General features: G+C 40.3%; 2 protein-coding genes across 3 annotated transcripts; one reads left to right on the top strand and one right to left on the bottom strand.

The window, feature by feature from the left end:
• Positions 1-7,400: 7,400 nt before the first annotated feature.
• On the top strand, positions 7,401-32,109 carry hdac9b (histone deacetylase 9b). The gene is made up of 11 exons (XM_034102077.1): positions 7,401-7,883; positions 14,379-14,620; positions 14,934-15,099; positions 16,323-16,446; positions 16,548-16,669; positions 25,181-25,312; positions 25,637-25,752; positions 27,189-27,311; positions 27,905-28,079; positions 28,219-28,433; positions 30,136-32,109. Exons 1-11 carry the CDS (start codon positions 7,775-7,777, stop codon positions 30,466-30,468), a joined length of 1,857 nt encoding a protein of 618 aa, XP_033957968.1. The 5' UTR covers positions 7,401-7,774; the 3' UTR covers positions 30,469-32,109.
• Positions 32,110-58,663: 26,554 nt separating this feature from the next.
• On the bottom strand, positions 58,664-60,009 carry twist1b (twist family bHLH transcription factor 1b). Of its 2 annotated transcripts, none has more exons than XM_034102973.1 (2): positions 59,352-60,009; positions 58,664-59,176 (listed from the first exon to the last, which is right to left on the bottom strand). In XM_034102973.1, the coding sequence occupies exon 1, from the start codon at positions 59,882-59,884 to the stop codon at positions 59,378-59,380; it is 507 nt and encodes a 168-aa protein (XP_033958864.1). In that variant the 5' UTR covers positions 59,885-60,009; the 3' UTR covers positions 58,664-59,176; positions 59,352-59,377. The 2 variants fall into 2 exon arrangements, with proteins under 2 accessions (XP_033958864.1, XP_071062249.1); XM_071206148.1 differs by having other exon boundaries at positions 59,471-60,009.
• Positions 60,010-60,948: the final 939 nt, after the last annotated feature.

Here is a 60,948-nt window from a genome sequence, read left to right as displayed (position 1 = left end):
CTCTCTCAGCCCATCCTGTGAGTTATTGGATGGCAGGAGGTCATGGCTGCAACCCCTCCCCACTTTGCGTGAAATGTGCAGAACAAACGGATCTAGGAATTACACAGAGATTGGACACGCTGTCGGGATATCTAAGAGCAGAGCCCTCATAAAGGTCTCCGTGGCCAAATAGGTGTGAAAGGGTTGCCAGTCCAGCTGTTACCGAAAGAAAAATAAATGTACCCCCTTTTGAGGTGACAACCTTAGAGCATTCTTTACATTCTCCCTATTAGCTTGAGTGGCATTAGCTTAGCACTGTCCTGACAAAATGTAATGTTTCCAAAAAGCAGAACAAAAGATAATCATCAGGAAAAGGAAGTTTCAATATTGCCCTTTAGATTTATTTAAAAGCTCAGAATAACATCCATTAATAATTGTTTTATCAGTGTTCAGAACAAATAATTAACATGCTAGGATACCTGGAGTTTTTATTCTCATTTATCCGCTCTGATTTGCTCTTTTGATAGTAGGAGCTTTATGGTCCATCCATGTTTTTAACTTTTATTTTGACTGTTTTTCACACACATCTTTGAGGAGATCTCACAGCTGGAACAGTCTTTCTTTTTTTCCTGGTCCTATGCCAAAGCTTGTTAGGCCCTGTGTTATTGAACGGGTTGGGTTGAAAAGTCAGTTTGGTTACTGGATCCGAGATGAAAGGCAGAGGTCAGGAACGCCACTCCCAAGCACAGCATGGTGACATTGCTATGTGGAATTGTGTGCATGTGTTTTATAGCTTGTCTGTGCGTGTGTTGTTATTTGCAGAGTGAATGTCTTGATTTGTATTTAATAGTATCTGTGCTTCTTGGAGCTTTCCCCGGAGTTTGCTGTGTAAAGTTCAAGTAATATCTCTAGCATTTCTAGCCTTTCCCGGTTTTTCCTTTTATGTCCCTGTTCTTATCCACCTCCAGGGTGCACTGTTGCTGAAGGATCCGCCAGGGGTTTTACCCCAGCTGCACAGTGTCCCACAATTAAAAGTCTGGATTCCTTTCTGATTGATTGTGAAAACAAAAAGATAGATAAGGAATTTGTAACATCTTTATTTCAACAGCCAATGCAATGACCTAAACCACATACAACATCATTGTGTCAGTGGTATAAAAAGTAGTTCAACAAATCCAAAATGTGGAGAGACATGGACATTCCCATTGAGTCGAAAAACAGCAATACCAGAGACCAAATACCACAAAAGAAATGTAATAATTGATAATTGAAGCGACTGTCGCACTTCTTTTGTTTCCCCACCAAACAGAGAGAAGACCCCTGAACCATGCTTTCAGGGAGAAAGGAAATCGGAAGCTGTTTGACTTGTTTAGGCACTCTCATAGGACCTACTAAAGTGGAACATTGTCATTACAACATACTTTGGAAAAATAAACCAGTAACTTCCACTGCATGACATTATGATAGCAAGCTGATTATGGTGTATTTGTAACCATGGTGGGAAATGTATATGAATGTGAAACTCAAGGTCACCCTAGCGTAGTGTTTAAAAATATGCATGCATGCATATGGAGCAGGCTAGACATTAAGGTTGCACCAGAGGTGGCCGGTGCACTGTGGGACATTTCCCGGTTCGCATAGCACTACCTTAATAATCAGAGGAAGAGCTATTTTTCAGAGGCATTGTTGCGACTAAGACCTTTGAGACACCACAGGAGGTGGGTACAGTGACTGTGCTGTGGCCAAGTAAAGAAGTGGTGGCGTAGGTGGAAGCGGCTCGGACAATAAGCGACAGCCCACCCTTCCCATAGTAAACTGGGTTTCCTTTTGACCTTTTTTAGATGGACCATTAAAACCTATGAATGAAGTTTAGCTGTAGTCTTTAGAAGTCATTGACAAATTCAGAACAACATTCAAACAGTAAGAATAACCTATTCAACAACTACAGATTTTTGTTATTTTGTTGGGTTATTGCCTTTGCCTAACATATTTAGGTCACCGAAGTGAGATTTGTCCCTTTTAAAGGGAAATCTGGAACTTGGGTGAAAACAGCTTGTACTTTTTTGTGACGGAAATAACAATGGTGGTACTTTGCCAAAGGACAAACAAGCCACTTAGAATCTGTTTTTCTTGTAATAACATATTAGTAATACCAAGAATATATATTTTGATATCTTATTAAGATAATAGCTCCAAGGCACTTGGGAGTGATGATGCTATGATTATCCACTCATAAATGAGACTTGCGGGATGTGTACTGGAAGGATGCCTCTGAACAGAGAACCTTTGTTTTTATGAATCCCTCAGGGATTGTCTAAAGTCAGTTAAGCTTGACTGGATTGCCTCAACGTCACATGTGTCTGTTTGGGCCTCTGTGTTTGTACGATACAGATGAGGCATATGACTCCTGCAGGCATTTCAATGATGGAGGTCTAGGAGACACTGATACAATGATTCTGCACACTGGTTTCAGGCGGAAAAGTTTCCCCTGAATCATGTTCATTGGTAAATTCACTCAAATTAAATTCACTAAAATGCCAGATGACATAAAGAATGATCTTTCAAAGGCAGTAATCAATGCTAAGCCCTTTGGTGTTATAATATCATTAGAGGATCAATAGTTGTGTGTTGCTTTGAGAGAAGGTACTGGGCAAGGGGGACAAAGGGGAACATGACGTGGGTTTGACATCATTGAATGTAGGGTGGAAGTTGTACAACAACAACATGGTCAATTTGACACAAGCAGTGGATCAATGGTTTCCAACAGAGATGAGCACATTGATCAGTAAAAATACTGAGAGCTGCCCTCTGTTTCCAGTGTTCCTTTGTGCTCCATATCTATATTTAGAACACGTATAGCAGCAGATGAAGGCATGCCATCAGGGATCTATTCAAAGTTAGAAAGTAAACTGACTCAAGGTCAGTGCACAATAAATAGCTTTGAAATTCTTTTGAAACTCCATTATGGCTCAGTCTAAACCTAACCCTCTCTCACACTGCAGAAGGTTCACAGCAGATAAATGAACACATTTTATGAAAGAGTTTTTTTACTTTTTAAGGGTATACAGTACGTTGATTCATCTCTCTCTTTCAATAGCACCATCTCTATCTTTTTTTTATGCTGGGTATTTCTTACAAGAGAAACACATAAAGCTGCATGTCAACGAGTTCCATCTAAATGTGGTAGAAGCTGAATTGCAAAACTTTTGGGCAATGTTTCAAGAGTAAGTACCAAACCCGACTGCCTTTAAATGCTTTTTCGTGTTATTTGATCCAACCTGTTAAGTGCATTCTATATCACCCTGAAAGTCTGACAGGAAATACCACAGGACGCCAGACAGAGTAACCCAATAAAAGCAAGAGCGCCCAAATCATTAGTGGGGAAACACGCTCACATAACACATCCAGATGTACAGGCTAATTAGATTTGACCATCAAATCAACAGTTGTAGAGCCTTTGTGCTTTTATGAGACTGACCGCAAGGTAAAGGGAAAATGGACCGTTTGAAGTGACAAAACCTTACCCATGGCTTTTAGCAGGTAGAATGACTGGGCTGGGATGTGAATAGAGCATGTTGTACTCTGCATGCAGAGACTGGGAGCCGTGGCCTCACTCCCTGAAGTGATGTAGGAGCTTCTCCACAGTTGGCAATGGTGACTCATCAGGGGATGATGTAAATAAGATGGCTTGCATGGAGGTAATTGGTGTGGAGAGGTAATTTCCCTCGCGTACCAGGGCTGCCCCTAGAGTTTCAGGGGTGGCCACAAGAGAAAAAGTAACTAAAGGGGCGGCACGGTTACGTCAGAAGCTGCTGTTAGTCTGCGGCCCCTCTCTTTGGAACAACATCCCCTCTGACTGGAGAACTCAGCACCTGACAAGGATAACTTCCGCCAAAGTCCTCCCAGGGCGCGTGATGAAACTCCACATATATATGCAGGAAGAAAAGCAACAGGCCGGAAGCCAGAGAGGTGGATAAAACTAACAAGATTGAAACTGATTGAAGAAGTAGAGGACACGGAGAGCACATGAAATCAGGACAGCAGAAAGCCTGCACATCTTCCGGCGCAGACTGAAAACTCATCTCTTTCGACTCCACTTCGAGCGATAGAATTACTAACACTTATACTAGCACTTATATACTAACAAAGGACTGGCTTATCTATAGCCAGTTGAGTAGCACTTGAAATGTTTGGCTCTCTGAAACCTGATGTACTTATATGATTCTGTTTTCTTCAAGTTTGTATCTTGTTGGTCGAACGCACTTATTGTAAGTCGCTTTGGATAAAAGCGTCAGCTAAATGCAATGTAATGTAATATCTACACTTCCAAGCCGGATCATATCAGTTATAAGGAGCACTGTTTGTCCTCCCCTCATATCGGTTGCAACACTTAAGTTCAGCTCCCTTCCTACTCCAGTCTGCCTCCCTGCTGGGTTTCATCATGCACTGCGTGTCACAAGGCAGCAGTGCTATGGTGATTACGCCAAAGAACTTGGGAGTTGATTTGGAACTGGCACAGTAATTGTGGTATTGTGAGTAGGCTTCTTTGGTTGGAAAAAAAAAACAAGACTGCAAGGTATGACCAGAGTTTCTTGAAATAGAGCGGAAATAGTCTTAAAACCATGGCAGGAATTATCTTTTTGTTTCCTTTCTAGTCCTAGTAGATCATTTTAATTGGCTAAATTAAAATAAATAACATGTGTGTGATGTGTGTGTGTGCATTCATGCGTATGTGTGTGTTAACTGACATCTATAATGGGCTTTTATTTAAATTTGGAAAGTGCTAGGGGCGCTTAACTGGTCCGGCCCACTTGTTCCCTCATCTCTAATATCCCCCCACTCTATGTCAATGTTCTGATGTCAAAACATACGGACGGACACACACACACACACACACACACACACACACACACACACACACACGCACACACACACACACACACACACACACACACACACACACACACACACACACACACACACACACACAGAGACACACACACACACACACAGACACACACACACACACACACACACACACACACACACACACACACACACACACACACACATACACACACACATTTTGTGTTTGATAGGAGGGAGGTGACAGACAGTGGAGCCCATGCCCTGGAGAGCAGAGCGGAGTGGCTCTCCAGCAGGGACTCTGACGTTCACACTTAAATGCTTTAATAGGACTTAAGTAGACAAAGGCCGCTAGTGACGCAGTAGGAGCTATAATGGGCTTGCCACATTGCAGGTTTACTGGACCCTGCCTATTGGACAAAGCTATTTCAATCCCACAAATCCTCATCAGCCTCAGGAAGCAGTTTTAAATAAAAAGTGTAGGTTAATCGCTGCTAACATGTCCCAGTGAAATATCTTTTTTTGTTTAAGGAGCAGTAGGCCAGGTTGACCAAGGCTACTTTCTGGGAACTAATTATTCAATTACAAGTGCAGAGAAATTCATTTGATTTCCTTCACGTCTGACTTGACTAAAGAGTATTGTGGAGAACATGATATCAATAGATGAATATATCATCATCAGTCATAATACAAAAATTGACTGCAGCATAATAGTATTTATATTGTGTAATAGCGGAAATTCCCAGTAACAGGAACATTGAAAACATATTTTTAACTTTTCATTTTGGGAAAAAAACACATTAACGTGTAAATGTTTTTGTGTGACGGAGATACTTCCTCATTTGATCAATACTGCCTTAACCTATGTTCAGGTCAGCCAACAGGATACTGTGACAGATGGAGCTCTCGGTCTTTAGCCGTCATCACTTGAAAGCTTATTATCTCTCACACCATCTTATCCAAATTGAATGCTAGAACTAATTCACGAAGATCCACAGTTTGCTAAATCTGTTCTACAAAAATGTGTCACTAAGGGGAAGTTGAAGTTATTATTTATTGATACATTTGCCACAATGTTTTATGTCTTTGAGAAATTAGCTCTTAGCTTGTAGAGTAGGCAACGATTCAATAATTATCTAAAGTTTTGATATAAAAGGGAAGTAGTAATGAAACAAAACGAAGCTCCTTGTTTTTCTGTTTATGAATAATCAAGTAGTACAACATCATACACTATCTTCAGTTGTTTTATGTCTGGGGCGAGCCTGCAAGCTCTGCATTTCCTTCTTGGCTTCTTGGTTGTGTTGTGATAAAAGGATCGAGGGGTTAAATGTTTGTCCAGCTGAAACAACACAGTAAAACTCCTTCTCTGTGTCTCTGTAGCCTAGTCGTCAGAGCTCAGGAACTAAAAATAGCCGTGCTGGCTCCACGCCCCTGGCTGGGGGACAGGTCAAATTATGAAGGAAGATGAAAAATTTAAAGGCACAGGCTACTTGGCCACAAACCCAGCCCTGCATCAGTGGTCAGATAGAACATTTGACTTGACTTTTATGGGTGAGTCAGATTATATGAACTACAGAGCTTGGCCAGTTTGGGATGTAATATTAATTGAAAAAGTCCTACTTCATTGCTACATGGTGCCCAGAATTCAGTATGCATGGTCTTTAAAATGTATATTTGTACTAGCGTTTTATTTGTCATTTTGGAAATCCCTGCTTTACACAGTTTTTTCATTGGAAATGAGATGTGTTATCCTGGAGAGGTGGTCTTGACACAGTTTGAGGTTACGTAATTGCTATCAAGCTGTTATGGCATCTTAGTTGGCTTCCTTGGCTATCTGAAAGCATGCTTCCTGAGCAGCAATACTGCCCTGGATACACACTGATCCAGGGTGTGTCCTACACATACACCGAGCTATGGCAATGAGGTTATACCAAGAGTTAAATGAACACCGTGTTTATTTGGTGTCTTACTTGATTTAACACATCTTGTTAGCTTAATTCTAATGCATGTGTGTTTGTTTATAGCATCATCCTTTTGTTGAACTGTTAGCATTCGCCAAAACAATTTCAATCCACTATATATTATATGTAGTGTACCATATTAGAGACAAACCTTGCAAAACCCTTGACATAACATACTGCACAGATGTGAACTTCATGTGTCTCTTTTAGCACAAGGTAGAAATGGATCATTCCACCCTTGTACCTGAGAGAACAAAAATGAAGACATAAATAGAGTGAGTGAGAGAGACTGGTTCGACAATTCAAAAAAAAGAGGAATAGGAGAGAGTGGAATCAAGCCTCCATCTGCAAAGAGGGAGTCAGGAGACATGCCTTCTGGCAGAAGCAGAAGAAGACAGCTGTGTTTGGTGTGGTATTTTTAAACGCATCAATGCTGCTCCAATCCCCGCGCCTCTCCTGACCTATTTTTAGCCAGGGCTGGCCATTGTTCTATTTCTGTCACCTGTGGGCCACGCAGTTGTTGATTCACATGCAAATGAAGCTGGCTCCCTCCCTTGCTTGCATTACTGCCTCAGTGAGGTGCTCACTGCACACTACACAGCTTTCCTAGCAACCCAGCAACCCAGCTTTACATTTTTCTCTGCTCAGACACTTCACTGAGGAGAGAAAAAAGAGAGAAATAGACAGAGATTCAGATAAGAAAAAAGAAAAGCTGGACTGGGCATCTTCTCCTATTACTGTGTTAGTGTTTGGACCAGATTGAAGCAGGCACCAGGAGAGTGGCAGCCCTGCAGAGATAGTGTGCCGTGTGTGTTGTTGCGCCACAGTGAGAGTGTTTTATCAGAGGAGGAGGCAGAGGAAGGGAGAGAGTTGCCTGTTGTCGTGGTCTCTCCCCTGAGTGGCTAAGGGGTGGCTCTTGGTGACAGGAAACGCAAGGCTTGCAATGAGACCTGAGCGCTGAGTGGAGTATGCTGCAGACGATTTATGAGGGCGAGTCAAGTTTCTCCACAACAGAAAGCCGCGTTGGAAACCAGCAGTTCTCCAACCAGAGCAAGATGCACAACGTGAACAACTCAGGTGATCACACAGCCCGGCGTTTCATCTCCTTTTGAGGAATCTCAGTTTTTGTCCTTTATCCTATCCTATTTATCCCCCTCTTTTCATTCCACTCTGCCTTTCCTCTACCTCTTCCTACTCTCCGCTATTTTACATCGTGCCTCTCTTGCACAGAATTACTCTCTCTCCCTCTCTCGCGTACTCTCAACTCTTTGCGCTCAGCCAGTCTCTCATTCTGTGTGAAAAGCGAGCTCACAGCTTCTCAGCACAGCAACGTGGTAGGATCAGGCACTTCCTTCTGAATCAAGGTATTTGCTCTTGTTTGTGATTGTAAATGCAGCTTTATGAGTTTTCATTCTCATTTGGATTTAAAGATGTGTTTAAAGATGTATTGAAGAAGACTTTAAAAGTTCTGTATATCTTGATATGTTTAAGATCAATGGAGTGTTGTTTTTATCCTCAAATAAGTAACTGTGTTAACATTATTCCCATGGTCTAGTTGCCTGAAATGAGTCACTCTCAACATGAAAGGGATGTTGTGTTTTTGCGAGCTTCCGTGTCAGTGTGCACTTTTCAGGGAACAGGAAAAACTGTGACAGAAATACTAAAGGGACAACTGAAAGGTTTCTCTCAGGATATTTACCACAGCATTTATGGTTCTATTTTTGACTTGGGAATTGAATTGAAGAGGACATGGCTGACATCGGTATGAGTAACATCTATTCACTGAATTGAGTCAAGATGAGTCACACCTTTTCAGCACGTAGCTATTGATAAAATGTGAAAATTGTCTCTGGAAATACTTCAGGGTGAAAACATTGTTCTCTGTAAAGACATTGTCTTGTGGGTGACTGAGAAGGGTGTTTATTGAGAAATTACAGATGGAGTCATGTGATTGCTTGACTTACTGAAAGAAAGCCAACAGCAGAGGGTGTCATGATGTCGAGTAATTCAAACTAATTGTGCATTTAGAAGCTTCACATTGACTGTTGCCTGAGCATTTTTGGTGTAAAGCTAAATAAAAAAGAACTTATTTTAAAGAAACACACCCCTAAGTCTGACTCGAGGCATGCAAAAACATCCAGAGGCAGTGAACTGAACGTGATGAGGTTTTAAAATAAGATGGGAGAGATGACAGGGAGATGGCACATTCCATGTCTGTCAATAGAGCAGGTTATTTGACTATCAGGCTCCAGGAGCAGGGCTTTCTTCTTCTTCTTCTTCTTCTTCTTCTTCTTCTTCTTCTTCTTCTTCTTCTTCTTCTTCTTCTTCTTCTTCTTCTTCTTCTTCTTCTTCTTCTTCTTCTTCTTCTTCTTCTTCTTCTTCTTCTTCTTCTTCTTCTTCTTCTTCTTCTTCTTCTTCTTCTTCTTCTTCTTTTTCTTCTTCTTCTTCTTCTTCTTCTTCTTGGTTCATTATGTGCAGTGTGTACATTTTTGGATAGGAATCTATTATCATGATTATTGTTGGTGAAGAGATCCTTATGTCACTTCTTGACATTTTGCATGATACTCTACCTCTCCGTCGTTGAACATTAAAATGAAGGGCAAAATCGTATTTTTATGTGTGTTAATGTGAGTAACATCAGAGTTCTGACAAAAACGGTCCTCAGATGGTCACTCACACAATGGAAATTAATTAGTTTCCCTTGAGTGCTAAATATTATGTAAAATGTCATGCAAGCTCTCTTCAAAAGAGACCTTTCAGATGAAAACAATGCTGCACCTTTCAAGTCCTCTCCTCTGTATCCTGTACCCATTCAGGTTGCCGCACTGCTCAGCACTCAAGAGGCTGTGCAAAACAACCCAATCAATATTGTGTTTCAGTATTGTTTAACATTTGCCCATTATAAGAATTAAGTACTTTTTATTTTAAACCATAACTAATGATATGGTTTACAGTTTGACAAATCAACTGATATTTTCTTTCACGTTTTGCATTTTTTTCCTGTTTGTTTCTAAAAAGCACAGTTTACAGCTCGTTTCTTTTTTATCAGGGATGCAAAGAGATGATTTCCCTCTGGGTGTAGTTTTCCCTGTAGCTCAATGCATTAAGGCGATTGAGTCTTTGTGATTGATTTATTCTGGATTTGATTGACTGAAGGATCTAGTGCCAATGCTGTCTTCGGAGAATAGGGTAATGATTTTGTAAAACATCTTCAAAGCAGGACTTGTTAAGTATCACATGCAGTTTTTTCGTGTTTCTCCTTGTTTTAGCTTAAAACAGAACTAGTATAAAGTCATTTATGTGTTGTTGTTTTGTGAGATGATGGCAGGGCAGGAGACTCCTGGACTCCTGGCTCCCCTCAGCAAAAGGCCTGTGGTGGTTCAGCTCAGCCCTCTTTGTTAGCAGATCGCCTGCAAGCCGCAGCTCAGCTGCAAGGCCGAGCCTGAGTCTTAAAAATAAAGACCTGTTTCTTGCTTTAGACATGCCAGCTGCTCAAAATAACAAGGCACTTAATGAGAGATCCAGCGCCACATTGCAGTCCCAAGCATCAGCTTATTTTTGCACTCAAACATCTTCTGTATCTCTGGTTCTATTTATACTGTGAGACAGGGAATTTAGATTAGCAACCATCTCAAGTGCTCACTGAATGGATGCAACATACAACATGTTCAAAGTGTAAACACTGTGTGGACTGTTCTGTATATTGCCTTTTTATAAATTGCAATTCAAATCTATGAAAAGGAGGTTACTTAGCTGTCACTACCTGTAACCATATGTAACGTATTATTTACAATATTAACACCAGTATAAGCATGATTGAAATAAGTTTGAATGTTTCTAGGTAAACTCAATTTTTAAAAGTATATATACAACTTGTTATTATTGAAGAAAAAAAATTAAAATGCGTTATCAATATTTTTTTAAATAAACAGTAAACCAGATCATCAACACTTTCCTCTCAACACTAGACAACATGTGTTTGGTGTGCTAAAGCAACATTACGTTTGTTTTCCTTCTGGAGAAATTCTGAATATTTGTAGCCTTATTCAGTGGCAGAAACTCTTAAAGGTGTAAGAATAGCTGCATTTATTATTCAGTGCGGATGTTTACAATGATAATACGTCTTTTCACACATTAGTTGTCAGTTTTTGTGCTAGAAAAAAAAGATTACATTGAAAGGTGAAGACATGAGCCTGCTTAATGACTTTTGTTAATAATGTTTTACTATACATATCTGTTTATTTTAGGCTTCTCACATGTAATACTAATGTCACTGGCGATGTGTGTCTACTCTCTCTCCGGGGTGGGAAGCCTGCTAATGTGGCCTGAGGCAAAAAAAGACAGCCATCCAACATCTCAAATTAAGGCTGTGATTGTCACCCCAACCACCACCAAGACTAATGAGAGGCAGATCGGTTATAGAAATAAACACGTTGGGGACACTGGTGGTGCGACGCTGCAGTGGGAGTGTGGTCACAGGCTATGAGTCACCCTATCCCCCCTTGGCAGGCCCTCCACAGGGAGGAATTTGGGCATGGGGCAGGGTGCTTGTCGCTCCCTTGTGCTAAAAACAAATTTGGGACCTGTCATTCATAAATCTCTTGTTTACCAGTGCCTCGAGACAAGTCTGTGTACTTTCCACCAATCAGAAAGCAACCCACTTTCACCCGGAAAAAAATCCTATCAAGAATCATGATCGCCAATGGCACCATCGGACCACTGAACCAGAAGTGGCAGGCCCATTTCGGCGAGTGATCCTTTAAAAGTGACCCGAAAGTTACATAAATGCAACACTGCGCTTTTATTTTTGCCCGTGTTAAATCAAGCGAGCGGCCTCGCAACTGTGACAGTCTTTCGCACATTGTCTATATTAAGACCCTGCTCAGAAAAGCATTTATATTTAGCCCTAGTTACTGGTGGTTCCGTATTCTCCTCTGCCTCAGGAGTATTTTTGTAATAAAGAAATGGCAGATTTGATTTTCGGGTAGTTTCAGGGTTTATTTGACTATTTGAATATGTTAGCTATAAATGTGTGCCTGTGCTATAAATGTGGATGAGTAATGTTCGCAGAGACATGTTTTAACCTTTTTTTCTGTTTCGATCAGTACATAGAATAATGTCAATCATGAGGAATCTAAGTTATAAATTATTCATTAGGTAGAGGCTTCAGCAGAGCTCTAACAATGCCTATACCTTTAGGACCTTATTATACTGTCATACCATCCAGTGTTATTCTTGTCGACAGACAGTGGACAAGAGTAGAACAGGCACATGATGCTGTTGTGGTTTCCTCAAGGGCCATTTTATATAGCCTCGGATATAAAAGGTGGCTCTAGCTTTCAAACTCCCCCCCCCCCCCCCCCCCCCCCACCTACTCCCACTACTCCCCCTTCCTCCCGTTAAATCACTGTCTGAGACTGAGATGGAGGGTCAGCTTGAAATAGTATGATGATCAAAGTGGAGATCCTTAATGCCAGTCACAGTGTGGGACCAGAATGAAATATAAGATTAATTAGATATCTCTTTGGGGAATTCACCGTGGCAGCAGGTATTTTTTGTTGCTATATTTAGGTCCATTAGGCAAAGTAGCACCAGGGCTGTCTAACTCTCTGAGCCCTTCAACGGTTCACAGGTTCTCATCTGCTCCTGGAACAACCCCCGCTACAGCTGAGTCCTTTGTGAAGTTCTTACAAGCTAAGATTAATAATCTCTGTCAGGAGAGACGGGTCTGTTCTACAGGTGCCTGTTCTCTCTGCCTGCCCTCCTCTGTCTTTTCATAGGAGCTGTTTTTAGAACACAAAAGAAAATTACAGTGTGGGAGTCCCCTCTAGCTGTCTTCACTCTTTGAACATGTTTAAAGACAAGTTATCACTTAGCCATTGAATTGCTGCAGAGTGTGTTTTTGTGTGTAGGTGTGTGGGTGTGGGTTTCTAAATTATTTTCCTGTGTCTCTCTCAGCTGGGGACTCCTTCCTTATATAAGAGCTGAAAGGCTGATATAATAGTCAACATGTCACATTGCCACTGTAGGCAGGAGATGACATGCAGTGAGACTCGATATCTGCAGAATGGGGAGACATAATTACGTAGACAGCGTTGCCATGGCAGCGGCAAGTTAGGGTGGTGGATACTAGGGTGTGGGGGTTGTCACAGACCAGGATTGCGCCACTTGCTTTTATGTTTCTATTTATAATCATCACCGCCGCCGCATACACATGGAATGGTGGCAATGAAAAACAAATGGACGCCAGTGAGATTCACAGCATCAGTGAACAGGAGGCATTGGTTCCTAATTGATGGCTATAGGCTGACACTTCTGTTTTAGGAAGGTTTAAACTCATTTTTATTGGTATTTCATTATGAGGATAAATGCATCACAGGCACATGGTTATTCATATGATCATATCAATTGTAACATGTTACACAGAACAGGTGGTATAGTAACGTTGCTTGTACAGTTGTTCCCTCAACTGTGACCCTAGAGAAGATTACAGCCACGAACGCTCTCAATAAATCTCCCTCCAGCCACTGGAATTTTAAGTAGCTTTGAATATTTCTCTGGTCTTAAAATGGAAAACACATTATATAGTCTGGACAATGCGTACCCTTCCTTGAATGTCACATCATGATCAGCATTACTAAAATGCCATTTTGCCATTTTTATTCCATTTCTGATCTAATAAAGGTCCAAATACATCCTTTTATGTCTGAAATGGTTTGAAGATGTCATTCTGTTTAAAGAAAAACATTTCTTACTGAAGCAAGAATTTGCAACATGCAACAGTGTGAATGAAAACAAAGGTATAGAAGATACAGAAAGATACTGTACAATCACTAATCATCCTCAGTGGAATAGAGAGATGAAGTAGCCCTGTCTCCTCTGTTCTTAACTGGCGATCGATTTTCTCTGTGGAACAACCTATATATAGAGCTTGGAGACCAAAGGGATGCCCTCTCACTTTGTATCTGGCAATTACTTATAATGGAGGTAGTCTTCAAAGACAAAGGCAGTTCTTACGGATGCACAAACATTGCAACTCAAGAACAGAGATGGAAAGAACACAGGAACATGAATTCACACATGTATGCATGTTCCAGGCTCAAAACGACTTTAAATCATTTATGTTAACAAGGGATCTGTATGATGTTCTAGTAGAGAAGGGGAGAAGGAGTCCCTTTTATTTATTTATCAAACACTGGGAAGATAGGATTTATGTAAATACTTTAAATGACTACTTTAACATTTCGTGCCAAATGTCCATGGAGTCTGTTATACAGCTGCTCCCAGTAGACTATGCTGGCGGATGTGATCCCATGTTTGTTTATAGGAACTTTTATAATTGCAGGTTTGTGAGGACCACGAGAAAAAAAAGCTGCTCCTCATTTCCTACCCTTTTTCTAATTCTTTTTATTTTTGTAACTTCATGTCTCTTATTTTAGAATCCTATTTCTTGCTGCCCTCCTCAACTCTGAACAACACTATTTGTTCAAAAGCAATGTACACATATCTTAAGAAGAAATGTAGGGATTGACGAACGTCTTTTTCTCTCCTCTTTCTCTCTGCGGGCCACAGTGGACATTAAGCCAGACCTGCCCTTGGCTGTGGAGTCTTTATCTCCGTTGGACCTGCGTACAGATCTGAGGATGCTGGGCTCAGGCTCGGACCCGGTACTGTGGGAGAGGCAGCTGCAGCAAGAACTGCTCCTCATTCAGAAGCAGCAGCAGATCCAGAAGCAGCTACTAATCACAGAGTTCCAGAAGCAGCATGAGAAGTTGACCCGTCAGCACCAGGCTCAGCTCCAGGAGCACCTCAAGGTCAGCATTGCACTGAGCAGTTATATGGAGAACAGCACAGCAGTGTGCAAAACAACAGAGCACAACACAGCATGGCATACTGCAGATCAGTCGAACACATTATAGCCCAGGACAACATTACAGAGTGCAGAGAAGAAGAAACAACTGAGCACAGCAAGACAGGGTGTTGCACAATACATTACGGAACAGTGTGAGTTTTGTTATCAAAGAATAGGAAAATAGAAACTGAGGAAGCTCACATAAGCCATTGTCATTTCAAACGTATTTGTCAGTGTGTTCTCTTCATGCTGACTTGAGCTTGCGTGTTTCTCAGCTCCAGCACGAGCTCCAGGCCATGAAACAGCAGCAGGAACTTGTAGAGAAGGAGCGCCGTCTGGAGCAGCAGCAGCAGAGCCAGCAGGAGAAGGAGCAAGAGAGGCATCGGCGAGAGCAGCATGTTTCCAGCCTGATCCTCAGGGGCAAGGAGCGCTCCAGAGAGAGTAAGAGCTCGAAACCGCCATCATCACCATCTCCTTAACATCAGGGGTGGAAAAAGTTACTTTCAGGGCCCGAGGCGACACTCCGTCTTTCCAATCATTGTAGATGTTATTAATGCGATATCTTAGAGTTTAGTCAAAGAAAAATATGCATATAACAGCTGGATATGAATGCTTTCCTGTAGCTGTATAATATAGATCTCATAAGCTGATGATTATACATCCAGAACAATCTTAAAGTACTGTGAGTTAGTGTACCATGCTTTTTAATTTGTTAAGTTAAGGAACCATTTTAAAACAACCTCCTCTTACTTACCAGGAATAATGACATAATAATGTTCAGATTATATTCAGCACAGCAGTATAGCAGTAAGGTTACATTTTCACATATAGTATATAATTCTCACTGCACGGGACATGCTATTCATAGGCAGGACCTGTTCTGATTTCTGTTCATGTTCCTGGTTAGAGGAGACACATTTTTTACAATATTCGCTATGCTAGAGGATGCCTGAAACAAGGCAAATTACAAAACTCAAAATCATTTAGTCTCTATAGATAAAAGAGAAATATCCAACAATATGATGACGATGATGATGACGATGATGATGATGATGATGATGATGATGATGATGATGATGATGATGATGATGATGATGATGATGATGATGATGATGATGACATGGTAGTTAACCAGTACATGCAACGGATGACATAAGGTCGTCCAGTGACATTTAAGATTAGCATTTAGGAGAAAATGCTTTCAACAGAACGATGAAAATAGCTTCAGATATAGTATTTCATTTCTGCTTTTACCTTTTAGCTAATAATAGACAAGATTTATGACTTTGTCAGGTCAGGTAATTTGAAACTGTGACCTGCAACTATAGCCCTCCCAACGGGAAAGAACATCTCTCTGCAGTATCCCTTTAGCAGCTTGAAACTAATATAATGCTCTGAGACCACTAGGGGGAGATCTTCCTGCATGAGTTGTTGCCGCTCAGGAAGATAATATAAACTCCATGTTAATTGAGATAAGAGAAATAAGAGAGGAAGAAAGCTGAATTATTGTAATTTAAATGGGATGGATGAAAAAAGACGAGGGAACCTGTTAGAATAATGCTAAGCTTGATTTGAATGATTACATACTGTAGGGAATGTTATTTAATGAGCCATAGCCTCTAGGGTAACCCCAATTCTGTTGTTTCCAACTTTTGGTCTCACAGGTGCAGTGGCAAGTACTGAGGTGAAACAGAAACTCCAAGAGTTTCTGTTGAGCAAATCAGCAAAGGACCCTGGCAGCAATGGAGTCAATCCTTCTTTCATCCACCTCCAAAAACTCTGGTACACGTAAGTATTTTCTGTTGTTTTATTCTGAGACAGTGTGATACAAATTCAGACTTTTAACTGTAATTCTATGTCATACATCTGATGCATTTGTGTGTGATTAGGTCCTCTCACCACACATCACTCGACCAAAGCTCCCCCCCTCTGGGCGGCACATCCCCCACCTGCCATTATACTCTGCCATCCCACATGGAGAGCAAGGACGACTTCCCCTTGAGGAAGACAGGTTTGTTCATTTGTGCACATACACACTGCACAGACATAAAAATGCACAGACATACATTTGTATGGGATTTCAGATTGTGTTTGTGTGTCTGTGTGTGTGTTAAGATGTTGCCTTATATAAGTTATTTTCAATTTTCTGCACTGGGTTATGAATACAGTGGGTGTCTTCTTGACCCTTGTCGATCAAGATGTCGGTGCCCATGGAGTATTTCCTGAGGTTGCTGATGACCTGCTAATAACATCAGTTAGGTTCATTATGACCCCAGCCCCCCCGCCCCCTCCAGGGCTCAACACAAAACTCTTTTAAGCGGTGACGCATGCCAGAAAGCTTAAACCTTTCCTTATTCCTATTTGGATTATTGTAAAACACACATGCACAGTTTAATTGAATGTTTTCACTTCGCAAGTTACATTTGAATTAGTCTAATTTGTACTGAAATGACCTTGCTTTTATTTAAAAGGAACTACATTTGTCCCTATGTTACAATAATAAACCAAGATGCTAGACCTCTTTGAGCTGTTTAGTGAGTAATGGGAGAATTAAAGGGGATTAATTTCTCCTGAGTTATGGGCTTTAAAAGCTATTTTCAAAAGACACAGATTCCCTCCAAAAACAGCTCAGGTTTGTTGGTTTAAAGTTTGAGGAATCCTTTGGGGATGGTTGTATAAATAAGAATATTTTTTGCCTTTTGGTTTGCACGAGCACACGCTAAAAAGCTTCATATTTCTGCAATGAGGTCACCAAATTACATTATGTTCTTTTCCCCTCTGTGTCTTTTTTAATTACATTGAAAACAATTATACTTGTTGAGTTATTTAACTGCAGGCCTGTCATGTTGCGTGTATACCCAACTTAGAGATCAGGCAAAGGAATTATATCTTGTAGAGTAAAGTCACTGCATGGCAAGAATAAACACTCATGTAAATGAAGGCTTTGAGAGGTTTTATTTATTGTAATCTCTTTGAATGTTACCATCTTCAGAAGAGAGAAATGCCCCTTGTAAATACATATTTACATTTCTAGGACATGCGTATAGAGCCAAAAGGTAAAGAGTTGCCACACAAGTATAATAACTAGTTTTAGACAGTTTTCTTAAATAACAGAGAGAGTGTTTACGGACACATTGTTTGTCTTACAAACAGGCAGGTTAAAACAAATAACTAGAAGGATACAATTTCAGTTAGAATATTTTCATCTTTGTATTCATGGTTGAATCATCTCCCGGTTGCTGTGCCTCTTTTGCACTGATAAAACTATTTCTTATTCTCCGGATTCCTGACTCTTTATGTGGTCATTTCCTGCTTAGGCCTTCCTCCCCCACTTCCTGTCTGTCTTTATTAAAGTCCTCTGAGAGCTTGGCACCCGAGGGGGACACACAAAGGTAGTGTTGTTCCCTGAGCCACTAGCTGTCACTGATAGCTGATTGGCAGGTGTTGCCGAGTTAAGACGAGCACAGCCAGGATGAACCTCGACAGGACTGTTTGTTTAAGCAAAGATAGCTCTCCCAAAACAAGATGACTCGAATGCTCCACGATCGACTTCCTCACTGCTTTATTTGGCCAGAGGGCAACATTGGATTCAAATGTCTCCTTAACCCATTTTAAGCACACTATTTAGGTACAGGTATAGACATAATAATCCGTAGAGACAACTGTGTATCAGGAAGTCCTCTAAATATCCTATTAAAGGAACAATCTGTGCTTTGATCTCCACTTTTAGGCTTCCTATTCATAGTTATGTCATCCTAAAAAAACAAAAATAAGCTATAATGCCCTTGGCCTGTTCATAAACTAGTTTAAAGAACGTCACATAATTATCTTGTTTACTTGGTGTATATCCTCTTCGTTTCACTTCTTTGTTTCCAGAGCCTAGAATAGACTGGACGGGGGGCACGCGATAGTCTGTGGCAAGAATAGTTTGCAGCTTAGCAGGAAGAAGTGAGACTCCCTCTCTGGTCCTGACCCAGTTACCAAATGTTTGCATTCAGCAGGTGCAGGAAATATTTAATCAAACAAACTTACACCTGTAAAGACTAAAGCATATCAGAAAGAATAAGTGTTAGTTTACTATTAACAGAGTTATTCAGTTCAATTACAAAATGAATGTTATAGTAATCAATTACAGTGAATGAGAAAAAGTATTTAAATGTTACTACACAAAATGTTGGTCATTCTATTGCTTTGTTCAAATCGTAACTCAAGTTAGAAATACGTTTTTGAAAAGGTTTTACAGTTATCACTGTTGAATGCTGTTGCAAGGATTACACTGCCTGCTTTAAGTTTAAAACATTTGTAATAAAAGTAAAAAGTGGCATTACTTTAATGTCATTTAAATCTGTAACCGTTTACATTTCAAAAGTAACATTTCCAAAGCTAAGAATATGATCTGATCTTGAATATAAGAAACACTAGGAAAAAAAGATATCCTGCTGATCTCATAACTCTGAATATCTCAACTCAGAGGAACCGTAACTTGGCTTTGTTTGAGCCTTCATGCAAAGGAACAGCACACACTCAGCATTAATTCATCAATTTCAGCATGACTTTAAACCAGAATGTCAGGAACATGCATAGCAGGCGTCTTTATGTACAGAACAAACACCTCAGCTTTCCACACAGCCATCTGTCCAGGTCCACGCTCTAATGGACACAGACACTCACCGTAACAGCAGAGTTAAAATGTATGATTGAGCGGAGATAGCATAACACTTATGGCTGCACAGCCACTCGCCCTGCAGCACCACTTTCAAATGCAATAAGGTGATTGATTTATGACTCTAGTATATTGCAGCCATTACTGTATGTTTCCGTTTACTGAGAAGCAGAAGTGACCCAGGTGTTCAGCGTATGTGCTGTGAAAGCGCCATCATAGCCTCCTGTTGCACCGTGCATCAGGGCATTTTCTTCCATAGAGACCAGCGAGAAAGTGTTTGTTCCTGAGGTGCTGTCTGCCGTTCCCGTGGCGACCAATTGGGATGCGTAGCTTGGTGGCAGCAGTGTGTAAAAATAGAAAGCAATCAAGGCAGCGGGGCGTGAAGCAGATTCATACGACTCCCAGCAGCTTTTTTTCTCCATTTATCTCTCCTGCCTCCTTTCTTCCACCCACGCTCTCGTTCACTCTACCTCACACCCACAGGATTAGAGGTCTGTGCCACGTATTAGGGTAGAGGGTTTTGCTGCTTTTGACAAAAGCCAGAAATAGCAGCATCTGGCCCACTCTCCTGACTGTGCCCCCATCGGCTCCCTCGCCCCCTCCCTGTAGTGCTCCCACGTCATAGCCCCACTTCCCTATGGTTAGCTGTGTATGTTGTACACATTGCAAATACCTATTTAATTATTGATCTGAACTAAATAATTGACACAGGTTGGCTATTGTGTAACAGGTTTACATAACTTCAATACAGCTTTGTGCTCTGGCTTTCAGTCAAAAAACAGCTTATCTATTCTGCGTGTTTATTTGAGTGTGTAAGGTCAGCTGTGGGACTTCATGTCCAAAGGGTTGATGGGAAATCCACATGAGACATGTTGACCTAGTGAGTCACTGTCACTGTGACTAGACGGTAGCACCTCTCCCCAGTCGGGCATTTACTTACTTTCCCATAATAAACGCTTATATTATGTAAGGTTATTTCCTTGCCTAGATCCATCCGCCACTGTGTTCCCCATTGTCCATCTTATATCATCTTTTCATAGTTGCCTATGTGCCACCCACATTTTAGAGTCTGATAATTAGTGACAGTGTTTTATTTAAAAAGGCCTGGCAGGGATGGTCATGTAACTACCATTGAGGACTCAGAGGTCATGATGTTTTTAAATACCCTTCTGTTTTTTTATTCTTAAGTGACTTCTCATTTATTAAGAGACTCATCGTCTGTATTTTTGAATTCCAGCCTCATCCATAGGTTTAGAACAACATATCCAACCTAAATTATATTCTTGGTTATATTATTAGCCAATTAAAGAGGATATAAAAATAACATAGCCTCAGTATTTCTTAAGTTCCTGGTTATTCCCCTGTTTAGTACTGAAAATGTAGTTTTAGTACTAATGAAGCCTAAGTAAATAAACATGGGTCAAGTAAGTACGACTTCATTGAGCAATAACTATACTGTGTGTGTGTGTGTGTGTGTGTGTGTGTGTGTGTGTGTGTGTGTGTGTGTGTGTGTGTGTGTGTGTGTGTGTGTGTGTGTGTGTGTGTGTGTGTGTGTGTGTGTGTGTGTGTGTGTGTGTGTGTGTGTGTGTGTGTGTGTGTGTGTGTGTGTGTGTGTGCAACACGTTCTCACTCTCATCCCGTCACATATTGACGGACGGTCAGGGCCCCTCCCCGTCGCTATATTACGTACAGGGTACCCCTTTCCCGTCATTTTCTACGGGCAGGGCGTCCCATAGACCTTCATTGCGGACACAGCGGACCCCTTGCCCGTCAGGCTTCTACGGGCAGGGCGTCCCATAGACCTTCATAATGCCTATTTTAAGGTTCATTTGGCCATTAAAATGCGTTTTGATCTCATTTTATGCGAGTAATGAGTTTTTATTTCTGATTATTTGTGCAGTACATGTACATGATGTTTAGTTTGCTAGTTATGACGAAGATTACTTCATGAATGTGTACACATTCATGGTTGCTAAGGTGGTTGCTATGGACGCTGCAACAGCTCCCAGACCACGTGATGAACAACAATGGCTGTCCTTCGTGTTATTCTCGGTGAAAATGCCTATTTTAAGGTTCATTTGGCCATTAAAATGCGTTTTGATGTCATTGTATGCGAGTAATGAGTTTTTATTTCTGATTATTTGTGCAGTACATGTACATGATGTTTAGTTTGCTAGTTATGACGAAGATTACCTTACGTCTGTGAGGAAAATACACGGGGCTCAGAGCCTCGTATTTTTAAAATCTTTTTTTCCTTCTAATTTATTATTCTTTTCAAAATAACACACTGTTATTTACTCACCAATAACACACAATTATCCTTGCTTTTATTTATTGGTTTAATTCAATAATCTCGGTCTTTTTTGGCGTCCGTCAGGAACTGAATTTAACAATAAAAATAACCGGAAACTGACGTGGGCATTTCGAGCGATTACCCAAGATTCTCAGCTACGCTGATTGGATGTTTTAGCCGCAATGCATGCTGGGGTTTGGTGTTTATATTAGATGAAATCCGGAAAACATTTGAAAAGACTAAAATAATACTTAATTCCGAGTGTTCTTGCTTTTCTCTTTGAAAGTCATCACATAACGGCATTCTAATACACGGTTCGGCTGCATTACATATTACAGATATGCCGTAGTTCTTTATTTAGAGCGCCCTGATGAGAAGACCTGAAGAAAAACTGAAGAAATGCCGCCGAAACTGAATACTTGACGTGGATCATAAATATATCAACAATTAAAAAACTTCTCAATTTCTCTTCACACAATACGTCTCCTTGCAGTATCAACACTAATTCGGCTGACTTTTACATTTGATATAATTCATAGATAGGTTATATTTACACCATAACGGTGCACAGCTGATATAATAGGACTTGTAGTTTTTAAAGATATTACTGATTTGAATTGGATTGAATTTTGAATGTAAGAATGTAAATACTGAGTCTGAAATAGTTTAGCAATATGCTGTAAAATTATGTGAAAGCATGAATAAAACTACACATCTTCAGATGTTGTACATACAAGTGTCTGTGTGTACCTTGTGTGCCTAGTGGTTAAAGCACGTTATTGAATTATTGTTTTTATGTGTTATATTTGATTAAAAAAATATTAAGAGTACATATACTTTCATAGGGGGAAAGTAGAAGGTCTGTGATAGAAATATAGAATATAAAAAATCAAGAAGATACTATAAGTGATCTCTTCAATAAAACAGTTTAGTGCAGGATGTACAAAGATATTAATAGGAGGAGGTGCAAAACAGAAAAACGAATTAACCTTTATTTAAACATTAAATAACAGATTACGGTCTTCTTTTAAATAAGAAAAAAACGTTGGGGGTATCTATCTACAGATAAATACAAAGTACTTAACGTCTAATATATTGCTTTCCTGCAATGTTAACTATGTTGAAGCACTTATTTTAACTGATATTATACATATGGATTATACTCTTATGTATGTAGATAGAATAAGAAATGTGCAGAATATGACAGTTTAATGGTGGAGGTACACACATATTGATAGATGTCTTGTAATGCACTGTTGAGGGACCTGTGACCCACGTTTTTCATTCATTTCATAACTACACCGTAAGTTGTGTATGATATGTCAATACACCTTTAAAATCTTGAAATCTTGAAAGGGATGTGCAAAATAGCCATAATATATAGTCTTTAATTAACTATTAGTAGAGAATAACAAGTAATTAATATACTTTATTACTCGTTTCCATTCATGTCAATTGCAGATACATGTTTAGTCTTCTCAAGCACCAACTATCAAATATCTCTCCTGATTGTTGGCACTTGACAATCACCTTCCCTGAATTTTACTCAGGTGTAACTAAAGTCTGATTTAAGGGTTGTTTATATTTCACATCATTAATCAGAATCTGCAAAGTAACTCAAATAAGTGTAGTGGAGTAAAAATACCAGGTTACCCTCTGAATTGTAGTGGAGTAGAATTACAAAGTATCAATGAGCGGTCATGTGGGTATATTAATGCTATATATTGATGCTGCGCATTATGGACAGCGATTTTCACCCATTTATTAATTATATGTTTTACATTTGATAACACCAATGTGTTTAATACTGGCAACTTCTAATTGTGGGAAAAACGAAAACGTTCAGTAGAGACGTCCCAGAGAACATTTTGCGAAACACAATAGTGTAGTGTGTAGTTCTGGGGGGCGTTCGATTCCAGTTTTGGATAGTCTGGCATGGTTTCGTTCCATTTCAAACAGCTGTTTGACGCTGTAACCTTGGCGCACTGCCACTCCAACATCCAATCCCAGACCTTGAAGAGTAATCACGGGGACTGTAGTCCTAAACGATAGCTGGGGATTCTGGGTAGTGTAGTGTCTTCGACAATCGCAATGATGCTCGAAATGTCCCTTATAGGCCTACGTCTGTTTCCGGTTATTTTTATTTTGAAATTCAGTTCCTGACGAACACCAAAAAAGACCGAGATTATGGAATTAAACCAATAAATAAAAGCAAGGATAATTGTGTGTTATTGGTGAGTAAATAACAGTGTGTTATTTTGAAAAGAATAATAAATTAGAAGGAAAAAAAGATTTTAAAAATACGAGGCTCTGAGCCCCGTGTATTTTCCTCACAGACGTAAGGTAATCTTCGTCATAACTAGCAAACTAAACATCATGTACATGTACTGCACAAATAATCAGAAATAAAAACTCATTACTCGCATACAATGACATCAAAACGCATTTTAATGGCCAAATGAACCTTAAAATAGGCATTTTCACCGAGAATAACACGAAGGACAGCCATTGTTGTTGATCACGTGGTCTGGGAGCTGTTGCAGCGTCCATAGCAACCACCTTAGCAACCATGAATGTGTACACATTCATGAAGTAATCTTCGTCATAACTAGCAAACTAAACATCATGTACATGTACTGCACAAATAATCAGAAATAAAAACTCATTACTCGCATAAAATGAGATCAAAACGCATTTTAATGGCCAAATGAACCTTAAAATAGGCATTATGAAGGTCTATGGGACGCCCTGCCCGTAGAAGCCTGACGGGCAAGGGGTCCGCTGTGTCCGCAATGAAGGTCTATGGGACGCCCTGCCCGTAGAAAATGACGGGAAAGGGGTACCCTGTACGTAATATAGCGACGGGGAGGGGCCCTGACCGTCCGTCAATATGTGACGGGATGAGAGTGAGAACGTGTTGGTGTGTGTGTGTGTGTGTGTGTGTGTGTGTGTGTGTGTGTGTGTGTGTGTGTGTGTGTGTGTGTGTGTGTGTGTGTGTGTGTGTGTGTGTGTGTGTGTGTGTGTGTGTGTGTGTGTGTGTGTGTGTGTGTGTGAGAGACAACCTGCCGTGTTTTTGGAGCTGTGTATTTGGGTATCTCTGTTTTGCATTAGGAGGAGGGGGTGTGGGGGGAACCTGAAGCATCTGCCATGTTTTTGTGTTATTTTAACTGTTGCTACTGTATCAGACTGTGGTCACCAGGGTGGCAGGTAGCGGACTATTTCACTTAGGGCCTGTGTGTTGCTCAAACTAATTTAGTCCAGATGAGGTGGAAATGGGCCCAATTCTGACTCATTTCATGTATCTGAAAACTGCTTTGAATTTCACTAAAGCTTACATTGTTAAGTGTCAATTGTGCCAAAATAGTTTATTTGGTTACTAGTCTCTATATTTTAGAATGTTTTCTTTGATTATGTTCATTTCACCCAGGATCTATAAAAGCACACACTCTATACATTAGTTATAGAACACTCACATGATTGTATAATGTATCTCCACGTGATGGGGCTTCTTAATTTCCAAAGAGTACATTGACACTTACAGAGAAAATGTCCCTTTTTCTTTTAAGCCTCTGAGCCCAACCTGAAGGTACGATCACGACTGAAGCAGAAGGTAGCGGAGAGGAGGAGCAGCCCAATGCTCAAGAGAAGAGATGGAAACATCATGGCTCCTTACAAGAAGAGGGCTCTGGAGCTAATGGGTAATTTATGTTCCTGACTTTATAGAATTATTTTTCCCTGTCTCCAGTGTGCGGTAAATTGTCTACATCTTATAATCTGGTGTTTAAAATGAAAGAAATACAAGCCTGTACTTTAGTATTATTACTACATAGCTGCATGATAATCAGCCATTTTGCAATGCAGTAGCACATAATGGTCATTGCACTTTCATTGTAATCAGGCAGCCATGACCGTACTCACTAAACTGTTGTGAGGCTGCAGCTGTTATGCCAAGCCTCTGTGCATGTGTGTTGTGTGTAGAGTGTGAACATGCATACTGTGTCTAACTCCTTGATGTTTCGTAGACTCGACGCCCACTAACGGTGCCCCCGGCTCCGGCCCCAGCTCTCCCATAGGGGCCTCCAGTGCCTTGGGGGGTGAAAATGGACCCTCCTCTTTGCCTACCACCACAAAAACTGAGGTATGTTTATAAATAAATCATCAGTGTTAGTATTGACGATGCCAAAAAAGTATGCCTTACTGCTTATTCTGCATGCAAACCTTCCGAATATCAAAACTATGCTTTTATTTCAGTGCTCTAAAAGCCTGTCTGGCCTTGTGCTTGCAGCCACAAAAAGAGCCACTTGTCCTCTGTCTGTTGCACTCCAGTGAATATGCTTCCAACTCTGACATTAAAGAGGCAAAGCTTAACCCACGTGTCTGATTACCTAAAGTGTTTATGCTTAAAGATGACTCATTATGCAGTGTGAAAACAGAGAAGAAATGAATACTGCGCATAGTTCTATCCATCATTTATCTTCCAGATGTGCCGAACAATCAGTTTCATGTTTTGCCAAAAAAAAAAAAAACAGCTTTAGTTTGGCTGCGAGGTTGCTGTTGGCTTGTCATTGTATTTCTATCATTGGCTTGGCGGCTTTCCACTTGTGAGTTTTTCAGAGGCCCAATAGATTAATGGCTGAGTTGCTGACCAGAGCTCCCTTTGGACCGACCTCACAAAGCAGACCATTATAGAGGGTGGCAGATATGACACATCTCGGAACAATCTTAACAGAACAGCTGTGTTTTCCTTAACCATCGCTGTTTACTCTCTCAGGGATGTCCAGTGACACAGAGAAGGGGGAGACGCCCTGACATGGGGCTGAAGGTTGGGGCTGAGGGAGACAGACGAACTGTGGAGTTTAATTGATATCCCAGGCACTGGTAGCCAAAGACACCCACATGCTAACAACATAAACACACAAGGATTGCTATTGTATCAGCCCAAGCTGAGGCTCTCATGAAAGTCGTTTGGAGACTGCGGGGCTGCCCGTAGACCTCATGCCTGTTGCAAAAGCAAGGCATGTTTGTGCACCGTTACATTACGTATCCTTTTTCAGAGGGAACGGGTCCCTTGGGTCAAATATGGGCCGGATATCCACATACAGGTCACTGCGTACTGGTAGGGGTTGGAAGGATAAACATTGCTGTTCCAAAACCACATGCTGGTCTGCTGCTCTGCTGGGTACAGGAAGTATGCCCCAGCGCTGATGTTCTGTGAGAGAGTAGCCTGAGGGTGGGGACCGAGGAGAAAAAACAGGCTGGTTGTGGACTGAAGAACTGAGGGTGGAGCGGTAGATTTAAAGGTGTACAATGTTTTATAATAACTAATCGTCCTCTGTGGTGCTATTCTGTGAAGCTCCGGGAAACTTTTGCTGCTTGCCACTCCTTTTTAACAGCTATCGTTAACAAAACTCATACCTTTCCCTTCGCAGCAAGGAGGGCTGTTGCTCGTCATAGTGCATTAACATTTATGCCACTGCTTATGTTGCCTTCTGAAATTGTCCATAGCGGGATTTCAAAATCTGTCGTCTCCTCCTAAATCTGTCTGATTTTCTCTGTCCTGTTTGTTCGATGCAGAGATGGCCTTCACATCCGAGATTATTCCAACCTGAGGGCTCTGTGTCGATGCTGAACTTATACACATCTCCCTCCTTACCCAACATCTCCTTTGGTCTTTCCACTGCATCCTCGTCAATAAGTGTGAGACATATTTTGCAGATACTCTTAGATAACGTGTTTGTTTTACATTGAATGAAAACCTGCCTAATACAGTTAAGTGGTGGGAAGTTTTTCCTGCTCAGTCTATGAGTTTAATAACCTGTCATCAGTGGCTGTTGGGGGTCTCTATACGACCGCAGGTCACTGACCTGTGGCACCAAACGATTTTATCGCCCTTAGACAAATATTTTTCTGCAGTGTCTTGTGTCAGGCATGGTCTTATCTTCCCCTATTACCTAATTTATCACAGCTTTTAAAAGGCCAAGTCCACTCAAGTGCAACCCCTGATAACACAGCACGTGATAAATCATCTTTTAGCTCTCTGGCACATTCCACAGAGGCCTGTTCATCAGCTGCAGAAACTTCAAACTATACATGGTCTCTGATATCATCAATGCCTGATTGGTAGCTAGAGTAATCATTTTCATTCACATAAAACAGCTGATACTGATAGTACTATACTATTAAAATGAACCACTTAGAGGACCTACAAAAGAGTATAAGAGACGACCAAGCCTAGTGCACATCATGTAGTTGAAATGTAAGAATAACCCTTTCTGTGTCTCCTCTCTCAGGTCATGGGGTTAAAGGACAGATCAACAGAAATCAAGCATGGGCTTCCTGGGCACCTGCTGGGCCCTGTGCCCCTTCAGACAGGCCTGGAGACTAAAGTGAGCCCCAGTCACCAGGCCCTCCTCCAACACCTCCTTCAGAAGGAGCAGATGAGACAGCAGAAGATCCTCTCCTCTGGTGAGACTGCATTACATGATTCTAAACACAACATTACGTTGCACTATACCGCCTAATATGCCCATACTTTAAGTTCAATGAATTCAAAACATAACTTTAGAGGGAGCCTAATTGTATTGTTGTTTTGTTTTTCCTCAAGGCCAAGTCACCATGTCATCACACCCTCAGTCCCCTCTGGCCATGAAGGATCGCCCCTCCAGCAGTCGGCCTAAACTACCAAAACACCGGCCGTTGAACAGGACCCAGTCGGCGCCACTGCCTCAGAACACACTGGCCCAGCTTGTCATCCAGCAGCAACACCAGCACTTCCTGGAGAAACAGAAACAGTACCAGCAGCAGATCCATATAAATAAGGTATTGAGCTGTTCATCAATATTTAAAACACAGGGGAGGATTTTAACTTTCAAATTACTTTTTCGCAACATTCTCTTTTCCTTTCTAGGTCTCATGAGGTATTTTCTTTACTGCAGGGAGTCTGATTTTATCATTTAAAGCACACAAATACTGATCTATCTTTAGCACTTAGCTCAGGTTTACACACCCATGCTGTTGTCTGTTCTTCCCTCGAATCCTGGTGTTATTTCTGCAAAGCAAAGAACTTCTGCCTGACTTCAAAATGGGGAAGAAATGCTTCCCCTGCACTAATTCTGTTATCTTAGCTTAAGGCATCGGTGCTATTCACATGCTTACTCTGTGAAATTCAATTCAGCTAAGTTCAAATGCAGAAACATTTGCCCAGAATACATTTTGTTCCTCTGTGGCAATATTTGTGTTTCTGTTAGCTGGCCGAGGTGACCTCGCTATACACAGAGTGTAATTATTCTGGTGAGGGACGTGTGTGAGGTGGCTCACACAGTGAAAGGCAGCATTGTGTGAGCTCACATACTGATGTGTCCCAATGCTAGGTCTTGAAAGAGCCATGGGAACCATAGAGCAAGTAATACCTAGAAGTAATAAAAAGCAAAAAGCACCTTAAGCGCTTATTGAGTTGCACATGTACAGGTTAACCTGTCACAAACTGTGTGAATTCCTCTGTAACACTTCAAATAACGAACAGTGCCAGGCATCTGAAACTAGTTTTAATATCTGCTGTAATTATTGTTAAGTACCCTATGAAGTTGATTTGATTTTAAATGAGCTTGGAAGTAAACATTTTGTCTTGGAACACTTGAACACTGATCACTCAGGCCAATGAGATCGCAAGTAAAGCCTCTTTAAGTGGAGGTTATAAATGGCCACTAATCACGGATGAGCCCTCAGTGTACTGTTTACTGAGAGGGATCTCCGAAACATTGCCCTAATTAATTTCCTAGCAGAGGCTTGTCTACGTTTTTTTGTATACGTCCTTCAGTGCCTGCAACAGTAGGGGGCACTAATGGAAATGTACTAGAGCTTAGGGATTTTAGAAAGAGCTACGCACATTGTTTACTAATACCAAGCTAAAGAGTCTAATTCTTATAGCTGCAAAGATATTTTTATACGGCCTACATTCTGTAGACAGTAAAGTTATTGGCAACGGTAGAAACTTCTCTGTCCTGCTCCCTGAGCCCTCTTGTGGCAGATTGATCATCATTACAGTAATTCTGATTTAAACATAGATACATCCCTATGCATTGAGTTCCTCTGTCAGGCTGTATTTTACTCTTATTCTGTTTCTGGTAACAAGTATTTGTGCACTATTACCCTCTAAAGAATCTCGTTTCCACTGAGCTTGATGTGCACCTGTTACTTTAATGGAGAAGTAATGATCTATTTGATTGATTAAAATACATTTGATTAAATTAAGTCGTGTGATTGACTGATATTCTACAAAATATAAGAAAAACACTTTTATTTTGCTAAATCTTTTGTGTCCTCAATTTTCCATCACACAGCACATTGTATCTATTTCCCACCCTCCAAAATAGCTAATATAATTAAATACCAAGGAATAGGCAAATGAAAACTGAACCTTTATTTCTAAGTAAAACGAATCCTGCTGCTCAGATAAAGGTGTAATTGTTAAAGCTTATTGGCTGCAGGATATCACTATTAATGCGGCCGATGTGTTTTGCAGCTGCTGTCGAAGTCCATTGAGCAGTTACGTCAGCCCAGTGCACACCTGCAGGAGTCGGAGGAGGAGCTGGAGGAGCAGCACAGAGAGCCGATGGAGAGCATGCAGGAGGACAGGCTGCCCCCTGGAGGAGTCATCCGGAAGCACACACTGAGCAGCAGCAGCAGCAGTGGCTCCAGCGGCGAGCTCCCCGACGCTCACTACAGGGTCATCAGGGTCAAGGAGGAGCCGGCTGATAGTGAGGATGAGGGCCTGACCAATCAGGGCTTAGAGTCAGAGCAGAGTTCCTATCTCCACCAGGTCAAAGGGCGACTGGTGATAAGAGCCATGATCTGAGAAGGGAAGAGGATGAGATCACACACTCTGAACATTCGCAGATTAACAGTTCTTACCAACATATGCATCTACACCCCTGCAGTTCACACACACACTCACACATACAAACACATACACGCACACAAACACATACAAACAGACAGCAGCCATTGCATAGTAGGCCAACTCTCAGCTGCAGCATATGACCCTTTTTCACAAAGCTGCAGCCCAAGACTCTCTGTTTGTTATCTTTGTGAAGTGATCTCTGTAAAATATGTACCTTTCACTTTTGTGTATATATTATGGAAAAGATTTAGACCCGTTCTTTTTAAGAGCTGATTTGGTTGTCTACAGTCCGCTCAAACAAAAACGACAAAAAGTCATATGTATATATACTGAGGATTAAGCATCAAAGATGATTTCTAGAAGGTTGAACAGGTGTACAGCTTTCAAAGAGCCAACCCATTTTCCTCCCGTGTACATTTCTGCCTAAAACATTTGAATGCTCTTCTATCCACTTAACACTGAGAGTTATCATAAAGTTTGTTAAATAATTTAACACACTACGTGCTCCACTGTTCTGAAAAACCTGTGATGATCTTCCACTTTAAGTGGTATCAGAACTGTAACAATAATGAACATTTGAGAATGTATACTTAAATCCTAACTGAGGATGCTCCCTCAGGGCAGACTTTTGCGCTAGGAGTGATATTGCCATTGGAATATGGTCGCTGCTCATATTGCAATTTGAAGGATAAAACACTAAATCCCTGCCCGGGTGTGCAGGCATCTCCCAACACACCCAAGTCTCTCTCGATCGGTCCCAGAGCCAGGGCCCTGTGTTAAGCCCAGCTCTCCTCCCTCTCTCCCTCTGGGTCCAAATCAAAGCTCGGCGGGTTCCTGCCCAGCTTTCAGCAGAGGAGTCAGACAGAGAGAAAGAGAGAGAGGGCCGGGCAGGAAATGCCTGCTAGAAGCCAGGAGTTGGAGTGATTCATGTGTGCAGGAATGTTGAGAGAGGAGGACCTAGGGTTGGAGGAGTCCAAGGGGCCAGGCTTGAGAATTGATTTACTGTCAAGGCGAATTACAGAGTGAGTGGGGATATGGTTAAGGGAGTCCCTTTTAAAGGGAATCGCTTCCTTCGCATTCCCTCGTGGCATGCTTACCAACGTGCAGGTTTGATGTTACTTCAATAAAAAAACCCGGACGGGACCTTGCTTTTTCTTCTTCTTTCTTTTTTTTCGAACCTGTTTTCCCCTGAAAGTGCCCATTGCGACATGTATAGTCCGTCTTAAAGTGATCAATCAAATGTATTGCTTAGCCGTAAACCTCCCCGTTTCATTTGTACCGTCGACTAAATGTAAAGAAAATGCTAGTATGAGGTTCTTTGATGGATTCATGTGAAAATCGAAACTGTCTGTCTTATACTGTACATTCAGATTGTCCGGTTTCAATGTTTTTAGTGTGAGTAAACACAATCAGAACAATGTGAGTCTTGTTGTCTTGCTCCTTTGATTTGGTTGTAACGAGAACCCCTTTGCTGCCAGTGGGGGGAAGGGGGGCTGGGGAATCCTGTGGTCTGTTCATAGCAGTTTGCATTTCTTCTCTTTCTTGCCTTGTGTGATAAACCTTTCTTTTTCTAAATAAAGTTAATTTACCTCTGAAGCTCATTTGTCGATTATTTATACATACTGTATATGTCCATCGCATTATGAGGTTGCATGCATAGTAAAGAAAGAAAAAAAACCCATCTTTTAAAAACCCTGTGTGTTTTACATTACAATTTACAGAAAACATTCCTAATCATTTTGACATTTTCATCCCGAATGAACTTTCTAAATCATTAGCCCAACTTGCTTTCCCACACTATGTCCTATAACCCTGCTCTTTATTTCCAGGGGATCTTTGTAACCCTTTATAGGGAGCTTAAGAGGCTTTCCAAACATGTCTTTGATGTTAGCAAGCAGGGCTTCTTGTGGCAGCATTAGAGCAGTCAAGATAAGGTGAGTTGCGAGAGAGTGATATATTACTTGCGCAGATTCTTTCAAACCAAGCTTAAGCAATTTCACAGCAAGCTTAGTTCATGGGACTGGCCTGATATGCTATACACGCAATGATGAGACTAGAAAAGTTCACTCGTAGTCTTATGTTGCTTTCTGAAAACGCTACTCTGAGAACATCGTCCAAATGGCTGCCTGCTCTTAGCTTTGTACATGATGGTTCAAGTAAGACCTTTAATATATAACAAATATAAACTCTTTCATAGAGCTCCTAAAGTATTTTCACAGGTGTTGTGTTAGTTCCCATTAGGAAGTATTTGAGTTAAATTAGACACTGACTCTTGCTTAAGTAGATTCCATCTGTCTTGGGCTTCAGGCCCTTGTGATTTTAAATGAGCTGTTACAAAGGCAGAACAAATAACTAAGCCCAAACCCATCTGCGCTGCCCCTCCCCAGCTGCCCAACAGAGCCAGTTGTAAAAGCAAACAAGCATTTTTAAAGGTGTAAGGAAGTAGGGACGACCAAAGCCTAACTATTTCCTCTTAATGGATTAGATTCTAAGTAGGGCCTGTATTTTTTTTATCACCTACAGTACTGTTAAAACTAGCAATTTGGATGCAGGGTGCAAACACATGCAAGCATGTGGCATAGTTGAAGGTAATGATGGCTTTGTAGAATCTTAAATCGCAAGGTGCCACTGCCAACTCCAAATGGCTTTATTTTCTAATGTCTGGGGATCAAGAAGAAAATACCAAAAACATAAAACAAAGTCTTGATGTTCTGATGCAGAGTCATAGTAAAATACATTTAAGCCGCTGTCTGCATTGCTGCCAACACTTAAAACCGATGGCTTTACATATATTATTCATAACACATGAGATAGACATACTGTACTAGCACAATGCCTTGAATTGAATTTCTTTTTCTATGTTGGATCCTTTCCTTTTAAAGATTTCTATAATATAAAAAGTACATCCTTGCAAATCAAATCAATCTAGCAGTGAGTTTCCCAAATTGGCTCTTTTACAAAACCCTGAAACTTCTTGGGAACTACCACTGAAAAACATAGTGCCCTTCTTGTCTATTAGACATCTGATTTACAAAGGAGATCCAAGAGAAATGTAATTCTTTGTTTCATGAAAACGGCTAATTATTGATTAAAAAGAGAACGGGGCATTATTCTCTGTGTGCAGAGCCTGCAGACCCCTTGACTTGTGAATAGCGTAGCAGTGAAGGCTCTGCACATTACACTCTAACACAGGGGTGTCCAACCCAGTCTCACAAAAAAACGTGTAATAACTACGTTGGTCCACAACGTAGGACGTAATATTTCTACAAAAACGCCTCTGAAATTGTAAGATCCCTACGTTTTTTTTCACCATTCATTCTAGAGCCATATAATAGAAGAGTTACGACATCTCCTTTCACTCCAATGGACCACTTTTTTACAGCAATGGCGGATCGTGGAGCCTCTCAATCGTTCCCCGGAAGTTAGCGCCAAGGCTGGCAGAGCTGTAGAGTTGCAGCATAATAGACCGTTCGTGACGGACTTTTAAAGGTAAGAAGACGTTTAAAGATTTATATTGCGGATATTATCAGTACATCTGATTCAAATTAACATGTGTATTAAAGGATGTCAGTGGATTATCCCTAAATTAGTAGATTTAGGGAACGTTTACAGATAACAGATTAAGCTAGCATACCGAAGCAAGTTAGCAACACACGTTGAACAGCCTTTTAATTGTAAATTCCGTTCTCTTAATGACATTTCGTCCAACATGTTGAATTAGAGAAGAGGGGCTTCTAAACGGGATTGTATGCGGGGGTGCTCTGCTCACCAAAGCATTTTACTCTGCGCCTAGCAGGTACAAAACTAAAGAGGGGCTTCCAAATCCGGCAGCACCAACACCTGATCTGCCGGATTTTGAAGCCCCTCTTTAGTTTTTCACCTGCAGGGCCCAGAGTAAAATGCTTTGGTGAGCATAAACTAGAGGGGAACATGCAACACCAGTGTGATTTTGGTGACATTGTGACTATCCTGGACAAAATTACAGGAGGCGCTTCAAAATCCGGCAGCTCTAGCAACTGCACTGCCGGATATGGAAGCCCCTCTTTAGTTTTTGACTTGCTGGGCGCAGAGTGAAATGCTTTGGTGAGCACAAACTAGAGGGGAACAGCAAGCACCAGTGTGATTTTGGTGAAGTTGTGACTGTCCTGGACAAACATATAGGGGGGGTTCCAAATCCGGCAGGAGAAATACCTCCTCTGAACATGTTATGTAGAGAACATGCAGATCTTCCCTATTGACACCAGGATTAACCTAGTCTAAAATAAGGAACATTAATAGAACGGTGCAGCTGAGCGCTGTGCCCGCAATGACGTCACACATCATTTGGCGGGACTTGAAGAATCCCCGAGAAGATCCAGAAAATTGTCAACATTGAAGGGCAGATTAATGGTTATCAAAGTACAAATATCCAAAATCAGTTCAGTAACGGTTTTCAATGGGACAATATTTACTCAAATTGATGGGTTTGGATGATGGGGGAAACTCGTGTCACAGGCTCTTTAAGTGAGAGTGAAAACACAAGGTAAGTTTAATACTACTGTTTTATATAAGTAAACACCTTATCTCCCCAAGGCATTTCCCATCCAATAGGTGTGCTGTGTGTGTATAACCCTTTCTCCTGTCTGTTACTCCCTCTTTCAGCACAAGAACCAGAGGGGGGTTCAATGGAGCCTGAATACCTGCACTGAGACCCTCACCCTGCACCCTGAGTCTCAACTCTCAGTGTTTTTCAAGCCTTTCCCTATTTTTTTGTATTAAACAAAACATTAAGCTTTCCCAATGGTGTGGTTTTCGTTTTGTGAAAAAGTGCAAATGCAGTGTTTGTATATAATTACATCACATATTTTGTTGCTGTTGGTCGTGCTCCTGCTGACTTGAGCCAGCCATTCTTTCCTCCGCTCTGTGTCAGTGGGGAAGCCGTACATTCATACTCCTTTCTCTGAGCGATTTGAGCATCCCCAGGCAGCACAGCAAACCATGGTGGCGACTAGGAGGCAGCACAGCAAACCAGGACAACACGGAGGAAAATGCACCGACAAACTGCATGATATGCTATTCAATGTTTATTGAATTCCATGTATTTGCAATGGATGTTCCTAAAGCAACACATTTAGCATCATCATCATCATCATCATCATCATCATCATCATCATCATCATCATCATCATCATCATATGCTGCTGCTGCTGCTGCTAGTCCTTTGATAGTCACCTGTCGGTCTCCTGTCCTTTCTGAAAGCCATAAAGATGACATTAGTCATTTAGATAGCTTGTGTCCTCAATTACCAGGGGATTACTGAAACTACCATGAATTTAAGAAAATGGTAGAAATGAATCTAATCTGAATTTTAAAGCATTACTTTAGATCCCCTCCCTCTAAATGTATCAATAAACATTAGAAAGTGATGCTCCTGACTACCATACAAGTTTAAGAAGATAATATTGGTTTGAAAGAATTCAAAGCTATAAATAAACAGCAACAGACTCTTTAACCAAGGCACTGTTAGCCTAACATGTAAACTAGTTGTTCACACTAATCCTAATATTATCACTTAATATTAGCAAATTCGATTTTATTTTTGAAAACATATTGATGTAAATACATACACATATCGATTTGTTGTATAAATATTCCAAATCAAAACCTTTATTCACTAATAATTACCAAAAATCGTAGTTCTATCTCCTGTTATCAATGCATTCACATTGCCCGCCATGAACTTCCGGGGAACGATCCTCGTCTACATGAACCACGTGACGATAACCGTTTTTGGACTTCCGTTGTCGTAACTCTTCTATTATATGGCTCTGATTCATTCCAATGGCTGGCGTCTATGTCACGTGATCTTCACATTTCTCCCTGCAGAAAAAAAAACATGGCCGAACTTCGTTTTATTCTCGGTGTAAAATGCCTATTTAAAGTTACTTTGGCCATTAAAATGCGTTTTGATGTCATTTGATGCGAGAAATATGAGTTGTTATTTCAGATTATGTGTACAGTGGATGTACATGATCTTTAGTTTGCTAGTTATTATGAAGATTACTTCAGGAAATGGTGTCTATACAACGTTTTCATTGTTACCAAGGTGGTTGCTAGGGACGCTGCTATCGATATTATGTCTGTTATGTTGTGTAACTGTTTAATGGTGTTATCTTTATTGCTACCCCCTTCCCCGTCAAAGTATAGTGTTGTTCCACAGCGCAAACGTATTAGTTTAACAAAATCTGCATCTAAAATGGTGCAGAAACGTTATTTTCCCCTGTGCAATTCCAGTCTCACATCTCACATCACATTGTCATTAACAAATACCGGAAACAGACCGAAAACACTTTATTCCGAGTGTGCTTGCTTTTCTCTTTGAAAGTCATCACATAACGGCATTGTAATACACGGTTCGGCTGCATTAAATATTACATATCTGCTGTAGTTCTGTATTTATAGAGCCCTGATGAGAAGACCTCTAGACAAACATGAGGAACTGAAAACGTGACGTGGATCATAAATATATCAGCCATTAAACAACATCTTACATTTCTTTTCACACAATACGTCTCCTTGCAGTATCAACACTAATTCGGCTCACTTTTATATTTGATCCAATTGGTAGATAGGCTGTATTTATACCATAAAGGTGCACAGCTGATATAAAGGGACACCTAGTGGTTAAAGCATGTTATTGAATTTCATTATTTTTATTATTAGATATTAATAGAATCCCTATAAAGTATGTTCATTACTCGTTATTCTCTACTAATAGTTAATTAAAGACTGTATATAATGACTATTTTGCACATCCCTTTCAAGATTTCAAGATTTTCTAAGGTTTATTGACATATCATATACACAAACGGTGTAGTTATGCAATAAATGTAAAACTTTGTGTATACCTCCAGCAATGTTAACTATGTTGAAGCACTTATTTTAACTGATATTATACATATGTATTATACTCTTATAAGATGTATGTAGATAGTATAAGAAATGTGCAGAATATGACAATTTAATGGTGGAGGTACACAAATATTGAAAGATGTCTTGTGATGCACTGTTGAGGAACCTGTGACCCAAGTTTTCATCTCCGGCCTTGTCAGGTATTGAACAATCAATAAATAAAGAACACAGAATTATTAAATATAAAACACAGAATTTGTGTAATTATACTAAATGATTTACAAATAAACACCACTGCATATTTACAACTATACACATGCTGATGTAACGCAAATGTTTTGCCTCTGAACCTTGACAAGTGCATGTTTCAGGCTCATCAATGAACAACAGGAGGGGTCACAAACATAAGACCAGCTGTTAAATAAAGCTCTTCTGACCTTAGCTGTCGTGTGGGTAGGTATATATTAATGCTGCCCATTATGGGCACAAGCAATTTTCACCCATTTATTAATTATATGTTTTATATTTGAGTGTTTCCTATCCCCTAAACCTCCAGGGATGTACATAGTTTAATACTGGCAACTTCTTATTATGGGAAATATGAAAACGTCTTTTAAAACTACAATTCCCAGTAGAGACGTGCAGCATGTGTAGTTCTGGGGACAGGGTGGGGGAGGGGGATGACGCGGTGGACCCGTTCAAATCCAGTTTTGGACAGTCTGCCGTGGTTCCATCCCATTTCAAGTGCTGTTCGACGCTTGGCACACTCTCCAATCACAGAGCTTGAGGACTATCACGGGGAGTGAATCAAGCGAATCAAGCGAATCAAGCGAAGCGGAGAGAATACTTACTTCCGGGTGTAATATTCTGTAAAGCAAATGAGCTGCTCCGACCCTCGGTCCTGACGGACTCCAACTTGTGTTTATTAATCAAACAAATAAATAAACACAAGGATAATTATGTGTTATTGTTGAGTAAATGGAGAATTGCACAGGGGAAAATAACGTAGATCTATTGTGGTGATTGACATTATTCACCCACGGATCTATGGGTTAGGGTATTGTTCTGCACGGACATTTTAGTGAGCCGGACTTCCTGTCTCCGCCGGTCTTCGCTTCCTGGTCATGAAGCTGTTTACATGTGTTTTGAGATGCTAAATAAAAGTCTAGCTTGAACCTTTGATACCCCGCCTCCGACTCCCATCTCTCGGCACCACACTATGCCACAATTTTAGATGCGGATTTTGTTAAACTAATACTCTGTGGACCAACACTATACATTGACGGGGAAGGGGGTAGCAATAAAGATAACACCATTAAACAGTTACACAACATAACAGAAATAATATTGATAGCAGCGTCCCTAGCAACCACCTTGGTAACAATGAAAACGTTGTATAGACACAATTTCTTGAAGTAATCTTCGTAATAACTAGCAAACTAAAGTGTACATCCACTGCACACCTAATCTGAAATAACAACTCATATTTCTCGCATCAAATGACATCAAAAGGCATTTTAATCGCCAAACTAACCTTAAAATAGGCATTTTCCACCGAGAATAAAACGAATGTCGGCCATGGTTTTTTTTTCTGCAGGGAGAAATGTGAAGATCACGTGACATAGACGCCAGCCATTGGAATGAATGGTGAAAAAAAACGTAGGGATCCTACAATTTCAGAGACGTTTTTGTAGAAATACTACGTCCTACGTTGTGGACCAACGTAGTTATTACACGTTTTTTTATGAGACTGGGTTGGGGTGTCAAACTCAATTTCATCGCGGGCCACATTCGCATAAAGGTTGCACTCAAAGGGCCGGTTGTAACTAAATAAATATATCAAATAATGTATTATATTACATTATTGCCTCTGAATTGGATTATTATCGGATAAGGTTAGGCTCGGGTTAGGTGCATGATGCATTGTGGGACATGTAGTTTATGGGCAACCTGCTTCTGTAAAGTGGCATGTAACCGTATAATAAACGTATTATATTCTTTGCAAGCTCTTGCGGGGCCACATAAAATGATGTCGCGGGCCGGATTTGGCCCCCGGGCCTTGAGTTTGAGACCCCTGCTACACATAAGGGAAATTAATGAGACAAGAGGACCGATCACATATTAGAAAGTGATCTTACTCTGCATTTTGTTCCTGCTTTATCCACTTTTACTATCCATCCACTCTGAGTTCCTGTCATTAGATACTTAATAGCAATCACAAAAAATATGAAAAACCTTGCCTTATCTGGAAATAAACCCAAATGTTCTGTTCTTATACATATTTGTCTTAAGCAGGTTTTACTGGCTTGCTGAATGTTCCTGTACTTCCTGTTAAAAATGAGGAGGAGTGGCACTGAGGGATACTTATTGTGGGTTGTTATATAAATTAATTATACGTCTTGTGCAAGATCCAGAATAACTTTAAACACCATATCCTGAAAAATCATCATATTACTGGACATGCTCTTCTCTCTGAATTCAATTGGATTACTTCACATTTAAGTTGTTTAAAGTTATGAGAGGATATTTCGGACACAAAGGTTGTTTAAGATTTAGCTTTGGTTGTCGGAATGGACTGATGGACTTGGTGGGAAATGGTTCTCAGCTGCAATCTTCCCCTTGTAGAAATGTGTGCACAGTTTAGGGTTTGGATGTTTTGGAGTGCTAAGTATTCCAAGAACCGCTCCAAGAGTTTGATAATGGAGTTACGTTTCTAAGTTAGGCGTTCACCTGGCAGCCCTGGACATACTGACCAAGCAATGCCAAAGTTTCCCAGTTAACACAGAATAAAGCAGCTCAATCGGATTTGCAGAGCAGCTTCTTTCCCCTTGCAGTAAGACTCCTAAACTCATCTTCCAAGCTCTATCATATAAAACATGTCATGCTTTTGTTTTTTTTTATTATGTAGCAAACAGGGATTACAACTGCAAAGACAATACATTCAATCTAATGAATATTCACTTTCTTTTAGAGTAACAAAGATTTAAAGGATCAAGAAACAGATCCAGAACAGCTTCAGCATATTCTTCTTCTTCCTTGATGTTAGAAGTAAGTTTCCCCCTGATTTCATGATTTTGACCCAGCGTATATAAATATTTTTGTTTCATAAGTCAAGGTAAATAAGGAAGTCATTTGCAAGATGAATCTCCATTACTTCAAAGGGGGCTAAACAGTGCATTAAGGACGTTTTCCAGCTTTTTTGTGAGCATGTCAGGATTTGTATGAATCTGGCATCTTGCAGTACAACGTGGTGTTTTTCTTGCCATGTGCAGGGTGCAGGACAAACGAAAGAGACTGTGTTGCGTGCTGGTGTGAAGAATTGCAACTCAAAAAAGAAAAGAGAAATAAGAGCAATGATGTAAGCTGGGTGTGCAGACGACTCATTTCTGTTGGACACGTTGTGGTCTGTGATGTCTCTAGCTCCAGATTCCTTTCTTTGATGGCTTGTGTGCCTGTAATTTCACATTAAATCAGATACTTTTAGAGATCTATAACGGCAAGCCAAAAACAAAGCTTGATTTGTGAGCATTTCACAAGGGTGTATAGTTTAGTTTATTTATGTATAGTGTCGTGGACAGTCCCCATCGATGAACTGTCACAAAAACAGTAAATGGAGCAGCTTTAGCCGACATGGCTAATTTCCAGCTGTTGTCCACGGCTAGATGGTAATAGACACCCTTAAAATCACAATATATCAACAGCATTAGTTATAAAAAAATATATAAAATAAAATAAAATAAAAAGGATGAAAGACAAGTAGATGGCGAAAGGATAAGAGAGGATAAAAGAGAACAATAAACAATACAAGTTACTACATACAGTACATGTCAGATATAGCACATCACAATCACATAACAGAAACAAGGGGCAACATCCATGATCACAACATGTAACACAACATGTAACACTCACGCCATACTCAACACAGTGACTAGTGTGTGCAGGTGTAGTTCTCAGTGAACCATGTACTTGTTGTGTTCCCACTTAATGAGAATCAAATTGAACCACAGGAGACAGCATTGTTTTAAGAGCAGAGGAAGAATCCAGCATCTTTTGTATTGTCTCCTGAGATTGATGAACTTAGAGAGTGTTTATACTATTGTCAGTCTCCCTGACTGGAGTCATCCATTCTGCTATCTTAGCCTCTCAAGGATTAATATACCTTTTCAAGTTTAATGAGATAAGAGACCTGGGGGAGTTTTCCCCCTGCTGTGTTCAAAGACCGTCTGTCCTGAGGAACTGCTTTATCTCAGCCACTGATTGAGCTGAATGATAGGTGATACTGAGGAAGCGCAGTGGCCCAGGGAAGTGGCCTCTCCACTCAGGAGATGGGGACTGGACAACTTGGCCTCTGCTGTCTGAGAGAAACCCATCAGTGGGGCCTTGGATGCCGCCTCGTCTCTTTGATTCCTGCGACCAGGCATTTTTACGTGCCCACCTCCCTCATACCGTCCAATCCAGAGCCCATAAAGCAAGTCTGCTGCCCTCCAGCTAGTTGGACAGGACGTGCTTGTAAGTGTTGCCTGAATGCACCGCCAGGCAAAATGACACCCAGAGGGCTCGTAAGACTTGTGATTTCTTCTCCAAGCCTGTGCCAAGAGACCATTTTGAGCTCCAGCTCAATTCTCCTAAAATGTTGCCATTTGTGGTTTGTGACCATGGACCGCTGGGGTTTGTCTCATGATCTATACAGCATGGCAAATGTAATGTATTAACTAGGGACATCATCATAAGGGAAACACAGAAAGCCCATAATGACGGACTGATTTAAACACCACATAATAACCTCACACTTCAAAGAAAATGTGTTCTAGAAAAAATATTCAGACCTAGATGTTGACCTTGACATAACAATAGTTTAATCATTCAACAAATATACATTCAACACTGTGTCCATATTTAACGAAGCATGTCTGTGGTTTATCTATACATTTTAAGATGTGAAGGGTATTTAAGACACAAGATAGGGAAGTAGGAGGAATGCATGAGGAAGCAATGCTCCTGGGAAATATTATTCAAGGAAGGTTTAAGGGCTCTCTCATTATCACTATATATTGAGAGAATAAAATGGGGGGCCCCTGAAAAGGTCCCCGAGGCATCTGCATGCAATGGAGTTCATGCTACACACTATATCACAGGCTAATCTCTGAGGGAATCATGTGCGTGGACACGAGGCACGTGTTGGAGCAGCAGGTCGGAGGCAGCGGGAGAAGCAGGGCTCCAAGCTCCATTAATGTTGCTGCTGCCATGTATGCTCATCTGTGCAATTTCCAAATAACGTCATCCCTCAAATACACTGGAGGACACGCCTGATGTCTGTGGACTGTCTCATGTGAAATCTACTTTGAAAAATCTAATGTTGTATTACTAAAGTTACAACAGTTTTTTTTGTTTGGTTTATTTGATATCTCATTAGGGACAGCAAATGTTCTTAACATATCATTATGGGTTGCTAAAATGTAGGTGCATACATTTCCCCCATGAAAGCATAATGTTATAACTGATTTGTTTGCTGTATTTGCAATGGTTCTGTAAGAATGGTCATGTTTTTAACTGTGAATCTCATTTACCGTAAATAGTAACTCAAAGTGTAACGATAACAAACTGATATAAAAGGTCTGATTGAACCAATTCAATATTCAGGGCATTAAACTGTGAAGTTAAATCCAGACCTTGGACAACAGGTTGTTCTCTGCAGATTTAAACCACATTGTTTGGTCTTTTTTAGTCACGCTAAAGCAGGAGGACCACAGGAAGTAGTTAAAAGCATATAAAAGGTGATTGAGGTTCATTTTGCTAAATGTGCAACTCTTAGGAGTGTAAAACCTTGTTCAATGTTTAACATGTAAACTTTGTAATTTAAAGCCCGATGTATGGAATTATTTATGCATCTTTTCTTCCAGGAGACAACCTGAATGAACTCTGCCGTGTATACATTGTATGCTTCACTTTGGTCAAAAGTGTTTATCTTCACTTTGTGAAACCACAGTGGAATAGTGAGAGGTCATGAATAGTTTGAAGTAAATGTTTCTGGACAAATATATGAAAAGTTCCAGTAGTGATATGCCCTGGAGAGTCACTGTATAATTTACATAATTCATAATATCGAATGAAGTACACAGTTTCATTTTGTGTGACTTGGTTTGGGTGGAGGCCAGGCTGTGAAGCAGTAGTGTGACAGATCCATGGTGCTAGATCACAGTTTTAACAGAACAGTGTAGGCACGTTGTTGACTGAACATAACACACCACTAATGTAATGTAAGAATGTGTTACCCGAGCAGACGGGAATGTGTGCCCACGCCGGTACTAAGAGTCGTGACAGAGCATTTCTTTGGACAAAGTGGGAAATCACCATCTACATGAGGGGATCATGTGATATAAATGCATAGGATGCCACAAATTGTGGTACACTAAAGTTAATGGTAGTTTCCCTCATGTTTTGAAGTTCAGCTGGCACTGCCACCTCATATGGCCTGGTGTTAATCTGCCGTGAACAAGCCTGCATTATGCCAAGAGTGCAGCAGGAGTGAGTGGGAAACAGGTGGCCTCGACTTTCTCCCATTCCTGGTCTGAGCGCTGGCTTCTGGACACAAAGTTGGCCAGTCTGCTTTTTTTTGTGGGGGATTCCCTTCCAAGCCACTTTATTGGTGTGTTAAAATAAACCTCAAATATTACTTGTGTTTACACAAATGTATGCAATTCAGTGTATTTTTATTGACTGGGTTTAAGGGACGAGTCCATCATTTTGGTTAATATGCTTCTGTGCTTTCTGTCCGGGAGTAAGGTTTAATAAGAAGAGTATAGGTCTATCATTCTCGTGTTTGTGGCAAATATGAGACTAACGCTAAAAGCTGCTTTGTTGAAGTTAGCTTAAAGACTGGAAACAGGTGTAAACAGCGAAACAGGTGGAAACAGCATGGCTCCACCAAATTAATACATCTTTAGCTAACTGATTTGGCATTATTGTGTCATTTTGTTTTGAGGTCTGGATAGCTGTCATATGAATGCATATCACTGTATAGCCTTCAAAATACTCAATATAAGAGACAACAGACTGTCTCTATCTCATCTTCAAAATATCTTGTCCACTGTTAACACTAACTGTATATCTTGGCCATCACACAAAGTGTTATTCCCTGGATTTGAAGAAATTGATACCAGATTGTCTGCGAGACCTCTTCTGGCAGGGAAACATAGTTACACATATCACAACTGCTGTTTTCTCAATAAAGTGGTTTTAAAAAATCTAGTTTTTTGTATCATGAAGATGAACAGCTTTCGTTGTGTGCTGTTTTGGAAATGTTTCAGGTGGAAACCGGATGAATACAGGATACAATATTTATATTTATATTGGGTAAAACCCACTTTGATTTACAGTTTTAAGTTACACTTTATTTGATTGGCAGGTAAATAAAGAAAATAGCTTTTATCCTTCAGAAACCTTCAGATTTCTCAAACCAAGCAGTTCTTGAGTGTTTATTGCAAAACACTAGTCCTCTACTGAACTCTCTAACTTTTGCACAGGTAGTAGGTGGTAACCTCAGATTTTCACACTAATAGACACAGTCAGGTGTCAGTCAACAATACGCAGACAGCCTGGGGAGTCATGGCAGCTCCAATCCTCTGGTGCAGCACATGGACAGAGATGAGAGAGTGTGGGGAGAAAGAAGGAGGCCTGCTTTCCATAAAGTTCTGGTATCCTGTGAGGCAGCCCCACTTCATAATCATAAACCGTCTAGATGGAAATTGGGGGTTCGTCATATCCCAACATAACAGGGAAGTTTCTAAATCAAAAGATGGACTGGCGGATCTCCTGACAGTTTAATATCAATGGAAAGATTTAGAAATTTCCCGAGGTTTCTTTTGGGTTTTATTTGAAGTTTTGCAGCGATAGAAGGCAGTTACAGAACGTTTTCAGTTCAGTGCAAGTTCAGTTTGCAGAAAAGCTTGTTCTTCTTATGATGGACATTGATTTTAGCTGGTTTTCTCTTATCCTCAGAACGAATGGATGTAAAAAGTTAATATCATTGATCCTGGATTTTGAGTGTCCATGTAACCCAGCTCCTCCATCGCTGTCCTGCAGGCGGTGGAGGACTGAGGTCCCCGGCCTCTCCCTGGCTTGTACTCTGGCCAGCTCTAGCCCATGCGTGTAATGCTGTTTGTAATGAGAAATATAAACAGGGAGCAGCAGTGAGGCATGACAGGAATGTGTTTCCATTGGAGGGAGTTTCATGAAAGAAAAAGAAAGGGGAAAAAAAAGAATAATAATAATTGTTGAGGCTTTTTTTGTCCAGAAGGAGCGCTGACTTGGGCCAAAGCGGAAGACTAATGTTATTGTACATTGACTGTCACTCTGCCAGCCCTCCCTCACCAATTGGTTCCTTGTCTCCTTACAGTTATCCCCCGCCACAGTTCTCTCTCTCTCTCTCTCTCTCTCTCTCTCTCTCTCTCTCTCTCTCTCTCTCTCTCTCTGCTTCCCCAAGACTCTGTTTGCTCAGGTGGACAGTGACACAGTTTTCAATGGGCCCCAGTCCCCCCCCCCATCTGCACGCATGGCTGTAGACTGTGTCATCGAGTCAGGGTCCGGAGGGGCCTGCAGAGAGCTGGAAGTTGAAGCTCCAACCTGGGTTCACTCTGAATGGGAGGGAGCAGGAAGTTGAGGGACAAACACTGGCAGGAACAAAACAAAAATGGAGGGAAAATGCAAATTCAAAGAAATAACTGGCATAAACAGAGGGAGAATAAACAAAGTGGGAGAGAAGGTCAGGGTGAAATTGGAGGGAAAGAAAGAAACGAATGTAGAAAAAAAAGATTTGACCACCCATTTTGAAAATTAGAGAGCTTGACAGGAATGCCACTAGCGGTGGTTGTAGTCTGTGGAGGCCGTCTTGGTTTATGGTCCATGGAGGATGTCTTGAAACAGCCCTGTTTAGAGTGTATTTGATCATGCCATGCCGTCTCAGACCCTCTGTCAGGAATCTCATTCTGCGGAGACTAATTACAGTCTAAACACTACATTAAAGTCTGCAGGCCACTCCACTTCACTATTTACCTTTTCTTCCTAACAATCCTGACATCCCTCAAAAGATAGATTTTTCCATAGAAACCTCGTCTGCCCGTGTTTATTTGTTTTGAAAGTTGCATGCAATTCATGCTGAAATGGACGGATACAGATTTCAGCGACAAGACAAATAACAGGCGGCAGAAAGGCAGCAGAGTTATTCCCACCTGCAAACTGCAACTACATTTGACTACATTTTTCAGAGAAAAAATAGTTTTAAAAAAACAACATTCAAGTTGCCAAAACATTCAGCAGATACAGTGCATTATTCCACTGGTGAATGTCAAAGCGGTCCAACACTCAAGGGAGGCAATTCAACACAAAACGGAATATCTCACTCTCTTTCAAAAACAGACAACCAGGAAACTCTGCTTCATTAACACATGCACGGGTGCCGAGGAGTGGTCACTCAGTGTCAGTCACCTGCACGGCCGAGCCAGAGAAGGTAATTACTACCACATGAGGCCCAAGGGGCCGGAAGAGAATGCTTTTAAGGCAGCCAGAGAGTTATGGCCCCCAGATCTTTTAGCATATAAAATAAACAAGGGAAATGCTACCCACAAGTGTTTGTGTCACTGTTTATATCCGTTTTGCCATTTTATGATAGCTGTAGAATACCTGACCAGACCTGCTTGTCTTGTTTGGTAAAACAAACATTTAAAAACAGTTGTCTTATTACAATCTTTTACTTTTGAAAAAGGAAAGAAGTACACAACTTTACAAGTAGAAGTCACACAATATTAGAGGGGTTACAAAATAATTAAGAAATGTATTTTAAGGATCAAGAGTAAAAGCTCAGTAGTATAATATTACTGACTTTTACTTAATACTATTATTATTATATTAATTGCTTTTGAATTAAGATAAAAGCGGATAATACTTTATACGTTATTAGATAGTTGCACCAATGTATCATGTGTTGTCAGATGAAAATCTGCAATGTCCTCAAGAAACGTTATCTGTAAAATAAATGTAACGGCATAACTTGTGCAATTGTAGGCTCTTCAATTTTCTTACAAATATAGTTGCATACTGGGTGAACTCCGATATCTTAAAGGTGTTCTTCCGTACTTGAATATATGTTCAGAAATTATTTATATTCCACCACTGGTTAATCAGGAATAATATGTAACTAAATCATGAATAAAATGCGGTTCCACAAATAATAAATAAATAAAATGTCCCTCTGTATGCGTCAGTACATGACTTAAGAATAGGTGACTTTAGCGTTGGTGTTTTGTGTGAGTCTTACACTGACACCTGAGGAGTGTTGACATTCAGGCAGGGCCAGTACACCCGGCAGCTGCCTGGGAGGTGTAATAGGTTGTCTTACAAAGTACAGACAGGAAATGAACCCTGGTATCAAGCTAGAATCAGCTACATCTGGACTCAATTATTCATCCTGGTTGTTTTTGGATGATGATAAATGATTTAGCTGCACCGCTGACACCATTGCTCAAGTACAAATATAACTATAGCGCAAGGAAGAAAAAAAGTGGGGAAAAAATGTGGTGAGGAGAATGTTGCAGTTATTCACCTGCAGTGATAAGAAGAATTATATTATAATACAATTATATATATTGACGTAATGGTGATTTTGCAGGGTTCAATCTTCACACAGCTCTCTTTGTTGCTCTATCTTTCTCACATGTGATTAACTGTGTTCCTATCCATCCAAGCCTTCTGTAATTTCAAAATAGAGCAAACTAATTATTTTCCTTATCTTGAAATAATGATCTGATGTTACAGCTGATTTCAGTATTTCGTTGCACTTGCACACAGGGTGGAGAAGAGCAAAAACATTCAAATATCTTCCCAGTCCAAATCAAACACTGCCATTTCTGGTTTGACCACAGGAGGAAGTTTAATAGCTCCTTGGAGTTTATGAACTGTTGACAGTTAATAAGTCATACAATTCCCCCTTTAAGAGGATGCTAGATTCCATCTGCAGGGCACCAAGTACAAAGAGCCGGCAAATAAATATCTTGAAATGGAAGTGGACTGGAATCTCTCAATGGCTGTTCATGCAGCGTCTCTAGAGCATGTCCCTCCTAGTTTCTGGAAGCATGAAGAAAGAACCACCACATTACTGAGTAATTTTCCCTTAAAGTAGTCTGACTTGTTCACTTCAGAGAATATGGGGCCTTGAGAGTGGAGGCAGCACATTGCAGGCATCTGACCTTCGTGATTACACCTCATATTATTGTTCTTGTCATCTATTTTCTTTGGCCCTTGGGATGTTTGCCATGGTAACAGCACACAGCGGGCTGTCTGGGCTGACCCATGCTGTCCTCTGCATTTCCCAGCCTGGCTGTGATGAAGGGAAGTCTCTGCCCATGATCCCTAACCCCTGATGAGGAGGCTTCTCAATTTCAGCTCCAGGACTGCATGGGCCTCACATCCCTCTCTGCTCATTTTGCCACTACTGTCCCCCACTGTATGACCACAAAGGGCATCCTTTGCTTTTTTGATCCAAAGTGTACCATTACCTAAACCGTCCCCTCTGGCCTCTGAAATACTGCTGGTTGTCAAAGCTTGACATTTTGTTTAAATAAATAGTTCAACATTTTAGGATACAGGCTTGTTCCCTACATAGACATTTAGACAACCAAATCGATGCCACTCATAGTCTGTAATATGACACTACCGCCAGTTTAGCATAGCTTAGCACAACAACAGGAAACAAGGGGCTGTTTTAAGGTATCAAAATCCACTACTATTATCTCTTAGGCTTAATGAGGAAAATATGACATAACTTTAGTTGCCAATAAATCCTAAGCAGATACATTTGGCATTAACCATTTTTGAGACTGCCAGACTTAAGTCAAAAAAGAAAAAGATTATGCAGCACAATGTTCCTTTTGTCAAATTAGTTATATAAATGTAATGTTGAGTGGTCAGGGTTTGCTTTAGCAGTGAATTCCCCCCCTGTTTTTGATGCTTTTGGTGCTAAGCTAACAGTATCTTGGCAGTAGCTACTGTACATATCAAAGGGACGGACTTGATAGTGGCATGAATTTCCGTAGCTAATTTTCTGCCTTGTTGGTATATCTCCCAAAAGGTAAACTATCCTTTCAATAGTGCCTCCTAGATTGTGTGAGTAACGTTGAGCAAAGTGTAAAACTGTGAAGGCTAAAATAGTTCTATACATGCTGCTTTGACAGGTGTCCGTGCCACATGCCGTTACACCGGCGTTAACAAACATGGAGCAACTGGGCTTCTCCTTGGTGAAGTTCAGCCACAGATTGAAAAAAGAAATCAACAAAAGTACAGAGACTCCCATGAGAGCTTCACCTGAGAGCAAGACTAACAATGTTTTGGCTGACTCCTCTCAAAATGTAGGACATCCTTATCCTGGGATACCGAGAGAAGAAACGGTGTGTTTTTTGTGTCCTGTGGGGTTGAAAGAAGAAAATCTATTTACAAAAGCATGAAAATATTTTATCACTAGCAGCAGGGGCAGGAGTGTTTTAATGACCCGATCCACAGGCCTCTGGCTGGATGCAGGCTTTCTGAAACTGCAAAGAGCCCACTGCTCCGCCTGCCAACCCTTGGGGCAGCATCGAGATGAAACAGATAAGATGATTGTCTCTAATGAAATCCAGATCTCTACGTCTGTCTGGACGAGGACTAGCTGGTCTTTTCTTCTCTATTCTCCTTTTTTTTCAAGGGGGTGTTCCATATTGATCTTGAATTTGAAGGGAGATTGTTGAAGTCGCTCCCTAATTCAAACCAGAGCTCCTGTACCAGCGCTGGTGGAGCTTTGATACCTTTTGAAGTTCTGCAAGCGAACGCGGCACCGTTGGCCTTCTGGACCCTGTTGTCATGACAACCCTAATTATCTTCCTTTACGGCCTAGTTTTTACACAGGAAGAGAACCATTATGTTCTTGGGGCATTTGCATCTCTCTAGGGCAAGTGTTAAAGGTCAGGGAAATGAACCAAAATAACACATAAAGCAGAGAAAATGTGTGTGTGAGGGTGAGTCACACGCAACACACTGATACCCGGGCAGGCATTTCTTTCGTTAAAAATGTCAAGAATTACTCACTTAAACATATGTTCCCAGGACGTTTGAAACTCACACTTTCTGCAGTATTTCTTCAAGGCATACCATACACATGTTGCTGTTTTTTTAACATTGCTAACTCACTGTACTTTTTTTCCTTTCTTTGCACCATTAAAACTCTGCTTCCTCTAAAATAGTGCATATTCTTTGACCAATAAAAAGCACAGGAAACTGCATGCGTGGTGAAATAATGAGGCTTCTGCTTCAGAGAATTATTTTATTAATTCTTTGAGGTTGGTCCTAAAAAAACAGCATTCTAATCACAATACATTTTTTATTCCTATAATGTGATAATACACTTGTAAAACCGAATAAACACAGCACTGTTTTTCCTGATGGGTTTCCAGTTGTGATCAGACGTCGTCCTGGAAAATTAATGTGCCACATATATTTCTTCGCTCTTGGATAATGTATGCTGGTACCAGACTATTTGGTTCAAAAACAGCAGAACATGGCCCAGAGTAAACTGCTGCGTTCACACAGTAGATGCTGACATCTTGTTATTATATTTCAGAAAGGGAAAAGTGAATGACTGCCAATCATCTGCTTCAAAGCAGCACTGTCAAATGCTAAGAAAGGGTTTAATTCATTGCACGGGTGATTTAAACTTTATTTCCTATTTTATATACTTGGATGAATACAAAAGAGCCACATAATGAAGTCATGCACAAGAGCATTTCATGCAATCGAATAAAACTCTCATATAAAATCTCAACATTTGGAACAAAACTACATATATACTCCAAGTCTGTCCTTGAATGTGTTATTATTCAACAGTAAATCTAGACAGTATTGTTAGAAGTAATAAAAGACGGATGAAAAAGTTTGATGTAATCTTTTCAGATCAGATTTTGGTCGTTTACTGAGTGGGACTTCTCCATCTGAAGGAATCTAGGAATGTCTAGCATACAATAGGACAGTAAAGTGTGTAAGAATGCCGGGTAATACAAAAAAAAGACATGGAAAGTGAAGTCCGTTATCACCCAGATCTTATCAGACTGACCAGTGTTGCTGAGTAAAGGGCCTTAAGTGGTGTCGCTCTGCCAGGGGCCACAGAGAGCTGCGAATCAAAGGGAGAGCCAGAGGTTGACCAAACACTCTGTTCTCCCACTGCCTCGATGTAAAACTATCTGCCAAACACCAGTGGTCCTCTTTGAACTTGATTTAGCACTAAGGTCACAGACAGCCGGTCCTCTGTTGTGGAGGACGAAGTGAGCGCCCTGATGACATGGAGATAGAGGAGATAAATGAGGTTCATGTTGTCTTACACTGAGATTATCACTAGGTCTCAATGGAGTCCTTCAAAGACTATACTGTTATAAAAGTTTATGATAACTTTGTGACGGCTCACCTTGACGGCTTAAACCTTCAGTTTTTCACTTTTATGAATAGGAGACAATTAGGATTGAAATAGTTAACATTATCATTTTGAATATGTGTAATTATCAGATATACATATTTGGACTGGTTTTAGTGATATTATAAAACTAATACTAAAGGATACAAGTTTGTTTTGAGCATAAAAACGTTTTTATCAATTGAAAAAGCCAAACACTAATCAGGGATGTATATAAAAAACATCAGTCATACAGTTCATATTGTTACTGTTGTTGTTGTTATTGTGTTGGTCCTCTGACCAGGTGACTCCTCTGTCGTTGGACTGAAGGATCCTGACGCCATGTGTGAAGAGTCACAGCCTGCACCAAGGCTCCTGCTGGGATGTGAGGAAATACATGAAGAGTCATAACTTATATTTAACATTTAAGCCAGGTGAGAACTTGCCTAGAACAACACATATCAAAATGTAACCTGTTCAGATACATATGCTATGGCAAGAGTTACAAATATAATTATGAATCTCTACGTTTAAAGAATAAAAACGTTTGTTTACTCTTTAAACATGACATAGCTGGATGTCCAGAATGCAAATATAATTAACATATTTTTTAAAGTTTAAACGCAATGTTTCCTTTTTTCCAGTTCTACAAATCCAAGTGTTGATGCTGTATATGATTTTCAGCACATTTTCTATGTTAATATAACTTTTTTTTAAATCCATCTTCCTCTGGACCTTTGTTACACATTGGAAAACACCACAGGTCTACTAATGAAGTTGAAGTTTTGGATTGATCATTCTTTGACATTTTAATTTATTTTGAATGCTACATTTGTAGGCATTATTTGTGCATTCATGCAGGGATGATTTGTTGTGCATGTGCCCAACTGAAATGACTATCTAGCACACTCTGTAATTGAACCAGTTTTGGCAGTAATGGTCAATTAGATTCTCCTGCATTCACATAATGCCTGCTTAGAATTCACAAAATTGGATAAGAATGAGGTATTTAAGATGGTTCAGAGGGTATAAGGAGATCATTGTAACTCTAGGTAACAGCAATCAATTATCAGCGTGACATTAAAGTCCCGGTATTCAATGTTGGTGGGACATTTGGGCCTGTAGGTTAATGAAGGCAATGGGATTAATACCTGGGGAGGGGTGGAGTGCCTCAGGGCCAGCAGCATGGACCCTGCATCATTAGAGCCCTATTAACCTCCGGGCCCTACACGAGGCCTGCATGCTCTGTCCCTCAATAAAGGGCTAATTGTGCTCTGCCATTATCCACATCCAGGAAGACGTTACTTCGAGTCAGTTTAGATTTTAAATAACTTTGACCCACATCACACATGTTTATTCTAGGAAAATGATCTGATGCATGTGCTTTATAAGATTTACTTATTTTGCGGTTCTGTTTCCACAATAAGTGAAACACTCATCAAACAGTTTACATTCTATAGTGAGGTATTCTTTTTCCCTCTCTCCTTAGAAAATAATCCTCTGTATCCCGAGCTCAAACTGGGGCTACAGTTATATACTCCATGTTGATTGAACATAAACAGGAGTGTTTGAAATCACTGTGTTGGATACGACAGCCCTCCACTCTGTCTGTGTGTTTATACTTCCTGTGAGGGGCCCTCTATTTATGGACAACTGAAGAACACAAATAATCATTCCCCTTCGGTGAAAAATCTGCTTTTATTATCTGCAAAGTTTTGCAATGCCTTTGTGTACGCTCACGCTGCCTTCTGATTGCCTGTTTATTATTCCAGCGTTTCTCCTAAACCAATGGGGATCCGGCCAATTCCAAAAGGTGCCAAGCCTTTTTCAGCCTTTTCCTGTCCATGTGACATCATTGCGCATTGCCCTTAAACACACTGATCCGTGTCTCGTCTGCTGCCTGGGTGGCACACATCACACGCAACCAAGGTTAAACACAAGGTGCACAGGTTTCGACTGTGCCCTTTGGACATGTATCAGAGGACATCTCTGGCCTGCAAGCGGTGCATGCCTGACTCCTGTCGTCATTCTTCATGACCAGTGTGCCTGGCCTGTTATTGCTTCACATTTTCATTGAAATCTGTAATTTGCCAACTTAAACATGGTGTGTATCCACAAGCCTTCAACCCAATTCAAACAAGCATCTATTTAACATTTTCTTAAACAGGGAAAGGAGTTGAATTCCTCATGTTGTGTTTACTTCTGCTGAAAAATCTAAACAACGAATGTCCCTGTATTTAAACTTTTATTTGGATCATTCAAATCAAGGGCCATATAACTCTTATATCTTATATCATGATGGAATACTTAAAACATCTTTGCAAATATCAGTTTTTCTCAAGAAATGTCATTCAGTGTTAAAGTTTTGTTTTTCTTTTAGCAAGTTGCTGATTTCATAAATGCAATGCTTTTCTTTAACCAAACCAAGTTTTCTTTGCCTTTTGAAAATGAGAGATGAAACAAATGAAATCATAAAAAGTAATAAATGAATCATCAATCTGTTAAAGCTTTCAGTCAATAATCTTTACCAGCAAAATACCCAATCATATCTCTTTCTGTTGTGTTCTCATAAGACATTGAGTAAGTGCAATGCAGGTGTCTGTGCTATTTCAACATCTGCTGCTGAACCAGCACAGAAATGTACAGTATTTGGCATAAAGTATCCTCACTTCTCAATGCCTGGAGATAACGTATAAGAGCCTTGGGCTCAGTCTTGGATCAAACTGATTTATGTTAAGGCAATGGTTTTTATTAGTGGAAAATACTTTAGTAAGTGAGATTCACATAGATTTCCAGAGTGATTTGGATCAGTTTGATTTCGACAACTCTTTTAAACCAACATTTGATTATTAAGAGTGCAGGAGATTTATTTTAAATGATTAAATAAATAAGACTCCTGAAGCCTTCTGATGTATAACAATGTGTTCAAGCTTTTATCGCCATGAGCTTCATCTCATTGTAGGGACAAAGGTTCTGGAGCAGTCGACGAGGCACATTTGTCCTGTATTATTTTCTAAAAAGTGGCTCTCCGACTCTCCGAGTGTGCAAATAATTCTCAGAAACACACCTGCGCACGTACATAAAAAAGGAAATAAAAGAGTCAGTGGTTTCATGTTGTAGATTTAAGAGAGGATTCTCATCTTAAGCTTTGCACGGTACAGATACAATTAAGTTCAATTCACAATAAAACAGATTAATTTGTTTCAAAAATCTATCTTGACAATAAACTCAAATATGTGAGAATGAACCGTGGTTTTCCAAAACAGATTTTTTTGTATTAAGATTTAAAACGTTCAACTAATTTAAATGTAGAAATTGATTATTATTATTATCTTCGTCCTGCTGGGAATGGGTAAAGGCAATGGAAATATGAAATTCCATCCTTTATATGACACACAGTTCTCCCTGAACCTAATGTCTGATCTCATGGTGCTGTTATGTGAAAAGTATACACAGCTGCAGGTAGCTGCACATTTTTAACAGCAGTAAAGGCCAGTGGCATTTAAACAGATACTGATGTCTGCTATCCACTCAGAGATGAACAGAGATACAATGTTAATAATAAATGTTGTATATTCTTTTCATATTCCCACCACAAATTTGTTGTAAATTGAAAGTTTGTTTCCTTTGACATTTTTTGCTACGTCTTTTTTTCAGAGTTTTCATATCGCCCCAAAAATTCAGATTGCCCTTCTTTTGGACTATTTATTTTAAATATACATATTACATTTTGGAGAGTCAATGCTACACAATATGACTGCTTTTAAGTTAATGTACATTTTCTCTGTGGACAACAACTGTTCTGATTTCTCATGTGTGTATCTGAAAAACCATCTAAAAAAGAGCTGTGTGTTAGATGTAAATATATGTAATAATCAGAAGACTCCAGATTCAGGAGGTGTGCACTGTAGCTGTTTCTGTGTAGCCTCTCCTCTGTTTCCTTGCCTCAAGTGCAGTCCTCTGATCCTATCTCCATGCAGTGCAACTGCTCCTGGCTTTACTATTCATTTTCTGCCATTGTTGAAGGTGTGGATGAAACTGTGTGTGGGCCTGAAAAGTTTGATTACCAACCAGAGGACTTTTTACTTCTCACTGAGTCTCACAATGGAAAATCTGGAATTCCACTTAAAATTGTGGAACAGCCGTAAAGTCTGCACGGTCTGCACCTGCTCTCTCCTGTTGAGCCCAATAATTAAAAAAACTGAGGCAACAACACACACATAATTTAAGTCGTCTGAGTGCATATTGTTAAAGTAAGTCTAACATTAATTATCAGTTTTTCATATAATCTGCTGAACTCACAAACAAATGAAATAAAGATTGTTCCAAATGCAACATTTAAAAAAGCCAACAACAAGAGAAAAAATCTGGAGGACAAATTAACACATTTATTAATGTTGGTTATATATTTTAGGAACACAAATTCTCACGGTATATAACACTTGTCAGCTGTGAATAAACTGCGATATTTTGTTACAAAATAGAGAACTTTTCTCATTCAAATAAAATCAGCACAATGATTATATTTTTTCCGTCAGGCTCTAGTGAATACTAGTACTACTACAGATTGTCAAAACCATTTTGCATTAATAAAGTAACTGTAACTATAATAATAATAATAATAATAATAATAATAATAATATAGGTTGTTAAATAATGATTAATAAATAAACATCTGCCCAGATCGCAGAAGTCTAACGTTTTTTATAAACTGCAGATGGAAAACAATATATTATTTCATTTTTAAAAAGAAGAACAAAAGTGGATAGTGCAGTACATTTCCTCTATTTAATTCAACTTATCATAATGTCTGACAGAACAGTTCTCGTATGGGCTAAGTCAGGGGTTTATGTGTCATACATTTTTGTTTTCCCTGATGCTGGATGATACATTTGTGTTCGTTTTATCTTCAAGCCCCCGCCTCCTCCCTCTCTCCCTCCCTCCCTCCCAACACACACACACGCACACACGCACGCACGCACACGCACGACACACACACACACACACACACACACACACACACACACACACACACACACACACACACACACACACACACACACACACACACACACACACACACACACGCTTCAAAGCAGTCTGACACGTCGACTTCAGAAGGCCTGTTAGTATTGGAAGCTTTGGAAAAACATCCTGATCTTCAGATATCAAATTACAGACAAATAATCAGAACGTGAACACACCATCACCACCAAGTTACAGTCAGACTTCCTTTTGTTACAGCCTACCTTTGTGTCAGTGCCGTCAGCTCCATGTTACTCCCCGCAGGTGTCCCTGTTTATTAATCCATTTTAATAAAACCTACAGATGATTTAAATGTGACACAAATGTTCGTTGTGTGCAGAGGCAAAGCTCCTCCGAGCTCTCTCTCTGCAGAGTAATGCGCTGCGCGGCGAGGCTCTCTCCACAGTCTGAACATCTGCTCGTTTCACGTGACTTTTTTTAAAAATACTAACATCTGTTCTAAATAGGTTTCATTCTCTGCCTCTGCATCGTGTCAATTGCCAACTCCTCTCTCCTGAAGAAAGGGGAGAGGAAATGTATTTAAACCTATTGCATTTCGTAAGGACTGAATTGGAAAAAGTATTTTGTTACCCTTGTCCTTTATTGTAGGCCCTGTTTATTTATCTGCTCATGTTGAGTGAATATTCTTCACTGTAGAGATGTAAAAAATCAGTTTATCGATCTACACTGTGAGTGTGTATTTCCCCTCACATTTCAGTGGGAATAGTCTGTATGTAAAGACCTTCAGCCCATACCATCACGGCCTCCTTACATTTCATAGACATCTGGGAATTCCATACATGCCTCGCAAGGCAATTACACACCTTCAAACGGGCACACACTTTGATTTGGACAGTGAGAAACACTTTCCCGGATCACTGTGATCAATCACAGCACGATAACACTATGATTTATTTAGAGACAATAATGGGAATACATTTCTAGCGAAAAACGGTACTGATAATTATGTTGCAGTTTTAAAAATGCAATAGCTTCTGTCAAATAGGTTAAATATTCCAACTATGATTTAATTATTTGATTTTCTCATCAAGAGTTTACAGGACACGGATTGTAATGCTTAAATAAAACACAACGAAGAAAGTCGTTCTAGTTTCAGACTTTTAAATGTCTAAAATCCTGAGCACTTCACTGCCTCACTGTTTATGTTCAGCTGAGAGACTGTAGCATGGACCCAAAAGCAGGTTGACATGACCCCAGTGTAACTTATTTACTTATAATGGTGAGTCTCAGGTCCTTAATCCAACTGTAAACACATCCAGGAAAAGAGAGAGTGAGAGAGAAACGGGGACTTTGCGAGGCTTTTCAAATTTTAATTAAAGTGGAATTTTAACTTCGTTTATACAGACTGACTCTGTTTTTCTACAGCAGGTTTTTCTTTTCACCAATAAAACTGTTTCTCACGTTTGATTGTGTCTTAAATGGTTTTACTTGTCCTAAATGACGAGAAAATGTATTTTCTTTGTTCCTTTTGGATGTATACCGATATGTAAAAAAAAAGCTGAATGTTTCTCCAACGCTTTCACTTGAGCCAATAATAAATCCATCTGTTTTCCCAAGTGACTGGCGATATAGTGGAAGCTTTAGTCATTAAATCTGAAGTACAGTCCATGTGATGCATGCACAAAAGCATTTGTATTAGTAGTAGTAGTAGCCTATTTTCCGTTTTATGCAAAATATCCAGTGCTTTTTATTTTGATTCTGTTTGGCACAAAAAAGCCAAAGGCAAACACTTTGATTGTCATTTTCTTTAATGCAAAAAAATATACAAACATTTACAACAAACATTTACAACAAACGATAGTAAAAAATAGGAATGCATTTTGTACTTCAGAGACAATACCAATTCCTCAAAGTACCACGTTTCACCAATAAATAAATAAATGTATTCTGAAAATATGTTTTGCACAGGTTAGATCCACACAGTCAGCCTATAATGTGAGCTACACCACCAGTTGACAGACTCACAACTGCTTCAATAATGCACTATGACCTCCACAGAAACAAGCCCAAAGACGTTCATTATAAACGCCTTTTCCTAAAAAAAACAGGATATTTTCAACATTCTTCGTCAACAACATGAAAACGCATCAGAATGGGAGTGTATGGAGCTAAGGCACGACTGCAAGTCCATGTCGGGCCTTGACAAAATGATCCCACAAAGTTTCTGTCGTCTTTGGTTTAAATAGAGTGATCCCATGTATCCAGCATTGGACTCCAGATGTGTCCCGTCAGAATGTGATCAGAAGATTCAGCAGTCACCTGGAGGTTAGACAACGCATTCATTATCACTAAAGTGTGTAGAGAAAAAAGGCCAACACAAAATAATTTGGGTGCATTAAACCAGAATAAATCCGTCAAATAACATTGTTAAGTAAGGTTATATTTCCATAGTTTAATGCTTGGAACATGCATTTATTTTGCAAATCAAGCATACCATTTAGGGCATAATTTCTCCAGATACTAGTGAGATGTTGACATGGACCAAGCGCCCTCCATCCTCCACACTGAGAAGGCGTAGCTCAGCCTCTCATGAGCCACATAACTACAACTTGCCATTTTGGCGTCCAGTTCGTCGCTCTGAAGCACCTGGTAGAGGAAGTCGATGTATCTGGCTGCAAGTTTTAGGGTCTGTATTTTGCTGAGTTTGTCCGAGGGCAAAGTGGGGATAATTTTCCGCAAAGATGTGAACGCTTCGTTGAGAGACTGGGTCCTCTGGCGCTCCCGGACGTTTGCCATGACCCGCTGCGACTGGAGATCCTCGAAAGACTGGGGGCTGCTGCTGTTTGATTTCTTCCCTCGTTTCCCAGGGGTCGGGCTATCTGAGTCCTCCCCGTTTTTCCTGCTCGGTCTCCTCTTCCTCCCACACCTCTTCGGCTGACTGTCCTGCTCCCCCTCGCTGTTGCTCTGGCTGTCCACAGGAGAGACAGGGGAGCTGACCGATTCTTCCCCCAAATGTTCCTCAGACATCTCCACTTGGGTAGACAGCGGCCAAAAAGTGTCGAACAAGTGATTTCCCTCTCATGAAGTCAAGGAATTGGTCCACCTGTAGATCTATCTGGATTTGAAGGCACCAACGTATCCATAGATGGGTTCCTGAGAGGACAAGTATGTTCTGATACTTGAGAAACTTAGGCAGTTCTTATAGGCTGCGTGGCGTAAACTTTTTGGAGAGGGGCGTGATTGGCCAAGAAGATGAATTACGTGAAGCGAGGGGTGGGAGCATCCAATGAACTTTCAGAAACCTAATACAATGTCAGAGCTGGAAAAGATAAGTGGGAAACGCTTTTATTTCAAATCATTTCACTGTTTTAACAAAAACAATTACAATATAGTTATTATAGGCTAATATAAATCCTCATAACTACAACATTATTTTAGATCTGTATAATGTCCATTTAACTGCGTTCACAGCGAGGAACATTAGAAAAGTAAATTACCTCACTAAAAAGAAACTTCGAAACGAAATAACGTTTTAAAAAAAATGTAAATATTATTTAAATTAACACATTGTAACAGCCTTGCTTTCTCTGCAGGTCTATGTGCAGACAATGCGTGTTTTTATCCTTTCATCCATTCATTGGCATCTCAATAAAATGCTGTACTGTCTCATTCCATCACTGCTGTGCTATCAACTGCAGTGATTGTGAGCTGACACTAAACATAGTATTATGCAACCTTGGCAGATATGTTTAAACATAACCCACGAGAATTTTAGATTTATGTTTCCATAGCCGAGCTTAAACCAAGTGAGATCAAAAGACTTTCACAGGAAACATATCTCATATTTTTGACATGTAGCCAGTGCAGACTTTCAAAGCTTTCCTTGGAGGACTTGTTGCATGTTCTAATATCCCCCACAAGAGGGCATGTTTTTGTATGCCTTAATATTCCATGAAATACAAAAAGTAAAATTGTGGTAAGTCATAGTTTATTTTTCTATGTCCGTCCATACATTCAAGAAGTGATTCGTCCCTGTTGGTTCCAATGGGAAACAGTAAAAAGAGCAGCTCTGTGTTTAAGACCTTCTGGTA

The sequence above is a fragment of the Pseudochaenichthys georgianus genome, chromosome 16 (genome assembly GCF_902827115.2).
Source record: "Pseudochaenichthys georgianus chromosome 16, fPseGeo1.2, whole genome shotgun sequence".
Lineage (NCBI taxonomy): Eukaryota > Metazoa > Chordata > Actinopteri > Perciformes > Channichthyidae > Pseudochaenichthys > Pseudochaenichthys georgianus.
Note: the sequence above shows the minus strand (reverse complement) of the source record. Positions and strands in the feature narration are given on the sequence as shown.

Coding starts and splice junctions, on each gene's coding strand:
- hdac9b (XM_034102077.1), top strand. CDS start 7,775: ATGCTGCAGACGATTTATGAGGGCGAGTCAAGTTTCTCCACAACAGAA. Junction 25,313..25,636: donor GAGGGCTCTGGAGCTAATGG/GTAATTTATGTT, acceptor GATGTTTCGTAG/ACTCGACGCCCACTAACGGT. Junction 25,753..27,188: donor CTACCACCACAAAAACTGAG/GTATGTTTATAA, acceptor TGTTCGATGCAG/AGATGGCCTTCACATCCGAG.
- twist1b (XM_034102973.1), bottom strand. CDS start 59,884: ATGTCTGAGGAACATTTGGGGGAAGAATCGGTCAGCTCCCCTGTCTCT.